Source organism: Canis lupus, chromosome 19, assembly GCF_048164855.1.
Source record: "Canis lupus baileyi chromosome 19, mCanLup2.hap1, whole genome shotgun sequence".
Classification (NCBI taxonomy): domain Eukaryota; kingdom Metazoa; phylum Chordata; class Mammalia; order Carnivora; family Canidae; genus Canis; species Canis lupus.
The window spans coordinates 49,152,397-49,224,485 of NC_132856.1; the positions used below are offsets into that span (position 1 = coordinate 49,152,397).

Sequence of the window (72,089 nt, forward strand, 5' to 3'; positions counted from 1 at the left end):
AACAGAGCTGAGGGTTCATGATGACCATGTAGTGCAGGGGGTAGCAGATGGCCATGTAGCGATCATAGGCCATCACAGTCAGGAGGAAATTGTCTATACCTGCAAAAAGTATGAAAAAGTACATCTGTATGATGCAGCTCTCATAAGTTATGACTTTTCTTTGTGTTTGTATATTTACCAGCATCTTTGGGATGGTGGTACAGGTGAAACAGATGTCTACAAAGGACAGATTGGCAAGGAAGAAGTACATGGGGGTGTGGAGGTGAGAGTCAGAGCTGACAGCCAGGATGAGGAGCAGGTTCCCAAGTATGGTGACCAGGTACATGGACAGGAACAGCCCAAAGAGGAAGGGCTGCAATTTTGGTTCCTCTGAAAATCCCAGAAGGAGAAATTCTGGAATTCGTGTATCATTCTCTAGTTCCATGTAGTGGACAAGACTACCAAAATAAGAGAAAAACATGACACAATCATGCATTACTAACCTGGAAGATACATTATTGTTAATATTTTGCATCAAGAAGTTAATTTTTATGTTTGTTTATAGAATGTGATAAAAACACTAAGTACCAGGAATAGAAGGAAACTGTCTCAACATAAAGCCATTTATGAAAAACCCACAGCAAGCATGATACTTAATAGAGAGGGTGAACATTTTTCTTGTACAACCAGGAACACAAAATGAATGTCTGATTTCACAACTTCTACTCAACATAACACTGGAAGTTCTAGCCAGAACAATTAAAGAAAGTAAAAGAAATAAAAGGCAACAAAACTGGAAAGGAAGAGATCATTATGTATGCAGACTGTGTGATATTATGGGTAGAAAATCCTAAAGATGTCATACAAGCACTAATAGGACTAATAAGTTAATTCAGCCAAGTAACTGCATACGAAGGCAACCATCAAATAATCAGTTGCATTTCTACATACAGTGAATAATATGAATAGGAAATAAAATAATTACAGGTATGTGACATCCAAAACAATAAGACTATCACCTCACACCAGTCAGAATGGCTAGTATAAATGACAAGAAGTAATAAGTGTTATTGAGGATATGGAGAAAGGGGAAACTTTGTGCATGGTTGGTAGAAATGCAAACTGGTACAGTTACTGTGGAAAAAGTATGGATGTTTCTAAAAAATTAAAAAAACAAATATCACATTATCAAGTAATTCCACTCCCCAAAGAAGACAAAAACACTAAATTGAAAATATATATGTACCCCACATTTATTGCAACATTGTTTACAATAGCCAAGACATGGAAATAGCCCAAGTGTCCATCAATAGATAAATGGATAAGATTTTTTTGTGTACATATATATACAATGCAATATTACTCAGTCATAAAAAAGAATGAGGTCTTGCCATTTGCAACAACATAGGTGGATCTAGAGGATGCTATAGTAAGTGAAATAGGTCAGCGAGAGACAAATACCATATGACATCACTTATATGCGGAATCTAAAAACAGAACAATTGAACAAACAAACAGAAAAATAGACACTTAAATTCAGAGAGCAAACTGATATTTGCCAGAAGGGTATTTTTCAGGGTAGAGAAAGGGTATCAACAGGTACAAATGATATTTTGCCATTTGCAAAAACATGGGTGAATCTAGAGTGAAAGAAGTGAAAGAAGTCACTCAGAGAAAGACAAATGCCATATGTATTTATTCATATATGGAATTTAAGAAAGAAAACAAATGAACAACAACAAAAAAATAAAAAAACAAAAACCCATACTCTTCAAAATGGAGAATAAACTGATGGTTGCCAGGGGAGGTGGGTTGGGAGATGAGTGAAATTGGTGAAGGGGATTAAAAGTAGACTTATTCACAATGAACACTGAGTAATGTATACAATTGTCTAATCACTATATTGTAAGTCTGAAACTAATATAACACTGCATGTCAGTTATACAGAAATTAAAAATAAAAATTTAAAAATACAAAGAATCTGCCTAAAGTCCTTAAAATTACCAAAAACTCTCCAAAAAAAAAAAAACCAAATAAAATATACAGGCAAAATCATCCTTATTAACACAAGAAACTGAGAAGAAAGAAGTTACATATTAACTAATAGAATTTAAAACATTTTTTAAAATTTTTATTTATTCATGAGAGACGGAAAGAGAGAGAGAGGGAGAGGCAGAGACACAGGCAGAGGGAGAAGCAGGCTCCATGCAGGGAGCCTGATATGGGACTCGATCCTGGGTCTCTAGGATCAAACCCTAGGCTGAAGGGGCGCTAAATCGCTGGGCCACCAGGGCTGCCCAATTTAAAACATATTTTTATGGCCAAAATCTCTCTATAGAATTCAATAGAGAAACAAGGATCTGTAAAAATCCTTTGAAATGCTGATAGCTATAGAAAGGGGGCATAGAATATATGGGCATATGATAATAATGGCCAAATAAAAATAGTGACCAAATATACTAATTTTGCTCAAACTCACAAATCATTTATGAAAACAACAAAAAACCCCTTTCCACAGCCACCAGCCTGTCAAAAAACTTAAAAAGCTGTCATACTAATTGGGTTTGGAACTTTTAACCAGGCAGCAGAGTGGTACTCTTTAATTTTCATTGCAGAAATGTGATGTGCTATATAAAATTTGGGGAAAATAATCCAAAAACAGTTAGAAGTATTAAAAATATAGATATGCCTTATCTCAGAGTTTCTCAATCTCAGCACTATTGACATTCTGGCCCAGATTAATCTCTGTGCTGGGGTTTGTCCTGGGCATTGTAGGATGTTTACAGCATCCCTGGCCTCCAGTGACACCTCCCCTATCTGACAGGCTAATATGTCTCTGGACATTGCTCAATGTCCTTGGAAGACAAAATAGCTCCTGGTGGAGAACCAGTATTTTAACTCGATCTCAAAATATTTTTGTATAATTGATATAACAGCAATTTGATGAGAAAGAACATGAAAAATTCTCAAAGGGGTAAATGACGCAGCCACACTGAAATATTATGCAATCATTGAAATAATACATTAGCATTATATTAGATGATGGAGGCAAGTCTGTAAGGTATTGCTGAGGGAAATAAGCTATTAAAAAATTGGATCAGAGCATTAAAAACATGTATAATGTGCATAAGATTCTATTATGAATTTGTATAAAAGTAAATGAATAGTGCATAAGAATTTATTTATGAATTTGTATAATAGTGTGCCTGGTGGCTCAGTTGGTGAAGCATCTGCCTTTGGCTCAGGTGATGATCCAGGGGTCAGGGTTCAGGGATCCAGCCCAGTATCTGGCTCTCTGCTCAGTGGGGAGCCTGATTCTCCCTCTCCTTCTGCCCCTCCACTCCTCTTGTGCTCTCTCTCTCTCTCTCACTTTCTGTCTCTCTCTCTCAATAAATAAAACATTTTTTAAAAAAGAATGTATGACAATGGAATATTGCCATTAGAAACGACAAATACCCACTATTTGCTTCAACGTGGATGGACCTGGAGGGTATTATGCTGAGTGAAGCAAGTCAATCAGAGAAGGACAAACATATGGTCTCATTAATTTGGGGAATATAAAAAATAGTGAAAGGGAATAAAGGGGAAAGGAGAGAAAATGAGTGGGAAATATCAGTGAGAGTGACAGAACATGAGAGACATCTAACTCTGGGAAACGAACAAGGGGTGGTGGAAAGGGAGGTGGGCGGGGGGTTGGGGTGACTGGGTTATGGGCACTGAGGGGGGCACTTGATGGATGCGTACTGGGTGTTATGCTATATGTTGGCAAATCAAACTCCAATTAAAAATATATACAAAAAATTTTAAAAAGAATGTATGAATATTTGTGTGTGCATAATATAGAAACATACCTTTTTTTGAGAGAGAGAGAGAAAGAAAGAGCACAGAAGCTAGGTAGGGGAGTGATAGAAGGAGAGGCAGAGAGAGAAACGCAAGCAGGCTCTTCAATCAGCCCAGAGCCCAACTCAAGGTTCCATCTCATGACCCTGAGATCATGATCATGACCCTGAGCTGAAATCAAGAGTCAGATGCTCAATGAACTGAACCCCTCAGGTGCCCCAATGAATGTTAAGTTTTAAAAGAAGCTAAGAGCCTATGGAACAAAGGAGAGCAGTAGGAGTGAGACTAAGCTTAAGTATGGAGCTATCTCAAAAACAGACTGAAACACAATGACAATCTCAAACCAAATTTATAGAGAGGCATAAAATAGTATTAATGTAATAACATCACATGGATCACTAATTCAAGATTAAAGTGCTAAAGACTTGGAAATGGGGACTGGCTGGCTCAGTTGGTAGAGCATGTGGCTCCTGTTTTTGGGCATGTGACTTTGAGCCCCACCCTGGATGTGCAGATTACTTTAAAAAAAAACATAAAATTTGGAAGTAAAAGAATATAACAAAAAAAGCGGGTAGGAAGCATTATCAAAAGTGATGCTTTCACGTCAAATAGAAATATATGAATTCATATTTGTTTAGAAAGAAAAGGTGAGGGATCCCTGGGTGGCGCAGCGGTTTGGCACCTGCCTTTGGCCCAGGGCGCGATCCTGGAGATCCGGGATCGAATCCCACATCGGGCTTCCGGTGCATGGAGCCTGCTTCTCCCTCTGCCTATGTCTCTGCCTCTCTCTCTTTCTCTCTCTGTGACTATCATAAATAAATAAAAATTTAAAAAAAAATTAGAAAGAAAAGGTGAATGTTAGTCAAACAATAAAGAAGAATATCTTCCAAATGATGCCGGCAGGTGACGTGACTTTGAGAAATAGATGGAATCATGAGAGGCCAAAAGGTTTAATAAGAAATAACAGAAATCTGAAGACAGATTGGAAGTATGTATAAAAGGTGATACTTTATACATTAATCCAAATGATGCAGAAGAACTTTCTACACTTAAGCAAGAGAGAGAAGGAAAATATGACCAAATGATAAATTTGAGCACGCAAAATATATTAACTTTCTTTTTTTTTTTTTTATTTATTTTTTTTTTATTGGTGTTCAATTTACTAACATACAGAATAACACCCAGTGCCCGTCACCCATTCACTCCCACCCCCCTACTACCCTGTGATACATCTACATGTACATAAAGGAACTGAACATCAAACAGCAAAGTTGGTGGAAAACTCCAATTCTTATGTTTGAAAAAAATGCAATCAACAACAGGAATTTAAACACTCCAACCCCACCAAACAAAAACACACAACTGGTGCAATTTGCAACAGAGAAAGAAAACATCTAAGAAATCTACAAATATACTAATGCTCACTAATAAAGAAATAATCATAAAGAACTTATTAAACTCAACAGGAAAGAAACAAACAATCCAATCATGAAATGGGCAAAAGACATGAACAGAAATCTCACAGAGGAAGACATAGACATGGCCAACATGCACATGAGAAAATGCTCCGCATCACTTGCCATCAGGGAAATACAAATCAAAACCACAATGAGATACCACCTCACACCAGTGAGAATGGGGAAAATTAACAAGGCAGGAAACCACAAATGTTGGAGAGGATGTGGAGAAAAGGGAACCCTCTTGCACTGTTGGTGGGAATGTGAACTGGTGCAGCCACTCTGGAAAACTGTGTGGAGGTTCCTCAAAGAGTTAAAAATAGATCTGCCCTACGACCCAGCAATTGCACTGTTGGAGATTTACCCCAAAGATTCAGATGCAATGAAACGCCGGGACACCTGCACCCGGATATTTCTAGCAGCAATGTCCACAATAGCCAAACTGTGGAAGGAGCCTCGGTGTCCATCGAAAGATGAATGGAAAAAAAAAGAAAGATGAATGGATAAAGAAGATGTGGTTTATGTATACAATGGAGTATTACTCAGCCATTAGAAACGACAAATACCCACCATTTGCTTCAACGTGGATGGAACTGGACGGTATTATGCTGAGTGAAGTAAGTCAATCGGAGAAGGACAGTGTATGTTCTCATTCATTTTGGGAATATAAATAATAGTGAAAGGGAATATAAGGGAAGGGAGAAGAAATATGTGGGAAATATCAGAAAGGGAGACAGAACATAAAGACTCCTAACTCTGGGAAATGAACTAGGGGTGGTGGAAGGGGAGGACGGTGGAGGGGTGGGGGTGAATGGGTGACGGGCACTGAGGGGGGGGGCACTTGACGGGATGAGCACTGGGTGTTATTCTGTATGTTGGTAAATTGAACACCAATAAAAAATAAATTTATTAAAAAAAAAGAAATAATCACAATGCAAGACTTTTATAGTCTATCCCTTTTTACCTTACGTATTTTTTTTAAAAAAAATTGATTGGAATACCCAGCATGAAAAATGACACTGTGAATGTATGTCTCATGATCGATTGATCTGGATCTTTCTCATCAATATGGGAACATACTTGAATTTTCCCTGGCTTAAAAGAATAAAAGTAATGCCCTCCCTTGACTGCATATCCCTTGTAGCTATACTATAAATCTCTACTCCCCTTCATTGCAAAGATTCTTGGACTCGTGTTGTATTTTATTGGGACCACTTTGTGCCACTTATCACCACTTTTCCTTCAGCACTAGTTAATCCTCAACAATTTCCCCTGCATGGTTGATTTCAATGTTCACTATTCTTTTGAGGATCATAAATATATTATTTACTCGAGCAAGCCAACAACTGCAGTGATGTCCCGGTGCTGGGCTAGGCTGGACTGATTCTTAGGTGGCTTCAGGTAAACATTCTCACCCTTCTATTCTCTCTGGCTCTTTCCTATACTGCCTGCTGAGTTTTCAGACTTACCTGCATGGGGATCTCTGTGTGGAAGTCTGTATTCCTCCCTCAATGATTGATGATGGTTACTGAAGCTCTGTTTTCCAACAATCCAGCAGGAGTCTCCTAGCTAGACTTAGGACTCCAGAAGAAATACCCATGTCCCATTCTGCCCAAGGTTGTACCTGCTGAGGGACAACAGCAGAAGAGATATATACCGCTTCCCATTTGCTTCTTAGGCATATTTCCATCCTGTTTTTCCAACCCCTGGGCACATTATCTCCCATGGGAAATTTCTCTGGACAGATGAACTTTTTTCCTGCAGTTTCCTGCCCCAGGAGAGCAGCTTACAAGTCAGGTGAATCCAGTTCTTATTGTCCCCTGAACTCACCTGCCTCCCACAGAACTAACCTCCTACCACCTTATCCCAACACTGAGTTAATAATTTCCCCAAATCTAAGAGTGACGAGCTTTACTTTATGAGGCTCCTTGGGTCTCCCAAGCATTGACTCATGGTGGGAACAGCACTGGTATCTCCAGAAGATTGCTACTCCCCGCTTCAACAGGTGAAGAACTATATTCCTTTGGCATAAAACGATGAGTACTATGGTCCTTGACTTCCATGACACTTTTGCCAAAACAATTAAGAGTTCAATGCTTTAAGATAAAGTAAGAGTTGTTGTTTTGTCTAAATTTATAAAATATTTGGGTAATTAAAAGGTATATAGTTAGATATAGAGCTTCAGGTTCACTGGATGAAAAAGTTCTGGAGATAGATAGTGGTCCCAGCTGCACAACAATATGAATGTATTTACTCCTGCTGAGTTGTGCACTTAATATTGGTTAAGGGACACCTTGGTGGCTAAGTCAATCTAGCCTCTGACTCCTGATCTCAACTCAGGTCTTGATCTCCATGAAAAAGGTCATGAATTCAAGCCCTGCTTTGGGCTCCCTGTTGGGCATGAAGACTACGTAAAAATAAAAAAAAATAAAAATTTAAAAAAATAAATGGTTAAGAGGTGGGTGAAGGAGATCATTGGGATTGAAGAGCTCACTTGCCATGATGAGCGCCAGGTGGTGTATGGAAGTGTTGAATCACTAAACTCTACACCTGAAACAACTATTATGCTGTATGTTATCTAACTGGAATTTAAATAAAAAGTTTAAAAAAGAACACACTTAATAAGTACTAAGAAATGTCTAGAGCTGTTGAATCATATATTGTACTCCTGAAACTAATAAAACACCATATGTTAAATATATTTTAACAAATTTTTAAAAGCAAAAATAAGGAATAATTTTCAAAAAGACAAAAGGATAAAAAGATTAGCTATTATTGTCCAGGTGGGACTCAGGTAATCATAATGGTCCTCCAAATGTTGACAAGGGAGACAAAAGAGTTGGTGTCAGAGAGATTTTGAAAATCATACCCTGGTGGCTCTGAAGGTAGAGGCAGAGCCACGAACCCAGGAATGCAGGGAGCCAGCAAGAGAGACTGGAATTGGAAGGAAATCGGTTCTTCCTTGAGCTTCTAGACATTAAACACTGCAGACGTGTTGCTATTAGCAGTATGAAGCTCCTTTCAAGCTTCTGACTTCATAACCATAAGAGCATTACATGTTTGTTTTAAGCAACTAATGTGGGGGATATTTTGTATCAGCAGAAGGAATCTCATATGGACATAGTCAATAAAATTATTTGGGGAAACTGAGTTTAAGCCTCTCAATTCATTCATCAGCTTCCTTTGGATAAGAGAAATTTATATTAAAAGCCCACAGTAGATAGAAAGGAAATTTTAAATCGATGTGGTTACATTATGCCCTATCAGCTCACACAGTGAATTCCTTGTGGCATAAATGTGTGATCTGACTCTGAGGCCTTAAAGACAGTGCAGGATAGGAACTCATGATCAAAATTAAGGTCACTCATTGTAATTTGCATCTTTGTCTGTATTTCTGCATCCTTTTATTTCACATAAATTCAAAATTTCATTCTTTTTTAGTGCTATCCTCTTCAGCTTCCTCAAGATTCATATCAACATAAAAGATGAAATCTTTTTTTATTTATTTTTTATTTTTTTATTTTTGTAAATTTATTTTTATTGGTGTTCAATTTGCCAACATATAGAATAACACCCAGTGCTCATCCCATTAAGTGCCCCCCTCAGTGCCCATCACTCAGTCACCCCCACCCCCCGCCCACCTTCCCTTCCCCCACCCCTAGTTCAAAAAGATGAAATCATAAATGCATCTGAGGATGTACACATGTGAGTGAGCTTATTTGAAAGTAAATAGACACATAACATCTTGTGCCCTCTTTAATGCCCATCACCCTGTTACCCTATCCCCCTATCCTCCTCCCTCCAGCAACCATCAGTTTGTTTCCTAGAGTTAAGAGTATGTCATGGTTTTTTCTCCCTCTCTGAATTTAAATTAAAAAAAAAGAAAGTAAGTGTCTGCAAACACACACATATACAAGAAACGACCATTACCCTCAAGTGTTTTCTTTAAGGTAAAAAGGAACTTCTGCACATTTTATTCATTCCCAAAAATGTCCATATAAGTTGTTTAGAATCCCACGTTGAACTTCTGCACATTTTATTCATTTCCAAAAATGTCCATATAAGTTGTTTAGAAGCCTACGTTGCCTTCAGAAATAAGGAGTGTGAGGCTCAGGATTCTTAAAGGTTTAGTAACAAGTTAACAAAGGAGTTAAAACTTATGTACAGATTTAAATTATACACAATAGAAACTTGCACTGTGTACTCTTCATTTTCATATAGGCCCTTTAATTCACCGAAGAGTACCCTTGACATATGTAGGTTATTGGGTGTAATTATACTCCAATGATTTATTCTGTGGAAATAATCTAATGGTGCCTGGATACAGGTAGGATCCAGAACAAAGGTAGCTCATTCTCACTTAAAGGGGTGTGAGATGCCACTTTTAATGGGGAAGAAAGTCAAGAATTAATATGGATGTATCAACAATGGAATTAAATTTAAATAATTCATGATAAACCATTTTTTTCTATGGATAGAAGATTAATCTATATATGGAAATGTAACAATAAGAGCATACATGCTGGCTGAGACAGAAGAGCATGACAGTCACACACAGCACCATCGTTCACCCTTAGAAAAACTATGTAGAGATTCTGACTCAACTCCAGATCCATGAGAAGCCCAGCAGAGATCAGAAACACTCCCTGGCATGTAATTCCATTTGATTATAAAAGGTATTGTGATACCATTTTTGCCAAGGACAGTCTGTTATACAGCAAGAGCTGACTGATGCAATAATCCGAGTGAACAGAGATGAGGCAGTTAGAACATGTGCTGCATGATCTGACTTTAAGAAGAGCAGTCATGATCATTCTGTGATTCAAGTTTATTTCTGATGACTTTATGAACAAGTGACTATATGTGGGCTCCCTGCCAGGTAACTGGGAGAGTTTGAAGCACATGCATGTTTCTGCAGAAACACTGGTGAACCTAAACCACAGGAATGGCAGTACTTCCAACTCTCCAGTGAAGCATCCTCTGATCATACAGGTGGAAGAGATTTGAGGGCAGGAAGAAGGTATGAAATGGGTGATGATGATACTGTTCATTTGCCATTCCTTAGCATTTGTAACAAGTATTGGGAAAGGGGAGTTAATTCATGTAACAATAGAGAGAGTCATATTAGGAGGTACGGGTGGAAGTTTCGAGTAGAAAGGGGAAGGTAACTTGGTGATAAAACATATTAGACACTAAACAATCCTTCACATCAATGAATAAATCCCCTCAGTTGTGGACACAAATTATCTATGCTTCAATAAATAGATGCACAGCATGAAAGAAAAATTTGGATAGTACTAAAACCAGAGGCTTGAAATGTTGCACTGTTATAATTATTAAATATTTTTATTTTTAATGCCAGTATAATTAATATCAGTGTTATACTAGTTTCAGTGACTCAGCAATTCTATACATTACACACTTGTCATCATAAGTGTACTTTCTTTAAATTAAGATTGTATTTATTAAAAAAAAGATTGTATTTATTTATTTATTTGAGTGAGAGAGAGCATGGGGAGGGGAAGATGGAGAGAGAGGATCTGAAGCTGACTCCTTACTTAAGAGGAGCCTGATATTGGGCTTGATCTCACAGCCCTGATATTATGACCTGAGCCAAAACCAAAAGTCAGATGACAAACCAACTGAGCCCCCCAGAATCCTCTTGATAAGTGTACTTTAATTCCCTTCACCTATTTCATCCACCCCCTCCACCCACCTGCCCTCTGGTAACCACCACTTTGTTCTCCATAATGAGGAGTCCGACTTTTTGTTTGCCTCTTTTTCTTTGTTTGTTTTGTTTTGTTTCTTAAATCCCATATGTGAGTGAAATGATATGGTATTTGTCTTTCTCTGACTGACTTATTTCACTTAGTACTATACCTTCTAGATCCATCCATGTTGTAAATGGCTTCATCAAAATAAAAGTTCCTGCACAGCCAAAGAAACAGTTAACAAAACAAAAAGACAACCTACCTAATGGGAGAAGAAGATATTTTCAAATGATATATCCAATAAGGAGTTAATATCCAAAATACTTAAAGAACCTATATAAGTTAACACCAAAAAATAATTCAATTTTAAAATGGCCAGAAGACATATACAGATATTTCTCCAAAGGAGACATCCAGATGACCAACAGATATATGAAAAGATGCTCAACAGCACTCATCAACAGGGACATGCAAATCTAAATCACAATTAGATATCATCTCATATCTGTCAGAATGGCTAATGTCTATATAATGGGAAACAACAGATGTTGCTGAAGATGTGGAGAAAGGGGAACTCTCTATGACTGTTTGTGAGAATGCAAACTGATGCAGCCACTCAGAAAACAGTGTGAAGGTTACACACACACACACACACACACACACACACACACAAAATAGAAAGACCCTGTGATCCAGGGATTCCACTCCTGGGTATTTATCCAAAGAAAATGCATTGTCATATTTGAGGTGATCTCTGACACTAAGATCATATCAGGTCAATCTATTTATTCATATTTGTCTTCCATGTAGACTCTATATGTGTGCTAATCAGTGTTTGCCCGTAGCTATTGTAGGCATTCTGGACACCGAGGTGAATAACAGAATGAAACAAGGAGGCTAGTTACAAAACACAGTAGCATGTTTGTAGAGAAAGTGCCTGACATGAAGCTTTTGATTTCTGAAGCATCCATTTCAAGGACAATCATGTTGAATAAACACACTGTCTGGTGTGGAGCACTATTATCAGAGAAGCACTCAGGTTGCCTCAGCCATGAAGTACCTCTCTACAAAGCCCAGGATAACCAAGATACTGACACATGAATGACCTGATTTTCCTTTCTGTGCCAGAATTTCACTCTTATGTTTTGAACTTGTCAAAAAAGAGTGAACCAGGGAACCCTAGCCACTTGGTCCATGGACCCCAATAAAGGCATGGCTCCCAGTTGTGATTTGCCTTAAGTTAATTTCTTTGGTCCCATATCCATATAGACCCTTTGCTTTCTTTCTAGTCAGAAGAGATATCTTCCATCCACATTGGATGTGAATCAGCTATGCTAGTGCTCCAGATCCTATCCTCAGCCATGGTCCACTAGCTTTTCCCTTTCAACTGTATCATTGAAACTTAATTATTTATGATAAACTGTACCTACAAAAGTATATTGTTTGACACTTGTGGTGAATGCTGCATAACATAAAGAGTTGCAGGTTGAATTACTATGTTGAACATCTAAAACCAAGGTAATATCAGAAAGGGAGACAGAACGTAAAGACTGCTAACTCTGGGAAACGAACTAGGGGTGGTAGAAGGGGAGGAGGGCAGGGGGTGGGAGTGAATGGGTGACGGGCACTGGGGGTTATTCTGTATGTTAGTAAATTGAACACCAATAAAAAATAAATTAAAAAAAAATAAATAAAACCAAGGTAATATTTTGGGGAAACTCTACTTCAATAAGAAGAATTTTTAAAATAAAATATACAACTTGCTGCATTGAAGGTATCATACAAAATTTAGAAGCATATTCAGAATGATTCCATTTACCTGATTCCATGTCCAGAAAGTGTACAATAAGAACTACTTTGTTCTGTAACTTATTAAAATTTAATGCCCCTGAGCCTCAGTTTTCTTATTTCTGAAGATAACATGGGATAATTAAACTCATTTCAGAGGGCTACTGTGGGAATAAATAAATGTGTGGTCATATTTTGTATGTTCAAGAACAAGAAAATGTTCAATGGTGAAGAGTAAGATGTGTGTGTGTGTGTGTGTGTGTGTGTGTGTGTGTTTATGCACATTTTTCTTTCAGGTAAGCATAGGCATTCATATGCACACACACAGATTCATTATTAGGTGATCCCTTTCACATACAGGTAAATTTGGAGAAAGTGGGAGAGGATAAGAATTGAAAGAATGAACATTTGGATTAATGTGAAAGTCAAAGTATGTAATTATTTGGACACACAGATTTAAGATAGAACAAGTGGCCTTGATGATTAATTTTTCTACCTTAGTGACTGAAGTCAGTAGGTCTCATGGCATGGGAGATTTTTTTGTACCAGCTATTGGGGTGGACAACTCCAAAGTGACTTCAGATTGCTTTTTCTACCTAAAGTGGGATTTCAACACCAAATATCCTTACCCAAGAGAATATAAATAAATAAGATCCAAGGCTGAATTCATTGCCCTTGAACAGTGTTATTGGATAAATGTATTGGTTAGATTGTTATTGTGGTTGTAACAAATTACCATGCTGCTGCCTTAAAACAAACCAGTGTGTTTTCTGACAGTCCCTATTGTCCTTATTTTGGGTTATATTTTAATTAGAAATATAAATGCATTAAAATATCTGGAAGTCAGAAGTCTGAAATAGGCCTCCCTGGGCTAAAATCACTGTCTGCAGAGAAGAGTTCATTCTGCAGGTCTGGGGGGTGAATATGTTATTTTTCCTAATCCAGCTTTAGAGCCACCGATATTACTTGGCTCTTGTGCTCTCTCTTTATCTTCATTTTTTTTTCTTTTTTTTTTCTTTTTTTTTTAAAGGAAACCAGTTCTTAGCATTGTGTTTATTTGTATACATTACCAAGTACCCTCCTGCAGCCCCTGGAATGCTCTAGGGGGACAAATTTCTCTGAATCTACAATAGCAGCTGTCCTACTGTCTCCGTTTGCCCAGTCAGTCTCTGTCCCTTTCTGCTGGTTGCCCTTTATTTTTTGTTTTTATTGAAGTCAATTTGGCAACATACAGTGTAACAGCCAGTACTCATCCATCAAGTGCCTTCCACAGTGCTCACCCAGTTACCCCAACCTGCCACCCACTTCCTCTTCCACAACCCTTTGTTCATTTTCCAGAGTTAAGACCCTCTCATTATTTATCTTCCTCTCTAATTTTTCCCACTCGGTTCCCCTCCTTTCCCTTATAACCGCTTTCACTATTTCTTATATTCCCCATATGAATTAAACCATATGATGATTGTCCTCCAACTGACTTCCTTTACTCAGCATAATACCTTCCAGTTCCATACACATCAAAGCAAATGGTAGATATTTGTCCTTTCTGATGGCTGAGTGATATTCCGTTGTATATATAGACCACATTTTCTTTATCCATTCATCTGTCAGAGAACATCATGGCTCCTTTCACAATTTGGCTGTTGCGGAAATTGCTGCTATAAACATTGGGATGCAGGTATCCTGGCATTTCACCTCATCTGAATCTTTGGGGTAAATGCCCAGTAGTGCAATTGCTGGGTTGTAGGGTAGCTCTATTTTTAACTTTTTGAGGAAATTGGACACAGTTTTCCAGAGTCACTGTACCAGTTCACATTCCCAACAACAGTGCAAGAGGGTTCCCCCTTCCCTACATCATCTCCAACATTTGTTGCTTCCTGTCTTATTAATTAATGTTTTCCATTCTCACTGGTGTGAGGTGGTATCTCGTTGTGGTTTTGATCTGTATTTCCCTGATGGCTAGTGATGCGGAGCATTTTCTCATGTGCTTGTTGGCCACGTGTATGTGTTGTTTGGTGAAATGTCTATTCATGTCTTTTGCCCATTTCATGATTGGATTTTTTGTTTCTTGGGTGTTGAGTTTAATAAGTTCTTTTTTAGATATTGGATACTTGCCCTTGATCTGATATGTCATTTGAAAATATCTTCTCTCATTCTGTAGGTTGTCTTTTAGTTTTGTTGACAGTTTATTTTGCTGTGCAGAAGTTCTTTATCTTGATTAAGTCCCAATAGTTCATTTTTGCTTCTGTTTCCTTTACCTTTATAGATGTATCTTGCAAGAAGTTATTGTGGCCAAGTTCAAAAAGTCTGTTGCCTGTGTTCACAATGTGGCAGGATATAAAATCAATGCACAGAAATCAGTGACATTTTTATACACTAACAATGAGACTAAAGAAAGAGAAATTAAGTAATCAATCCCATTTATAATTTTATCCCAAAACATAAGATATCTAGGAATAAACCCAACCAAAGAGGTAAGGATCTATACTCTAAAAACTACAGAGGGGCAGCCCTGGTGGCTCAGCGGTTTAGTGCCGCCTTTAGCCCAGGGCCTGATCCTGGAGAGGAGAGCTGGGATCGATTCCCACATCCAGCTCCCTGCATGGAGCCTGCTTCTCCCTCTGCCTGTGTCTCTGCCTCTCTCTCTCTTTCTCTTTCTCTCTCTCTCTCATGAATAAATAAATAAAATCTTAAAAATAATAAAAATAAAAACTACAGAACACTACTGAAAGAAATTGAGGAAGACACAAAGAGATTGAAAAACATCCCATGCTCATGGATTGGAAGAATAAATATTGTGAAAATGTCTATGTTGCCCAGGGCAATTTACATGTTCAATGCAATCCCTATCAAAATACCATGGACTTTCTTCAGAGAGTTGGAACGAATAATCTTAAGATTTGTATGGAATTAGAAAAGACCTTGAGGACCCAGGGGAATATTAAAAAGGAAAACCAATGCCAGGGGCTTCACAATGCTGGATTTCAAGCTGTATTACAAATCTGTGATCATCAAGACAGTGTGGTACTGGCACAGAAACAAACACATAGATCAATGGAACAGAATAGAGAACCCAGAAATGGGCCCTCAACTCTATAGTCAACTAATATTCGACAAAGCAGGAAAGACTATCCACTGGAAAAATGATAATCTCTTCAATAAATGGTGCTGGGAACATTGGACAGCCATGTGCAGAAGAATGAAACTAGACCACTCTCTTTCACCATACACAAAGATAAATTCAAAATGGTTGAAATATCTAAATGTGAGACAAGAATCCATCAAAATCCTAGAGGAGAAAAAGGCCAGTGACAGACATAGAACCTCAAAATCTTTCTTTGACTCTGAGTCTTCTGCCTCCTTCTTCCACATTTGAAGGACCCTTGTGCTCTATTGAGCCCATCTGTTCATCAGAGTAACTTTATCCTAGGATCAGCTGACTAACAATGTTAATAGCATTTGTAACCTTAATGTTCCCTTGCCATGACACAGGACACATCCAAAGATTCTATAGGTTAAGATGTGGAAATACTTTGAGGACATTATTCAGCCTAATAAAACTCTTTTTCAGAGGTATATTTGATGTCAACTCAGGGTCTTTCCCTTTGAAGAATCAAAGATAGAATATATGTCAGACTCTAAGGTGGTACTTAGACTTTTTTTCAAAACCACACATGCGGAGAATCACTCCGCATGAAAATGAGAAATGAAAATGAGAAATGAAAACTGGTTTCACTTGACTTCTAATCTGGTCTCCCAGGAACAGAATATTAGCAGGAAGATTTTCCATTCTGTCCAGACCAGTGGCCCAGGGGGAATGAAGTATTTTGAGATGGGAGTAACAATGGAAATGTGTCTAATGAGCAGAGATAGGGGGCTGTTAATATCTTCTCTGCTGCAGAACTTTAGCATGTGAAGCCTTGGACTGGTCAAGGCATGGTGGTTATTTTTCCGTTCCTATGTCTGGATGGAGGATTCATGCTTCACTTCTTCCTGCTGTCCTGTCTGGAAACAGAGCTTTGGTCTCCATCACTAACCCTCCGGGAAGGAATTTGGACCTCCACACAGAGATCTTCATGCAATAGACCCCCAGGTGAGTCTGAATGCTCAGCAGGTATTTCAAGAAAGGATCAGAGAGAATGAAAGCTGAGAACATTTCCTGTGGTCAAATGAGCCTAGGGAGACTCATTTATAATTAATTTATGTAATGTGTTCAAAAGAGAAGTGCCCATTGGACTCAGCAATACAGACATCGTTGTTGACAGTATATGGTGGGAATGGAAGTCCAGTTGGATGAGATAAAGAAGGGATTGGAGTACATAAAATGGTTCTAGTGAGATTAGAATATATGAAATGAGTTTTGCAGCTAAGGGGAGTAGGAAATTAGTGTTAAGGTTGGGGATGTGTGTGATGAACTTTTTAAGATGGTGTTTGTGAGCATGTTCTGTATTTATAGAAAGCCCCAGACCCATGCAGGCAGCTAACAGCATCGTTCATGAGACATACATTTCTCAGAATCTTCTTTCACATTGAGTATTCACATAAGAAATTGTATTTAATATGCAAAAGGAGATATTGCTAACTGCTTTACTTTGTAATACTTCATTACCAAGAGATGTGGAAATGGTGGAGACATTTGTGAGGTAGAAGAAACTCAGTCAAGTCACTTCACTAGTGATAATCACTGCTTTACTCACAGGAAAGAACTATACTGTAAGCTATTTACATGTACTGATGACCACTGTCTGCCATCATAGGAGGATGGGTACTGCTGTCCCCACTACCTGAGTAAGGATATTCACATTTGGAATGGATTGATTGTCTCTCCCAAGTTCAAACAGCTTATTTGTGGTAAATCTGACATTCAAAACCTGCCTTTCTGATTCCAAAAATTTTGCACTTAAAATCATTCAGAAAAGTTCATTATTTCATTTTCAAAAATTCCCTTCTATTGTCATACATTGTATATTTTCTGTTGTAAAATGTAGGTTTATTCCCTTTGCACATTTTTAGAGGGATATTCCATCAGTAAAATATCTTGACATCATAAAAATACGACTCCTTTCTTGTTTAGATACGTTGTCTTTTCCTGCTTTGTTAATTATTCTGGGCAGCAAAGAGATGTGAACTGGGGCTGCCAGAACCAGGGAAACTTTCTGCTCATCACAGTCTCTCAGGGACTGCCTGAGCTTATTAGATATCTTTTACCCTCTTTGTCCATTTCTTTCCTCTATGTGTTTTGGGTTCCACTTTTTTATGTTTCTTTAAATACAGAACACAAAGAGATCATTTTAAAATGGAATATAAATAATAGTGAAAGGAAATATAAGGGAAGGGAGAAGAAGTGTGTGGGAAATATCAGAAAGGGAGACAGAACATAAAGACTCCTAACTCTGGGAAACGAACTAGGGTTGGTGGAAGGGGAGGAGGGCGGGGGGTGGGGGTGAATGGGTGACGGGCACTGAGGGGGGCACTTCACGGGATGAGCACTGGATGTTATTCTGTATGTTGGCAAATTGAACACCAGTAAAAAATAAATTTATTATAAAAAAATAAAATAAAATAAAATGGAGCCCTGTGTTTCCATGTCCACAGATGGCTTATTAACTAGAATTTAAGTATATTTATACGTTCTTCAGGGTAAAGGTAATCAGATATTGACAGCTTACCTCTTATCATTTCTTTCAAAATTATTGTGGCTGAGAGTGAGAAATGCATGATAGTAACCCAGTGGCAGGAGGCCAGAGCACACTGTGTGTTTGGGGGGTGGTATGTGTGAAGGTGCTGTGTACGTTTGGTTATATACTTGTGTGTTGTGGGGCATGAGCAGATCTCAGGGCAATGGTACCCAATTTCATATACTCCAATATGTGATTCTTAAATTCTATAATGTTAAAAAAATGGATGGAAAAAAAGGAAAGGACCTACTTCTATTTATAGAATTCCTTGGAACATAATTAGTAAAATGCAAAGAACACCATGTGAGGGAAGGACTCCCTGTGTCTTGAAGTCTCATCAGTGGCAGGAAAGGCACATTGTTCCTCAACTTTCTCTTCCACCACCTCTCATCTGTCTCCCTCTTGCTCATCCCCTCACACTCTGACTTCATTCTGAGATTGGTATATCTGAAGTAAGGGCCTTGTGCAGGGCCTTTGCTCTGTTTGCCCTGCAGGACACATACCTCCTCCAGATATCCTCCTGCTTCCTGCTTAATCTCTCTGGAAGCCTCTGTTAAAATGTCACCCTATAGGTCACCCTAGACCCCTATTAAAACTTAGCATCTCCCCATCCATTCCTTCATGGCACCTGTCACCATCTGACATAGTGTGATAAGTGGGAACTATCAGAAAGGGAGATAGAACATGAAGACTCCTAACTCTGGGAAATGAACTAGGGGTGGTGGAAGGGGAGGGGGTCGGGGGGTGGGGGTGAATGGGTGATGGGCACTGAGGTGGGCACTTAACGGGATGAACACTGGGTGTTGTTCTGTATGTTGGCAAATTGAACACCAATAAAAAATAAATAAAAAATAAAAAAGACAAAGTTCAAAAAAAATTAATTCCACTTAGTTAACATGCAGTGCAATATTAGTTTCATGGGTAGAATTTAGTGATTCAGCAATTCCATGCAAAACCAGGGGCTCACACCACAAGCGACCTCCTTCATCCCTACCATCTGTGTCACCTATCTCCCCACCCACCTCCCTCCAGCCACCCTCAGTGTGTTCTCTATAGTTAAGAGTCTATTTCCTCATTTGGCTCTCTTGCTTTCCCTTGCTATGTTTGGGTTTTTTTGTTTCTTAAATTCCACACATGAGAGAAATCATATGATGTTTTTTTCTCTGACTGACTTATTCACTTAGCATACTATACCCAACTACATCATTGCAAATGGCAAGATTTCTTTATGGATGAGTAATATTCCATTGCATGCATATCTCACATCTTTTTAAAAGATTTTATTTATTTATTCATGAAAGACATGCAGAGACATGGGCAGAGAGAGAAGCAGGCTCCATGCAAGAAGCCTGATGTGGGACTTGATCCTGGGATCCTGGGATCACGCCCTGAGCCAAAGGCAGACGCTTAACCACTGAGTCACCCAGGCGTTCCTATACCACATCTTCTTTATCCATTCATTATTCTATGGACATTTGGGCTCTCTCAATAGTTTGGCTATTGTTGATAATATTGCTATAAGCATCAGGGTGCATGTACACCTTGAATTAGTTTTTTTGTATCCTTTGGATAAATACCTAATAGTGCAACCTATATAAAGGGAGAAGATATTTCCAAATGACATGTCTAGTAAAAGGTTAGTATCTAAAATCTATAAAGAATTTATCAAACTCAATAACCCCAAAACAAATAATCCAGTTAAGAAATGAGCAGAAGACATGAAAAGACATCTCTCCAAAGAAGACCTACAACTGGCCAACAGACACATGAAGAAATGCTCAACATCACTCTTCATCAGGGAAATAAAATCAAAATTACATTGAGATATCACCTCACAGCATCAGAATGGCTGTAATTAACAACACAGGAAACAACAGATGGTGGCAAGGATGCAGAGAAAGAGGAAACCTCTTGCATTGTTGGTGAGAATGCAAACTGGTACAGCTACCCTGGAAAACAACATGGACGTCTCTCAAAAAGTCAAAAATAGAACAGCCTATGATCCGGCTATTGAACTCCTAGGTATTTATCTAAAGGAGGTATGAACTGTTCTTTCTTAGTACCCGATGCTTCTTTGTCCAAAAGACATCAGTATTCAACATATATTGCTCAAATGCAATAAAGCATTTCCAAATAAAACTGTATTAAGTGCCTTCTTAGGAAAAAGGCTGAGTGGATAGGAATTCCTAATTAAAAATGTGAGGGGACATCCATTAAATGGGATCAGATCTATTAAAAAAATAGGTATTTCTTTCTTCATAGCAAAATATAAATTCTACCATGTAATTCTGTTAATAGTGCCCATTTGGTACAAATCAAAAATACAATGAGGCATCACCTCACAACTGTCAGAATGGCTAAAACCAACAACACAAGAAATAACAGCTGTTGGTGAAGATGTGGAGAAAGTGGAACCTTTTTGCCCTGTTGGTAAGAATGCAAACTGGTGCAGTCACCCAGGAAAACAGTATACAGGTTCTTCAAAAAGTTAAAATAGAATGACCCTATGATCCAGCAATTGCACTGCTAAGTATATACCCAATGAATAAAAAAATACTAATTCAAATGGATACATGCACCCCAATGTTTTTAGCAGCATTATCTACAATAGCCAAACTATAAAAACACCCAAGTGTCAGCCAATAAAAGGTATGGATAAAGAAGATGTGAGATATATATATATATATATATATAAAATATAGTAATATAATATATGGTAATATTCCATGAATATTATTCATTCATAATACAGAATAAAATCTTGCCATTTGGAATGAAACAAATGGAGCTAGAGAGTATTAAACTAAGCAAAATAAGTCAGAGTAATACAAGTACTATATGATTTCACTCCTGTGTAGAATTTTTTAAAGATTTTATTTATTTATTTGAGAATGAGGGGGAGAGAGAGAGAGAGTGGGAACAAGGTGACAGGTAGAAGACGTAGACTCCCCACTGAGCAGGGAAGTCAGATGTGGGACTTGATCCTGGGACTCCAGAATCATGACCTGAGCTGAAAGTAGACACCAAACTCAGTGAACCACCCAGGTGCCCTCATGTGTAGAATTTAAGGAAACAAAACAAATGAGCTAAGGGAAAAGAGAGAGAGAGTGGGGGAGAGAGAGAGAGAGAGAGAGAGAGAGAGAGAAAGCAAGCAAGAAACTGACTCTTAACTATAGAGAACACATTTCTGGTTACCAGAGAGGTGGTGGTGGAGGGATAGGTGAAATAGGTGATGGGGTTGAAGGGCATTTGTGAGGAGCACTGCCTGTTGTATCAAAGTTTGAATCACTATACTGTACACCTGAAATGAATATTACACCGTAGGTTAATTAACTGGAATTGAAATAAAAACTTGAAAAAAATGAAAAAAATAAAGGGCAATGAATAAATAAAAAGGAGCCCATTTGTTTAAAATTTGTTATGTTATTTTTTTTTCTTCTCTTGTAGTCCTCACCATCACATGGAACCTGGAAATGATACACAAATTCCAGAGTTTCTTCTTCTGGGATTATCAGAGGAATCAGAACTACAGCCCCTCCTATTTGGGCTTTTCCTCTCCATGTACCTGATCACTGTGTTTGGAAACCTGCTCATCATCCTGGCTGTCACCTCTGACCCTCACCTCCACACCCCCATGTACTTCTTCCTCGCCAACCTGTCTTTTGTAGACATCTGTTCCATCTCCACCACCGTCCCCAAAATGCTCCAAAACATCCAGACTCAGAGCAAAGTTATTACCTATGCAGGTTGTGTTACTCAAATATACTTTTTCTTACTCTTTGCAGGGTGGGATGACTTTCTCCTGGCTGTGATGGCCTATGACAGGTTTGTGGCCATCTGTCACCCCCTGCACTACACAGTCATCATAAATTCCCAGCTCTGTGTGCTGTTGGTTCTGGTGTCCTGGATCATCAGTGTCCTGCATTCCTTATTAGAAAGCTTAATGGTGTTGCAGCTGTCCTTCTGCAGAGAGGTGGAAATCTCCCACTTTTTCTGTGAAATTAATCAGGTGGTCCGACTTGCCTGTTCAAACACCTTTCTTAATGACATGCTGATGTATTTGGCAGCTGTGCTGCTGGCTGGTGGTCCCCTTGCTGGGATCATTTACTCATATTTTAAGATAGTTTCCTCCATACTTCGGATCTCATCAGCTCAGGGCAAGTATAAGGCATTTTCCACCTGTACGTCTCACCTCTCAGTTGTGTTCTTATTTTATTGTACAATCCTAGGAGTGTACCTTAGCTCTGCTGTTCCCCAGAGCTCCCACTCAAGTGCACTGGCCTCAGTGATGTACACAGTGGTCACACCCATGCTGAACCCCTTCATTTATAGTCTGAGGAACAGAGACATAAAAAGGGCTCTGAAAAGAATCTTTGGGGTTCCAGTGATGTAAGGGCCAATCGTCCTGGGGCTGACGAAGTGCCCATGATTGCAGGGCTCACAGCCTCAGAGTCAGGAACTGCCATTCTTTGATTAGACTGGGGATATGGAATCTGTTCTTTCCATTTATTTCCTGGAATTTCCATTTGTTTGAATTCAACTTCTCCATGCATTTAAGTAATACATTTTGTTAAGCTTCTACTCTGTCTGATACACAGGTTATCTTTTGTCTATTTTCATACATTCCTAAAGATTTCCCCAATCTTGGGTCACAAATGCCTAGAAATTTTTGTATCTTACATGGGGCAAATTAAATTTCTTAAAAATAATTTCATTTCATATGACTTAAACCATGCCAAGTAAATTTTCTCTAGATCCCCCAAAAAGACTAATCATGAGTTGTTTTCTTCATATGGAAGATACTACATTGGCCATTAAGGCCTTCACATAATTTTATTGTAGATGAGAATACAGAACCACAGTTTTTACCTCAAGTCTGTCAGTCTTTTCCACCATTACCTTCACTCCTCTTTCTGATGATGTGGACTCCAACACTGGTCCTTTTACATCTCAGGCTACTGACAAGCATGCTCAGGCTTAGAAATCCTGGTCATTCCCTTGCACCCATGTGCTTATGGACATTCCTACAGATACTTCTCTGACCAGAGCTCCTGCTGTGGCTGGACTTGTCCTTGGGCTCTTACTGTGACTGTGAGACAGGCCTCATCAACACCCACCTGAGAATTGTAACAAAACAAGGTTTATTCTTTACAGGAGGTGGAGGGCACTTGGGATGCCAAAGACCATTAGGGGAGGTCTCAGAAGGCGAGACATGGGTATTGAGAGGGAGTGAGAGAGAGCCGTGCTGAGGGATCAGACTTTATTGGGGTCCACGGCCAGAGTGTTTAGGGGTTTGTGGGTTCACACTTTAAAGGACAATTTTATATGAGTAGGATTTGGGTGCTGATGGGGAAAGTAGGGTCACTCATGTGTATCTAGTTTACCCAGGGCTTTCTGAAGAGGTACTTCATGGCTGGGAGCATACTAAACCTTAATCTGTTAATTGTGTCCAGCACTTGACAATATGTTTACTGACCTTATTGTCTTTGAAATGGATGCCTCAGGGTCAATAGTTTAATGTCAGACATTTACATTAAAATAAAAAAGCTTAATCAGTCCTAACTGGTCTCCTGATTTTATTCTGTGATTCAGCAAGGTTCCTTGAGAAAGCCTACGATGGCCCCTGGCAAACACTGATTAGCAAACATGTATGTCCCAGTGGAGTCTATATGGAAAGAAAAATTTGAATAAACACATAGACCTGATATGTAATTAGTGTGAGGATGACCATAGATACGGTGAAGCAAAATTTAAAAACATTCATTTTGTTACTACACAAATATTCATTTTTTCTTATTTTGCTTTATTTTACATCAGAGTTCATGCTGTTCATGTATTTGTGGAAGCATGGAAGATTGCAGTCCACAACTGAGGGGTTTATTCATTGAAGTGAAGGATTGTTTAGTATCTTGAATGTTTTAATTTTTTTTTATTTTTATAAATTTATTTCTTATTGGTGTTCAATTTGCCAAAATATAGAATAACACCCAGTGCTCATCCCGTCAAGTGCCCACCTCAGTGCCTGTCACCCAGTCACCCCCACCCCCTGCCCACCTCCCCTTCCACCACCCCTAGTTTATTTCCTAGAGTTAGGAGTTTTTCATGTTCTGTCTCCCTTTCTGATATTTCCCATTCCTTTTTTCTCCTTTCCCCTTTATTCCCTTTCACTATTTTTTATATTCCCCAAATGAATGAGACCATATAATGTTTGTCCTTCTCCGATTGACTTATTTCACTCAGCATAATACCCTCTAGTTCCATCCACGTCGAAGCAAATGGTGGGTATTTGTCATTTCTAATGCTGAGTAATATTCCATTGTATACATAAACCACATCTTCTTTATCCATTCATCTTTCGATGGACACCGAGGCTCCTTCCACAGTTTGTCTATTGTGGACATTGCTGCTATAAACATCGGGGTGCAGGTGTCCCGGCGTTTCATTGCATTTGTATCTTTGGAGTAAATCCCCAGCAGTGCAATTGCTGGGTCCTAGGGCAGGTCTATTTTTAACTCTTTGAGGAACCTCTACACAGTTTTCCAGAGTGGCTGCACCAGTTCACATTCCCAGCAACAGTGCAGGAGGGTTCCCCTTTCTCCACATCCTCTCCAACATTTGTGGTTTCCTGCTTTGTTAATTTTTCCCATTCTTACTGGTGTGAGGTGGTATCTCATTGTGGTTTGCCATCTTGAATGTTTTATTACCAAATTGTCTTCCTGTTTCTATTTGAAAACATCCAGTGCTGCCTGCTAATATGATTCTCTCTATTGTTCCACAAAATAACTCCCTTTTCCTAATATTTGTCACAAATGTTAAGAAATGGTGAATGAACAGTATTAGTATCATCCATTTTGTGCCTCCTTTCCACTTAGAAATTTCTTCCACGGGAATGCTTCACAGGAGAGCTGGATATCCTGCTGGTCGTGTGGTTCAGGATTATCAGTTCTTCTGCACAAATGTGCATGTTGTTCAAACTCTCCCAGTGACTCTGAAGGGAGCCCCCATGTAGTCACTTGTTTATAAAGTAATTGGAAAGAAACTTGACTAATAGAATGATCATGTCTGTTTGTCAGTCATATGCCACAAATAAAAAGCAGCACATATTCTAACTTCTTCATGAATGTTTGCATGGATTATTGTGTCAGTCAGCTCTTGCTCTGTGACAGGTAGGCATTGTCAAATGGGATATCATACTGATGCAGGGTGGCTGAGCACAATGGTCAAGAAAGAATTCTTGAGACATTTATATGGTTGCAATAAGGTGCTTTTTATTATAGCATGGGGACAGAACCTGTGGGCAGAAAGAGCTGCACCAGGGTTGTAGGAGAGAATGATTCTGTACCTTGAAGTTTGTGGATGGAGAGAGGTAGAGCTAATGTAAATTTCTAAGGAATTTCTGTATGCTGAATGTGAGGGTGGCCTATTGTCAAGATAATCTCAATTTTAGTCTCTAATAAAAAATCAAATTTAAGGAAGCTATGAGTTCCTGGAGGAGTGTGATGGTCTGCATGTCTCAGGGATTTACCAGTGGGCTTCAAGTTGTAGGGAAATTGACTTTTAGTTAAATTTCTCTTGCCTTTGTTCTCCTTATTAGTAATGCCTTTACAATCAAATGGCATTATATTCTGGGAAACATTTCTTTTCCTTTTTGGTATACTTTTTTATTGGAGTTCGATATGCCATCGTATAGCATAACACCCAGTGCTCATCCCGTCAAGTGCCCCCTCGGTGCCCATCATCTGGGAAGCATTTCTGATATCTTTTGAAGTCAAGTATGAATGACTATTGTGTTTGTAAGGTTCATCCATGATGTTATGTGCGGCTGTAGTGCTCTTCTGTCTCAGCTATTTATGGGCTCTTGCTACTACATTTCTATATGTAAGGTATTCCTCTATTTACAAATTAAATGAAGTTATCATGTGAATTATTTGAATTTCATCCCACTGTTCCTACATCCATACAACACTTGCTATCCTTCCCTGTTAAAAGAGCTCTATCACAAATCTTCAATGAAGATTCAGCTACTTGTGCTCTAGATCCTTCCCTTTGTCACAGCATAGATATTTTCCCACTTAATTAAATCATTGGAATATAATGACATGCAGTATACTACATATTTAGAGTGTACAATTTAATGAATTAAAGAAGCTACAGAAAAAAAATAAAGAAGCTACAGAGAATGGGGATCTTGCTTGGATAAGAGCAATTTGCATTCTAGGAACCCAATTAAGTAGAAAAAAATTAAATTGATTTGGAGATATTTTGTCCCACCAGCTGGTACATGAAATCCTTATGACATAAAGGTGAGTGTGGTCTGACTCTGAGGCCTTTGAGGCAATGACAAAGAGAAAGGAACTCAGGATCAAAGTTAATATCACTCTTTGTAATTTACATCTTTGTATTTCTGCATCATATTTTACGTACATTCAAAAGTTCATTCTTCTCAGTGCTATCCTCTCCAGCTTTCTCAAGATTCCCTTCAACAAAGAAGATGAAATCATAAATGCATCTCTGTGTGTACATGTGAGTGAGCTTGTTTGAAAGAAAATATACGCAGACACACACATACCCAAGATACAACCATTATCCTCAAATGTTTTCTTTGAGGTAAAAAAGGAAGTTCCATAAATTTTATTCATTCCCCACAATGTCCATATGAAGTTATGTTTATTATTTTATTATTTTTTTAAAGATTTTATTTATTTATTCATGAGAGAGAGAGAGAGAGAGAGAGAGAGGCACAGACATAGGCAGAGGGAGAAAGCAGGCTCCATGCAGGGAGTCCAACATGGGACTCAATCCCGGGTCTCCAGGATCACACCCTAGGCTGAAGGCCTAGGCTAAATCACTGAGCCACCCAGGCTGCCCTGAAGTTATGTTTAGAATCCCACATTACCTTCAGAAAATGATACTCAGGATGCTTGAATTTTAATAATTCCCTAACAAACCAGTTAAACCTTATATATAGTCTTAAATCAAGCACGAAAAGAAACTTGCAATATGTACTTTTCATTTTTGTGTAGATACATTAATTAACCACAGCATACCCTTTACATAGGCAGGTTATTGTGTATTACTATACTCCAATGATTTTACTCAGTGGAAAAAATCTAACGGTGCGTGGGTACCGGTAGGATCTAGAACACAGATAACTGATTCTCACTTAAGAAGGGTGAGAGATATTGTTGGACCCAGGAAATTTAACAAAAATCCCCTACCCCTGGACAAGCAGAGCAGGACTAACTCCATTTTGTGCTACACCTGCCACCTCCTGTATCACCCCCACACGATCTGCTTATTAGATGTAATTCAATTGGCCACCTGCGGGTGGACCGACATGACTGTACAACTTTCTGCATATCACATTGGCCACTGGTCCCTATAAAGCTGCTACACCTCTTAGTCTAGGGGTCCAAGTTCCTGCTCCGCTGTGTCGGGTATACTTGGACCCAAGCTCAAGCTTGTAAATAAACCCTCCTGCACTTGCATCGGTGTCGGCTCCTTGGTGGTTTCTCGGATTCACAATCTTGGGCACAACAATACCACTTAAAATGGGGAAGAACTGAGGGGGGCACTTGGCGGGATGAGCACTGGTTGTTATGCTATATGTTGGCAAATTGAACTCCAATTAAAAAAAAGTAAAATAATAGTTAAAGGGAGTAGAAGGGAAGGGAGAAGAAATGGGTAGGAAATATCAGAAGGGGAGACAGAACATAAAGACTCCTAACTCTGGGAAACGAACTAGGGGTGGTGGAAGGGGGGGAGGGCGGGGGTGGGGGTGAATGGGTGATGGCCACTGAGGGGGGCACTTGACAGGATGAGCACTGGGTGTTATTCTGTATGTTGGCAAATTGAACACCAATAAAAAATAAATTTATTAAAAAAAATAAAAATAAAAATAAATTTATTATAAAAAAATAATAAAAGTAGATTAAAAAAAGTAAAAAAATGGATGTATGAACAATGGAATTATATTTAAGTAAATCACATGATAAACAAGTTTTTCAATGAATATAAGATTAATCTACATATGGAAATGTAGTAGTAAGAACTCATATCAGGGGCAGCCCAGGTGGCTCAGCGGTTTAGCGCCACCTTCACTCCAGGACGTGATCCTGGAGACCCAGGACTGAGTCCCACGTCAGGCTCCCTGCGTGAAGCCTGCTTCTCCTCTGCCCCTTTCTCTCTCTCTCTGTTTCTCATGAACAAATAAATCTTAAAAAAAAAACCAACTCATATCAGCTGAGGACAGAAGAGCACTACAGCCACACACAACATCATGGTTGAGCCTTAGAAACACCAGGATGAGCACTGGGTGTTATGCTATATGTTGGCAAATTGAACTACAATAAAAAATATACAAAAAATAATTTACTTCTTCCTTGCCAATTTGAATGCCTTTTATTTCTTTTTGTTGTCTGATTGCCCTACCACCCAGCAATTGCACTGCTGGGGATTTACCCCAAAGATACAGATGCAATGAAACGCCGGGACACCTGCACCCGGATGTTTCCAGCAGCAATGTCCACAATAGCCAAACTGTGGCAGGAGCCTCGGTGTCCATCGAAAGATGAATGGATAAAGAAGATGTGGTCTATGTATACAATGGAATATTACTCAGCCATTAGAAACGACAAATACCCACCATTTGCCTCCACGTGGATGGAACTGGAGGGTATTATGCTGAGTGAAGTAAGTAGATCAATCGGAGAAGGACAAGCATCATTATAAATGGATGCATGGCCTGCAAAAAAAATATTTTGGATAGTAATAAAATGGGTGATTTGAAATGTTGCACCCTCTTAAATATTTTATTTGTTTATATTTTTGTAGTTCTTAACTATTTTTTTTAGTTCTTAAATATTTTATTTTTTAAATTCCACCAAGTTATAGTTGTACAGGTTAGTTCCAAGTGTACAATATAGTGATTCAGCAACCCTATACACTACTCAGTACTCAACCCTATAAGTGTACCCTTAATCCTCATCACCTAATTTACCCTTCCCCCATCTACCTCCCCTCTAGCAATCATTGCTTTGTTCTCCATATTGAATAATCTGTTTTTTTCTTTGTCTCTTGTCTGTTTGTTTTGTTTCTTAAATTCTGCATATGAATGAAATCATATGGTATTTTTCTTTCTCTGACTAACTTATTTCACTTAGCATTATATCCTCTAGATCCATCCATGTTGTAAATGGCTACATCAAAATAAACATTTTGGCACAGCAAAAGAAACAGTCAACCATACAAAAAGGCAGCCCACTTAATGCGAGAAGATATTTTCAAATGATATATCCAATAAGGGGTTAAAAATCCAACATACAAAAAGAACTTATACATATTAATACTAAAATAATTAATAATAATTACAGTAAAAAGTGGTCAGAAGACATGGACAGACATTTCTCCAAAGAAGATATATACAGGTGGCCAAAAGACACAGGAAAAGATGCTCAACAGCACTCACCATCAGGGAAATGCAAATCAAAATCACAATTAGGTATCACCTCACACCTGTCAAAATAGCTAAAATCAACAACACAGGAAACAACAGATGTTGGAGAGGATGTGGAGAAAGGGGAATCCTCTTGCTCTGTTGGTGGGAATGAAAATTGGTACAGCCACTCAGAAAACAGTGTGGAAGTTCCACAAAAATAATAAAAATAGAAAGATCCTGTGATCCAGGGATCCCATTACTGAGTATTTACTTCATAAAATGCATCCTCATATTTGCGATCCTCTCTGACATGAAGAACATATCAGGTCAATCTATTTATTCGTATGTGTCTTTCCATGTAGACTCCTTTGGGACATGTAGGTTTGCTAATCAGTGTTTTCTAGTGGCTATGGTAGGCATTCTGGACACCTAGATGAATACTAGAATAAAACAAGAAGACTATTTTTATTTATTTTTTTTTATTTTTTTTTTAAATTTTTTTTATTTATTTATGATAGGCAAACAGTGAGAGAGAGAGAGAGAGGCAGAGACACAGGCAGAGGGAGAAGCAGGCTCCATACACCGGGAGCCTGACGTGGGATTCGATCCTGGGTCTCCAGGATCGCGCCCTGGGCCAAAGGCAGGCGCCAAACCGCTGCGCCACACAGGGATCCCAAGAAGACTATTTTTAAAGCATAGTAGCATGTTTGAAGAGAAAGTGCCTGACATGAAGCTTTTGATTTCTGAGGCATTTATTTCAAGGACAACCATGCTGAATAAACATCATTAGATACGGGGAAACTATTACCAGAAAAGCACTCAGGCTGCCTCCATTTATGAAGTACCTCTTCAGAAAGCTCTGGGTAACCTTGATACTGAACCAGTAGTGACTTTCATTCTTATGTTTTAAAACTGGTCAATAAAGAGTGAACCTAGGAATGCCTAGCCACTCTACACATAGGCCCCAATAAAGGCAGGGCCCCCAGTTCCAGGTTTTCTTTCTCTTGTTCTGAATCTTAACCTCTGCACTTTCTATCTCTGTCATCCAGCCTCTGTGACTAATATACCTGGTTTTGTTAGAATTCTCTGATGGGTATTGCTGAGGTGTGTCTTGCATCAGAATAAGAATCCAAGGGTTGGTGCAGCCTCAGCAGAGGTTCTGGTCAGGCAAGACTCTGGGGCAATGTCAACAAACACATGGGGAAGGGGGAGTGCTCACACTTTCCAAGCTAGTGTATCCCTGTCAGTTGCCTGAGATGTAAAGGGAACTATGCTAGAGTCCACATTATCAGAAAAAGGAGTAACAGTAGAGATGTAAAAATATTGACAGACTCTAGGTAAAAAACAGATGTTTTGTATTCTCCTTTCCAGTAAAGTTATGTGAAGAGCTTAGAGGTCAATGTAGTATCTTCCATATGAAGAATACAACTCATGATTATTCTTTTGCTAAATCTAGGGAAAATTTACTTGGCATAGTTTAAGTCATTTGAAATTAAATTATTTTTAAGAAATTCAATTTGCCCCATGTAAGATACAGAAAATTCCAGGCATTTGAGATCCAAGTTTGGGGAAAACATTGGAACATATGAAAACAGACAGAGTGGAATGCTGTCTATACATCAGACAGAGCAGAAGATTAATAAGTGAGTTACTTAAATGTGTGGCAATGTAGAATTCAAACACATGGAAATTCTAGGAAATAAACTGAAGGTGTATGTTCTAGTTCCCTAGTCTGATCTAAGAATAGTAGTTCCCAGTTCTGAGGCTGTGAGCCCTGCAATCATGAGCGGGTCTTCAGCTACAGGATGACTGGTCCTTACATCACTGGAACCCCTACAACTCAGATCTCTCTTTATATCTCTGTTCCTCAGGCTATAGATGAAGGGGTTCAGCATGGGTATGACCACTGTGTACATCACCGAGGCTACAGCACTTGAAAGGGAGCTTTTGGGAGCAGCAGAGCTAAGGTACAGGATTGTACAATACAATAAGAACACAATGGAGAGGTGAGATGCACAGGTGGAAAATGCTTTATACCTGCCCTGGGATGATGAGATCCCAAGTATGGAGGAAACTATCTTAGAGTAAAAATAAATGATCCCAGTGAGGGGACACCACCCAGCAGCACAGCTGTTAAATACATCACCATGTCATTAAGAAAGGTCAGAATAGGCAAGTTGAACCACTTGTTTGACATCACAGAAAAAGTTGGAAATTTCCACCTCTCTACAGAAGGACAGTCACAACACCATTAAGCTTTGTAATAAGGAATTCAGGATACTTATCATCCAGACCACCAGAACCAACAGTACACAGTAGGTGGGTTTCATGATGACCATGCAGGGGGTGGCAAATGGCCACAAAATGGTCATAGGCCAAGTTCAAAAAGGGTGTTACCTGTGTTCTCCTCTAGGATTTTGATGGAATCTTGTCTCACATTTAGATCTTTCATCCATTTTGAGTTTATCTTTGTGTATGGTGCAAGAGAGTGGTCTAGTTTCATTCTTCTGCATGTGGATGTCCAATTTTCCCAGCACCATTTATTGAAGAGACTGTCTTTTTTCCAGTGGATAGTGTTTCCTCCTTTGTCAAATATTAGTTGACCATAAAGTTGAGGGTCCACTCTGGATTCTCTATTCTGTTCCATTGATCTATGTGTCTGTTTTTGTGCCAGTACCACACTGTCTTGATGACCACAGCTTTGTAGTACAACCTGAAATCTGGCATTGTGATGCCCCCGGCTCTGGTTTTCTTTTTTAATATTCCCCTGGCTATTCGAGGTCTTTTCTGATTCCACACAAATCTTCAGATGATTTGTTCCAACTCTCTGAAGAAAGTCCATGGTATTTTGATAGGGATTGTATTAAACGTGTAAATTGCCCTGGGTAACATTGACATTTTCACAATATTAATTCTTCCAATCCATGAGCATGGAATATTTTTCCATCTCTTCGTGTCTTCCTCAATTTCTTTCAGAAGCATTCTATAGTATTTAGGGTATAGATCCTTTACCTCTTTGGTTAGGTTTATTCTTAGGTATCTTATGCTTTTGGGTGCAATTATAAATGGGATTGACTCCTTAATTTCTCTTTCTTCAGTCTCATTGTTAGTGTATAGAAATGCCACTGATTTCTGGGCATTGGTTTTGTATCCTGCCACACTGCCGAATTGCTGTATGAGTGCTAGCAATCTTGGGGCATTGAAATGCTGGAACACCTCCACCCCAATGTTTATAGCAGCAATGTCCACAATAGCCAAATGTGAAAGGAGCCTCGGTGTCCATTGAAAGATGAATGGATAAAGAAGATGTGGCCTATGTATACAATGGAATATTACTCAGCCATTAGAAATGACAAATACCCACCATTTGCTTCGATGTGGAGGGACCTGGAGGGTATTATGCTGAGAGAAATAAGTCAATCGGAAAAGGACTAACATTATATGATCTCATTCATTTGGGGAAATTAAAAATTAGTGAAAGGGAAAAGAGAAAATGAGTGAAAATATAAGTGAGGGTGACAAAACATGAGAGAGACACCTAACTCTGGGAGACGAACAAGGGGTAGTGGAAAGGGAGGTGGGCAGGGTGTTGGGGTGACTGGGTGATGGGCAATGAGGGGGCACTTGGTGGAATGAGCACTGGGTGTTATGCTATATGTTGTCAAATTGAACTCCAATAAAAAAAATAAAAATAAATGTCTCCTCCAGCTCAAGTCTGAATATGGCCAAGGGCTGCAGCAGAGGAGATATTTATAGCTCCTTCTGTTTGCAGTCTGTGTTTCCTATCCCTGCTCACTACACACATTTCCCATTATTACTCCAACCCGTGAGCACCTTTCCTCATGGGAACTTATCTGGACAGAGTGAAATTTTTTTCCTGTAGATTCTCTGTTCCCAAGAGACCAGCTTAGAATTCAGATGCATCCAATGTTTACTACTCCTCCCTGCACTTGCTTGGCTTCCAGAACTTTAACAGTGAACACTTCCACAACCCTGAGTGAATTTTTTTTCCAAATCTAAGACTGAGGAATCTGTCTTGACCATGTCCCTGGGTCTGCAAACCATTGACTTGTGGTGGGAGCACAACTCCTGATAGCTCTAGAAAACTGATCTTTCTTCTCCAACAAGGAAAGTATTTCATTGCTATAAAATGATGGTACAATAATCCTTGGATTCATAATTCTTTTGACAAGTCAATTAGGAGTCTATACTGTTTTTAATACACCTTAAAAGTTGACATTTAGTCCTTCACTTATAAAACATTTGGTATTATAAGAGATCTATTTAGACCTTTTAATGCACTGTGGGCTGAGCTTTGAATATTATAAGATTGTCTCACTTATTTTTGCAATAGCCATTCTATGAGGACTGTAAAATTATAAGCCTCATTCCACATTTGTAGAAATGTGACTTGGAAGCATTGAGTATTTGACCCAGAAGTATGAACTGGGTCATTATGAACCAATATGTTTTGACTGGAATGCAACAAATAGGCCAGTGGTTCTCAACCAAGGAAGATTCCGCCTCCAGAGGACACTTGAAAACATCTGGAGAAATTTTTGATTGTCATAGCTTGGGAAGTGCTACTACTAATTTGGCATGTCTAGGGTGGCCCAAAGAGTCTGCAGCTGTAACTAGCTCCCATACATGGATGTTGCCTGTCTTGGTATGTGATATTTTTGCATGGAAAGGTTGTGGTCCAGTGTCAGCATCAGGTGTGTTCTTCTCCCAGAATCCCCTCACCCACCTCAGATCTGACTTTAGGTGGTCATACAATTTACAGGTGTCTCTTTTTCCTGATAACAGGAAAAGAACCTTGCAAGTCTTTGTTCCCCTATCTGTAAACTGAAGAAATTCCATCTAAGGATTCAGTCTGAGAACTAGTATATTTTACAGTTCACAGGAAATTCCGTGGCACAGAGTAGGTGCTCCATCTATAGGGACTATTGTGACCATCTAAGTTCCACATTTCCTCTGCTCATAATGACACCAAAAAAAGTTTCTTTTAGGACAGGAAGTAAGTCCAGGTTTCCTCTGCCTCTGAGACAGTTTTCTAGGTGGGTTGGGAATGCAGTGGGTGTCACTGGCAGTATCCTGCCCAGCTGGGAAGCCAAGTGTTCACTCATACACTCTCACATTCATCCCCAGAAGAAGTCTCTGGCTGAGAAGATCTGTTGTACTGAGCATGCTGTGTTGTGATAGAGGGTATATGGGTCAGTTGTTCCTCTTACTCTCTTTAATGTGTCAATATTGAGTATTGTTTGCACCAATTTTGGACTTGAGATTCTTAGTGAGATCCCTGGACTTCCCCAAAGGTACTCTCAACCATTAATTACTGTCAAAAGTGGTACTTTGAGGGAAAAAGATGTAAGAAAACTCCTATTTCACCATTTTGGGAAACATTTTTTTTTTCATTAGGAAAAACATATGTTTTCCTAGAAGCTCCACTAACAGACTTCAGCTTGCATAGATTTGGGCAAATTTGTGCAACATGGGATGTGAGACAGAATGATGGCCTTCCAAAAATGTCTGCATCCCAATCCTCAGAACCTGCTAATATATTAGATTATAAGAGAAAAGGAATTATAGTTATCAAAAGACTTACAATTTCTAGTCACCCAACTTCAAAATAGAGGTTATCTATATGAAGCCAATGAAATCACAAGCATCCTTGAATGGAGGCAGCAATAAGAGGACAAGAGATGAGACACAGGAAAGACTCAGCCAGGCACTGTAGGCATTGAAGATGGAGGGCAGGAGTGGGACAAGGGATGAGGGTGGTCTTTAGAAAAGACTCCTAGTGGGTAATCCCTTAGAGTCTCTAGCAAGGAATACAGCCCCACAGACAACTTTTTATTTCAGGGAGACTCATTTTGAACTTCTGATCTGCAGAACTTTGTATTTTTTTAAGCCACTAAGTCTGTGATTGGTGGTTACAAGAGCAACAGCCAAGGCACATGATCACCCATATTTTGGTGTTTTAATCTGAGTATATTGCCACCCCTATCAAATCAGTGTCCTGTCACTAGGAATAGTACAGAATCCATATTAAGGTAACCTAACCTCTGTTCATGATTAAAATGTGCAATAAACTTCTGTTTATCAAAATTTTGTGAATGCCTAAGCCTAAATTGGTATCAAGATAGGAGTATAGAAAAACACAAATCCTACAAGGAAAAAAATGTTATATTATAAAAATGGAATCAAAACCAATGAAGAAATCGAAGTTTTGGTAATAAACAGTGCTTGGAGAATTTGTTCTTAGTTAGAAGGAAAATAACATTAAATTTCTATCTTAATGCCTAGAACTTGTTGGCATAAAGTGAGTGAACTTGTGGAAAATGAAATGACTAAAATGAACTTGTAGAAAAAATGTAAAATAACAGTGACTTCTAAAAGACCAATTATATTAATCCTCTGAACATAAAACAGACATCAGGAAAAGATCTGAGAACAATAATGAATGGATTCCAGTGTGAGAAAGCCTATATGTCCAACAATAAAGAATACTTAAAAATAACTGTGAATTTTCCCAAAACCATTTATTGAAGAGACTGTCCTTTTTCCATTGGATATTCTTTCCTGCTTTGTTGAAGATGAGTTAAGCATAGAGTTGAGGGTCCATTTCTGGGTTCTCTATTCTGTTCCTTGGATCTATGTGTCTTTCTGTGTGCTGATCCTGCCTTGATGATCAAAGCTTTGTAATACAATTTGAAGTCCAGCATTGTGATGCCATCAGCTTTTCTTTCACTTTTTCAACATTCTTATGTCTATTCAGTGTCTTTTCTGGTTCCCTACAAAGTTTAGAATTATTTCTTCCAGCTCTGTGAAAAAAAGCTGATGGTATTTTGACAGGGATTGCATTGAATGTGTAGATTGCTCTAGGCAGCATAGACATTTTAACAATATTTGTTCTTCCATTCCATGAGTATGGAAAGTTTTTCCCATTTCTTTGTATCTTCCTCAATTTCTTTCACGAGTGTTCTATAGTTTTCTGAATATAGATCCTTTACCTCTTTGGTTAGGTTTATTCCTAGATATCTTATGGCTTTGGTGCAATTATAAATGGGATTGACTCCTTCATTTATTTTTCTTCTGTCTCATCTTAGTGTATAGAAATGCAACTTATTTCTGTGCATTGATTTTATATCCTGCCATTTTGCTGAATTCTTGTATGAGTCTCAACAATTTTGGGTGTGGATGCATTCCTAGACCTGTATAAGCTACCAAAACTGAAACAGGAAGAAATAGAAGATTGGAACAGACCCTTAACCAGGAAGGAAATTGAAACAGTACTCAAAACTCTCCCCACAAACAGAAGTCCAGGTCCAGATGGCTTCCCAGGGGAATTCTACCAAACATTTAAAGAATTAATACCTATTCTTCTGAAGTTGCCTCAAAAAATAGAAATAGAAGGAAAACTTCCAAACTCTTTCTATGAGGCCAGCATTACCTTGACCCTAAAACCAGACAAAAAAAAAAACCCACCCAAAAGGAGAATTACAGACAAATATCTCTCACAAACATGGATGCCAAAATTCTCACCAAGATACTAGCCAATAAGATCCAATAATACATTGAAAGAATTGTTTGCCACAACCAACTGGGATGTACTGGGCTGTCAATGTGGTTCAATATCCTCAAATCAATCAATGTGATACACTACATTAATAAAAGAAAGGACAAGAACCATATGATCCTCTCAATAGATGCATAAAAAGCATTTGACAAAGTACAGCATCCTTGCTTGATTAAAAGTTTTCATAATGTAAAGACAGAGAGAACAAACCTCAATATCATAAAAGCCATATATGAAAAACCCACAGCTAATATGGCCAAGTTTTCCAAAAACTGAGAGCTTTTCCCCTAAGGTCAGGACGTGACAGCAATGTCTATTCTTGCCACTCTTGCTCAACATAGTATTAGAAATCTTGCTTCAGCAATCTGACAACAAAAAGAAACAAACACATCCAAATTAGCAAAGAAGACAAAATCTGTCTTTGTAGATGATATGATACTCTATTCGGAAAACCCAAAAGATAGTCTTTTTTTCTGACGTCTGGGGGCTTATGTCCTGCCTGCCACTTGCCCATGATGTTGACAAATGTATGTGGTTAATTGTCTTATTATAGGACCTTTTGCATAAGTTATTTCTGCAAGGGGTGCAAAGAAGAATATCAGTGTGCCTACCTAAGTTGAAAAACCGGATCTCAGTGCTATTTTATATTAGTTCTCCTGACTCCATATTTTCTTGTTGGAGACCCTGGCCCTGACTACCTATCTCATGAACTCTTAACACCAGGATCTGCACATCAACATCACTGGGGACTTTTTAGAAAAGCAGAATCACAGAGCCACCAGGACCAGTGGTCAGATTCTGCATTTGTAGTGGGATCCATGTGGATTCACAGGCACATTGATGCTGGTCTAGGTGGGTTTCTCACCTTTTATGGTTGACATTTGTGACAGGATAGAATTTGGGGAGTGCTTTCCATTGTATTATACATGTTCAACAATATAACTTCACACATTACCAGACATCTCCAGGGGCAAATTCATTTCTGGTTGAGAACAACTGTCCCAGAGCTTGAGAACTAGAAGCATCCTGACAGAATGACACTGAAGGCCCATCACAAACTTGGATATTAAATGTGGAAAAATCACAAGACTGCACCAAGCACCACGTCAACAATGTAGATTGGAGTTCATAAATGTACTTCCTCAGGGAGAAGATGTTTATAGAATTAAATCAAACAATCCACATGAGATGTGAAGCTCATTTTATAATATATGAAAAGATCTAAACACATCTGTTATAATAAATAGCTATTTTATGGCAAAGGAAGAAGTAACAGCACCTAACTTGTATAAAGTAAGAAATACCTAATGGTAACAGCAAATCTGTATTGAAGCTAATGTGTGTAGTGGCCAAGGTTTATTACCAGAAAAATCTATTTCTCTGCTTTATTGAAAAGAAGAATAGACCCTGTCTGGAGATAGCAAGGCTAGTTCCCCACCACAAGTTAATGCTTTGAAGATAAAGAGACCTAATCCAGGTGAGTCCTCATTCTTAGACTTGGAGAACATTATAACTCAGAGCTGAGATAAGGTGCTAGGATTTCACACATCGAGATGAGAGTAAAGTCAAAGGAAAGGGGTAAGAAAAAAAAACCTAAAACTGAATTGATTTGACCTCTCACCTAGTCTTTTGGGAACTGGGATTCATTAGGAAAATATCCTTTCTGTCCAGATGAATTTTCCACTTGGGAATCATGTGCTTAGAGGTTGGAGTCACAAGAGGGAAATCTGTCTAATGAGCAGACACAGGGAGCTGTAAATACCTCCTCATCTCTAATCCCTCTACCCCTGTAACCTTGGACAGGAAGGGCCATGCTTCTTGTCTGTTTGTTCTGAGTCCCAATTCTGGCTGGGGACTGATGCTTCACTCCTTCCTGCTGCCCCCACTGAGGACAGAGCTTGAGTCCCTATCATCTGCCATCCAGGGAGGAAGTCAGACTTCCACAAAGTAACCTTCCTGTCAGACACTCCAGCCAGGTGAATCCAACACCCCAGAGGACTATGGATGGCAGTGTCAGAGAGAATGGAAGCCAAGAGCATGGATCCATCATCACCTGAGAGCCAATTCAACTTAGCCCAGAACCAGTGATCACTGCGTTTGTTATTTGGCTTGATTAAATAATTAATTTATTCAGTGCTAATGTCAATTTCAGAGAGTGGCTGATGCTCATACTTTGAATATCTTTCATATTCTTTACCATTAAATTGCTATTATAGCAATGTTAGAAAAGTAAGTTGAGATTGTTAAACTCAATGTGTGGTTTTAATTGGGTGTCATTTTGTCCCCCTGGGGGTCACTGATCACTGTCTGGAGCCAGCTTTGCCTGTCATACTGGAGAGGGGTGGGTGTAGGCCAGATATTCTCTAAACATCCTACAATGCACAGGACACACCCCACCCCAGCGCAGACTCTGGCCAGAATGTCCTTGGTGCAGAGACAGAGAAATCCTCATAAATCCCAAGGCGACACAATACAGGGACCAGGACTCAGTTAAGAGAGGCCATTAAGAAGGGAATCTGGTTCAATTCCCGGGATGCCTTTGCAACAGGATGAACACAGTGGGAGAGGCAGTGTGGACAGGGAAGTTCCTGTGCCATGAGGTTCCAGAGGAAGTAGAGAGGCCACTTCCCTCCTCAGTATGTCTGACAATGTCTCTCCTCAGTCTCCCTCCTGCTAATTCCCTTGCAGCACTGGCTGTGCTTCTTTGACTTGAACATTGGAAACAAGTACCTTCCTTGGGCCATTCCCTCTATCGGGCACACACTCCCCCATAATCTTTGATCTACTTCCCTCTGTTACTTGAAGTCTGTGTTGCAATGTTACCTTGGTTAACAGAATTGGCCTAAATACCATGCTCTGTTCTCTGCTTTATCCCTGTTTTCTTTTTCTTCATACCACCTACTGCTATCTGAAATGCTATTTAATTTTCTTATTTGTTAATTATTCTTTCTCTATCATTGAGTGATAGGAAATTTTGTTTTTAGCACCCTATACTCTTTGCCTAGACAATGCCTAAAACATGGCAACACTCAATTATATTTCTGAAATTTGGAATAGTTTTTTAATTAAAACTGTAGAATACATGGCCTTTTGAAAAAAGGGGATTGGAAGAAAATTTCCATCACTATGCTGATACAAGGATGCCTTGCAGGGGACTATATCCATGCACAGCATATTAAAATGAATTTCTAGACTACAAAATATTAAGAGTAGCACTTCAAATCTGTGAGTAATGCAAGTTTATATAAAAATTAGTCATGCTATTTGCTTCTTTTCTTGAAGTCATCTCCACCACATGGGGCAAGGCAATGATACAGAAATTTCAGAGTTTCTTCTTCTGGGATTGTCAGAGGAACCAGAACTGCAGCCCCTCCTATTTGGGCTCTTCCTCTCCATGTACCTGATCACTATCTTTGGAAACCTGCTCATCATCCTGGCTGTCAGCTGTGACCCCCACCTCCACACCCCCATGTACTTCTTCCTCACCAACCTGTCCTTTGTAGACATCTGTTTCACCTCCACCACTGTCCCCAAGATGCTTCAGAATATCCAGACTCAGAGCAAAGTCATCACCTATGCAGGTTGTGTCACACAGATTTATTTTTTTATACTCTTTGCTGTCTCAGACTTCTTTGTCCTCAGTGTGATGGCCTATGACCGGTTTGTGGCCATCTGTTATCCCCTGCACTACACAGTCATCATGAACTCCCGACTTTGTGGACTTCTGGTTCTGGTGTCTTGGATCATGTGTATCCTGAACTCCTTGTTACAGAGTTTAATGATGTTGCGGCTTTCCTTCTGTACACACTTCCAAATCCCCCACTTTTTTTGTGAACTCAATCAGATGATCCAACTAGCCTGTTCTGACACCTTTCTTAATAACATGGTGATGTATTTTGCAGCTGTCTTACTGGGTGGGGGTCCTTTTGCTGGGATCCTTTACTCTTATTCTAAGATTGTTTCCACCATATGTGGAATATCATCAGCCCTGGGCAAGTATAAAGCATTTTCCACCTGTGCATCTCACCTCTCAGTTGTCTCCTTATTTTATTGTACAATCCTAGGTGTGTACCTTAGCTCTGCTGCTCCTCAGAGCTCTCACTCAAGTGCAGTGGCCTCGGTGATGTACACAGTGGTCACACCCATGTTGAACCCCTTCATCTATAGCCTGAGGAACAGAGACATAAAGAAGGCTTTAAGAGCATTCTTAGTAAAGGAGACACTACATGGCCAATTGTCATAGGACTGAACAAGTCCCCAAGATTGCTTAATATCAGTTCTTGAGCATAATTTTATTAGACAAATGTTTGTATTCAATTCCTAATGCTCTGTAAAGTGACTACATTGGTGTTTTATCACACATTTGTGCTCTTATAATTTGAGAAATCAGAAGCCTGAAATGGTTCTCATTGGGGTAAAAAGATGTTTGCAGGGCTTGGTTCATCCTCAAAGCTACAGGGAAGAATCTATTTACTTTTCTATTCCAAGCTTATAAAATAGTGCAAGAAATATCCTTCTTATCTTTAACAAATGCTTCACAATGAGGGACCAAATGAAAGCTCTTAATTACACAAGTATGAAATTCCTAATAGTTTGGCAAATGTGTCATGAAGCGAAGGTATGTCTTTCTCAAGGTTTATGTCAACAAAGTTAGTTCTCCTTGTTGAAAAGGAAAACAGCAGTATTCTGTTGGTGGCAGGGTTGTATGCTCACCACAGTCGACATTTTGGAGATCTGAGAGATCTAATCCAGAAGGATTGCTCAGTCCTAGACTTTGTGGAAAAGTTAAAGTCAGGGTTGGGATATGGTGCTGAGAGGTCCAAACTCTGGGAACAGCAGAGATCCCAAGGAATTAGTAATAAATCTGGATTCACTTGGTTATAACCTGGTCTTTTGAGAACACAATCTCCGGAAAAACTTTCCTTTGTGTCCACCAGTGTCCCACAGGGAAATCATGCACTTAGAGGTTGGAGGAGCAGGAGGGAAACATGCCTCATGAATAGACAGAGGAAGCTCTGAATATCTCCTGTGTGGCAGCCCCTCTGCCTGTGCCAGTCATGAGCTGGATAGGACCTAGCAGTTGCCTCTGGAGTCCTAAGCTTGTGTGGGGACAGAGTTTAATCATCATCATTGCCACCCAGGAGGAATTCAGACTGCTACACAGAGACTTCCTCAGAGTTCCCACGCAGGTGAGTCTGAGCCCAGCAGGTCCTGCAGAAAAGGGTCAGAGATGATTCAAGCCAGGTGCATTTACCTGAGGTCAGCTGACAGCCACCAACCTAGCCCAGAACCTAGAGATCTCTATGCTCATTTGCTTACCTGATGAAATAATGGATTCACTGATGATATTAAAGAAAGAAGTGGACATAGAGCTAGCAGCACATGGGTAATTGTTGACAATAAAGTGAGGAGCTAAAATACTTCCAGTAAAAGTAGAACACAATCAGTGAGTTTTGCAATTAAAGGGAATAGGAATATTAGGGATGGAGGGATGACCAGTGAAGTCAGGGCATTTCTTTTTAATCATTAAATGCAGCATACTTCTGTTTCCATATTGATGAGAAAGATCTAGACTGATTCATGGCTTGCAGATCTGACCTTGCAACAGTAATTCAAGAGCCATCCATTTACTTAGCATCCCCTGGTACTCTGGGTAACCACTTGAAAACAATTATCTGACAAGTGAAAACTATGTGACGGAACTTTACTTTGCAATGATTTCATCACCTGGGAGCTGAACATATTTGTGGATTAGTTATTCATTGGTTTTCTGTATAGTGCATTGTGTCTACCAGGTCTTTGCATTTGTACAGAGGGGTCCAAGGGTTTCTTTCCCTTTTCTGATTGCATTCTTTCAAACAAGGCATTGGGTTTTTGTTTTTATTTTACCAAATTCGCTGTTTGCATTGAGTTCTATTGTGTAGATGTATATGTGGGGAATTGCGTTTTAGTATGGGCTCAAATCTGTCACTCAGTTATATGGTTTTCTTTACATTGCTTTTTTAAAAAATATTTATTTATTCATGAGGGACACAGAGACAGAGACAGAGACACAGGCAGAGGGAGAAGCAGGCTCCATGCAGGGAGCCCGACGTGGGACTCGATCCAGGGACTCCAGGATCATGCCCTGGGCTGAAGGCAGCGCTAAACCGCTGAGGCACCCGGGCTGCCCTCTACATTGCTTTTTTGATTTTATTATACTTACTTAAAAATTGACTGTCACTAATATTCTTCGTTTGCCAATCCTTGCAATAAAAAATGAAAATAAATGGCATTTTGTACATTGGGCACTAATAAATCACCTCTATATGTATTTCCCATTTGCTTTTGCATTTATGTCATTCCCCAATGACATTTTTGTCTATTTGTGATGAGATCTATTTCTAAAAGTTGCATCATTTGACCATATCTTTTTTAAAATAAATTTATTTTTTATTGGTGTTCAATTTGTCAACATACAGAATAACACCCAGTGCTCATCCCGTCAAGTGCCCATTGCCTTTACCTTCCCTAAGTATATTTGAATCCATATACCTTTATGTAAGAAAAACATTATCACTTAGATCCTGCTTCCTCCTCAGCTGTAAAGGTCATTCTCTCATATTCTTTTATCCCAAGTCTTTGGACATTTAATCTGGAATCAGTAACTCATTTTGATAGCACTCAATTATTATTTTATGTCTACATACATGAGTTTTAGATCCTCATATTATTTTGTTCCACATAGTTGTTTTGAAACCACTATACTTGACCTGATTTCATTCCTCCTGACATCCTTTCTTCCTTATGTTCTTAGTGTCTTTTAAAACTTCAGTTCCTAGATGATGCACACATACACATTTACAGACCATACAAATGGGTAAGTAGTACCCTGTGCTCATCATAAATGCTCTTTAATCTCTGAGGTAGTCTTTTTTTTATACCTGTGTCCATTCTTCCTTCTTACTCAGTAAAACCTTATGCACTTCCCTCAATCAACTAGGGTGGTTCTGATTCTTTATTTCAAGGTTTGCATAATATTTCACGATCTGGCTGTGGCGCTCACACATTGAAAGTGTTTTCTTTCTCAGTACCTTGCTATTAAAACAATTCTACAAAACTATTTTGAGATTGTCATGTTAAAAATCTGGTTCTCCACTGGAGGAGATATTGTTCCCCAGGGAGACACTGAGCAATTTGGAGGTCACATGGGAGGTGTCAGGAAGGCCAGGGATTCTCAGGGATGCTCTCATCCTACAAAGCTCTCATCCTACACACACCACCATGGAGAATGGACTGCACCAGAATGTCAATAGTGCTGAGATTGAGAATCCCTGAGCTGATGAATATGATGATGAATTATTTTCATATTTATACCTGTCTTTAGGTTGTTTTCCCAACATTGTAACAGTTTACATTTCTGCCAGCAAAATTAGAGAATTTTCTTTTGCTAGCACTTTAAAACTTTGAACCCAATCAGTGTGAGATCTTTACATTGTTCCACAGGCTGATGGGTGTGCAAAAGGTTTCTTGTTGTTTTCTTAAACCATTACTAAATTTTAACAAATATTTATGTACTTCTTCACCAGGTTCACTGTTATATGCTTATTGTGGGGTGAGTGGATGGCTCAGTTCCATGAGCATCTAACTGTAGATTTCTGCTCAGGTCATGATTTCAGGATCTTGAGATCAAGCACCGAGTTGGGCTCCCTGCTCAGTACAGATTTTGCTTGATATTCTCTCTCCTTCTCTCTGCCCCTTCCCTTGCTCACTCTCTCTTTTTCTCTCTCTCCCCTGCCCTTCAAATAAATAAATCTTTAAAAAAATTTTAGGGCAACTTAATTCTAATAATGAATTACTTTTCCTATCTAAATGTCCCATAGGCCTCAAAGTCAGGACCATATTTACATTTATGTAGTAGGAAATTCTCTCTACCATCTAATAGACCCAAATATATCCAAAACAACTCCACATTCTCTACTAATGTGAGATTTCAACATAAAATGCCTTGGCACAAAGGAAGCTAACTGAATGATTTGAGAAGCTTAAACTCAATTCCTATGAAGAACATCCTATAAGATATCTGTATTAGATTTCGCTGTTGTCACAAATATCTACACTCACCTCAATACAAATAATTCTCTGAAAGTTTTTGAGATCAGAAGCATGAAAGGTATCTCATTGGACTGAAATAATGATGTCTAAGGGCTGTGAGCCTTCTGAATGCTCTGGAAGAGAGACACATTCCTTGGATCATGGCCTCTCCTCCATCTGCAAAACCAACACAATGTTAGTTTCAAATGTCTCTCTGACTCCATTCTTGTTCCTGGCTCTTCCACAGTTAAAGTACCATTGTTATTACACTAGTCCAATGTGGATAGTCCAGGTTTATTATTGTAAGATAATGACTAGTAGCTTTATTCCATCTGCTATCTTAATTGCCCTGCTAAGTAAGTGAACAGTTTCAAACATTCCTCAGGATGACATCTTTTGGAGGTCCTTCTTGTGCTTACCACAAAATCTTTTTCACATAATTTATTTGATATCCCATAATAGCCCTTCTATTTAACAATCGAGCACAGAATTTTTCACCACCCACATAGTGAGTGAAAAATTAATCTTTCCAAAAAATATGCAAGGAAGATCCCTGGTGAAGATCTAAAACTAACTACACCTGGCTCTAACACAGGACCACAGCTTGGCTCTCAAACTGTGCTCCTCAGACCAGAACCTGCAGCATCAATACCACCTTGGAGATTATTAGCAATGCAGAATCTCTAGGGGCACCTGTGGTGCTCAGTCCTTTAAGCACCTACTCTTGGTTTTGGCTCAGGTCATGAACTCAGGGTCATGAGTGGAGCCCATTGTTGGGCTCTGTGCTCAGCGCAGGTCAACTTGACATTCTCCTTCTCCCTCTCTCAGACCCTCTACCTTCTCACACTCTCACTCTCAAATAAATAAATATATGGATAAACAAATAAATACTTTTTAAAAAGTGTAGAGTCTCTGGCCCACTGGAGACCTGATGAGTCAGAATTTACATCTTAACTACAAACTTTGGTGATTTGTATATACAATGAAGGTAGAGAGGAGCTGGTCTAGAATTCTATTTCCCACCTTCTCACTGTTGACACTGTGGCTGGATCATTACTTTTCTGGGTGCTGGCCTGTGGGTTACAGTGTTTGGCAGCAGCCCTTCAGACTAAATAGTCCCAGTTGAGAACCACCATGCCTGAACTTCAGAACTGAAAGGATCCTGACATAACTGTAATCAAAACTCCATCCCCTCCTTGGTTTATACATTAGAGCAAAACATAAAATCCCTCTGAGCTCCATTTCTACAATAGAGAAAGGAGTTCATAAAGGTACTACTTCACAGAATGCATATTTGTCAAAAAAAATGTGACACCTCATATAATGTGCTAAGCTAGGTCGTGGTGCATGTAATGTAAATATATCTCTTATAATTAATAAATATTTCTTAATGAATAATTGCCAGTTCTTAGCTTGTGATCTAACTACGAAATTTCTAATTGTTTTGGTCAAAATATCATGCAGTCAAGGAGTGCAGTACCTAAGATTTTTGGTTTTCTATATTATTTCTTTTTTAAAAAAATTTAAATTCAATAAGCCAACATCAAGTACATACTTAATTTCAGATGTAGTGTGCAATGATTTATCAGCTGTGTGTGTCTTACCACTTGCATTGATGAGGTTAGAACTGGAGGATATTATACTGGGTGAAATAAGTCAATCAGAGAAATACAATTATCATATAGTTTCACTCATATGTGGAATATAAGAAACAGTGTAGATGATCATAGGGGAAGGGATGGAAAATTGAATAGAAAGTCATCAGAGGTGCGATCCTGATTGCAGGGTCCTGGGATCCAGTCCCACATCGGGCTCCCCACAGGGAGCCTGCTTCTCCCTCTGCCTTTGTCCCTGCCTCTCTGTGTCTCTCATGAATAAATAAATAAAATCGAGAGAGAGAGAGAGAGAGAAAGAGAGAGAGAGAGAGAGGCGGGGCAAGATGGCGAAGGAGCAGGGTTTCCAACTCACCTGGCCCCACCAACAAGCCTAGATAACTTTCAAGCCATACTGAAAATCTACAAATTCGACCTGAGCTTTAAAGAAAGAACAGCCAGAATGCTACAGAGAGAAGGGTTTTCGCTTCTAACAAGGTAGGAAGGTGGAAAAAAATAAAATAAAAACAATCAAGTTGGGAGGAGCACTGCGAGGAGCCAGACTAAGGCCGGTAGGTAAAAGCCTCCAGGACAGGAAAGCAGGACCTTTAAAAAATCCACACGGGATTCTTCCCGGACTGAAAGGGGCTTAGCAGGGAACTCGGGCAAGATTGCAGGAGGGGCAGTGGAGCCTCCAGGTTCCTGGGGTCACTAACAGAGAAGTGCACCCAGGGGAGAGGGTGCCAGGCACCGCAGGCTGAGCTCATAAAGGGCTGGAGCACGCACCCAGTGGGGCCTGGGGAGAAGCCGGTGGGTCAGGCGGGGCTCTGGATGGAGGGGGCTGCACCCTGCTGCCTTCGGGGACCGCGGCCCTGGGAGCGCGATCCCAGTGGTGCAGGCCCCAGATCCCAGGGTGCTGGGGGACACAGCCCATGATCCTGCACTCCCCGCAGGACAGGAGGAGGCCAGGAGGACACAGGACAGCGAGGACTCTCCTGCCACAGGGCATTCCCAAGCTGTGCAGATCAGTGCCCCCCGCCACGCAGGGACACCTAGGCCAGTGCCGACTGGGAGCTGCGGTAATTACTAGTGGGGGAGCTGATCCCCCCAGAGCTGGGGAGCTGGCCGCAGCCAATGTTGTTGTTCCTCCTTGTGTCACCTTGTGCCTGGGAGAGGTGGGGCCTCCAGAGAACAGGGGCCTCACAGGGTAAACACCTTCCACTGAGCCCGGCAGCCAGTGCGGGGGTGGGGGTGGGGATCTCCCCCAGGTGCACACACCTGAGAATCAGCACAGCAGGCCCCTCCCCCAGAAGACCAGCTGGAAGGACAGTGGAAGAGCAAGTTCTTGACCAAGCAGCGCTGGAAAGCTCCAGTGAAAGTTGACAGATTTACAGTATATAGAACTAAAGGGTCCCCCTACTTTTCCCCCTCTTTTTCCAGTACAACTCATTTTTATATCAGACTAAAAATTTCCAATATTTTTCTCTTTTCTCACCTTAACTACAATATTTTATCACCTCTTCATTTTTAAGTTTCTTCCTTTTTGACTTTCATATTTCAATAATCACATGTCGTAGATATATTTTCCACTTCTAGACTTCCTTCAACAGTCTCAGCTTAATTTTGAGAGATACACAAAATATGTTTTGTTTTGTTTTGTTTTGTTTTGTTTTGTGTTTTTTTGTTTTCTCTGCCCCAATTTGTTCTACAGTCGTGGAAGTTAATACCATCTAAAACATGACCGATGTGTACCCAGAACCAAGTGGTATACCATGCTGGTTCATTCTGTGAGATTCCTCATTCCCATTAAGCCCCCATCTTTTATCTCATTTATGTTTTGGTGGTCAATCTTGGGGCTCTCTACAAGTATTTCTGGTTTATATAAATTTGGGACTGATCATCTTCTAATGTACAGAACTTAATATACTCAGAACTAAGAGGATCACCCTCTAGGATCCCTCAGGTAGACTACATTTTCCCTCCACTACAACTTCTTCACCACCACCATCTCCCAGTCCCCCCCCCTTTTTTTTCTTTTTCTTTCTTTTTTTTTTTTCCTCTTTACTTTTGCTGTTTCACTTCTTTTTTCTTTGGGATTCTTGGCCTTCAATTTTTTACTACTTTGTTTTAAAATTTGTTTTTCACTTTAGTGGTCCTTTTGTTTTATTTCATTCTGCTCTTTGTTTTCAATTTCTGGTCTCTGACCTCGGCAGAATCTTCTAGGGTAAAATTTACTTGGGTCATGGTTGATGTTCTCAACTCAGTCTGCTCATACAGCCACTGCACTGAGCAAAATGACTAGAAAGAAGAACTTACCACAAAAGAAAGAATCAGAAACAGTACTCTCTGCCAGAGTAACAGAATTTGGACTACAATTGGATGTCAGAAAGCCAATTCAGAAGCACAATTATAAAGCTACTGGTGGTTCTGGAAAAAACCATAAAGGAATCAAAAGACTTCATGACTGCAGAATTGAGGTCTAATCAGGCTGAAATTAAAAATCAATTAAATGAGATGCAATCCAAACTGGAGGTCCTAACGATGAGGGTTAATGAGGTGGAAGAAAGAGTGACCAACATAGAAGACAAGATGATGGCAAGGAAAGAAGCTGAGGAAAAAAGAGATAAACAATTAAAAGAACATGGGGAAATGTTAGGGGAAATAAATGACAGCCTCAGATGGAAAAATCTATATATAATTGGGGTCCCAGAGAACACCGAGAAGGCCAGAGGGCCAGAAACCATATTTGAACAAATCATAGCTGAACACTTCCCTAATTTAAGGAGGGAAACAGGCATTCAGATCCAGGAGATAGAGGTCCTGCCCCCACCAAAATCAATAAAACCTTCGATCTATGTGTCTGTTTTTGTGCCAGTACCACACTGTCTTATGGTCAACTAATATTCGATAAAGGAGGAAAGACTATCCATTGGAAGAAAGACAGTCTCTTCAATAAATGGTGCTGGGAAAATTGGACATCCACATGCAGAAGAATGAAACTAGACCACTCTCTTTCACCATACACAAAGTTAAACTCAAAATGGATGAAAGATCTAAATGTGAGACAACATTCCATCAAAATCCTAGAGGAGAACACAGGCAACACCCTTTTTGAACTTGGCCACAGTAACTTCATGCAAGATACATCCACGAAGGCAAAAGAAACAAAAGCAAAAATGAACTATTGGGACTTCATCAAGATAAGAAGCTTTTGCACAGCAAAGGATACAGTCAACAAAACTCAAAGACAACCTACAGAATGGGAGAAGATTTTTGCAAATGACCTATCAGATAAAGGGCTAGTTTCCAAGATCTATAAAGAACTTCTTAAACTCAACACCAAAGAAACAAAAATCCAATCATGAAATGGGCAAAAGACATGAACAGAAATCTCACAGAGGAAGACATAGACATGGCCAACATGCATATGAGAAAATGCTCTGCATCACTTGCCATCAGGGAAATACAAATGAAAACCACAATGAGATACCACCTCACACCAGAGAGAATGGGGAAAATTAACAAGGCAGGAAACCACAAATGTTGGAGAGGATGCAGAGAAAAGGGAACCCTCTTACACTGTTGGTGGGAATGTGAACTGTTGCAGCCACTCTGGAAAACTGTGTGGAGGTTCCTCAAAGAGTCAAAAATAGACCTGCCCTATGACCCAGCAATTGCACTGTTGGGGATTTACCCCAAAGATACAGATGCAATGAAACGTCAGGACACCTGCACCCCGATGTTTCTAGCAGCAATGTCCACAATAGCCAAACTGTGGAAGGAGCCTCGGTGTCCATCAAAAGATGAATGGATGAAGAAGATGTGGTTTATGTATGCAATGGAATATTACTCAGCCATTAGAAATGACAAATACCCATCATTTGCTTCAACGTGGATGGAACTGGAGGGTATTATGCTGAGTGAAGTAAGTCAATCGGAGAAGGACATTATATGTTCTCATTCATTTGGGGAATATAAATAATAGTGAAAGGGAATATAAGGGAATGGAGAAGAAATGTGTGGGAAATATCAGAAAGGGAGACAGAACATAAAGACTCCTAACTCTGGGAAACGAACTAGGGGTGGTAGAAGGGGAGGAGAGTGGGGGGTGGGAGTGAATGGGTGATGGGCACTGGGGTTATTCTGTATGTTAGTAAATTGAACACCAATAAAAAATAAATTAAAAAAATCAATAAAACCTCTCAACACCTCGACATTTAATAGTGAAACTTGCAAATTCCAAAGATAAAGACAAAAGCCTTAAGGCAGTGAGAGACAACAGATCCATAACTTATATGGGGAGAAAGATTAACAGCAGACCTCTCCACAAAGACCTGGAAACCCAGAAAGAGCTAGCAGGATATATTCAGGGTGCTAAATGAGAAGAACATACAGTAAAGAATACTTTATCCAGCAAGGCTCTCATTCAGAATAGAAGGAGAAATAAAAAGCTTCCAAGATAAGCAGAAACTGAAAGAATATGTGACCACCAAACAGGCTCTGCAAGAAATATTAAGGAGGACCCTGTAAAGAAAGAGGAAGCCCAAAGAAATAATCCATGAAAACAGGGACTGAAGAGGTATGATGACACTAAATTCATATCTTTCAATAGTGGTTAGTGATACTAATTTAATCTTTCTGAACATGAATGGGCTAAATGATCCCATCAAAAGACGTAGGGTTTCAGACTGGAAAAAAAAATAAGACCAATCTGTTTGCCGTCTACAAGAGACTCAATTTAGACCTAGGAACATCTCCAGCCTTAAAATGAAAGGTTGGGGAACCATTTATCATTCAAATGGTCCTCAAAATAAAGTTGGGGTAGAAATCCTCATATCAGATAAATTAAAGTTTATCCCAAAGACAGTAGTAAGAGATGAAGAGGGACATAATATCATACTTAAATGGTCTATCCAACAAGAAGACCTAACAATCATGAATATTTATGCCCCTAATGTGGGAGCTGCCAAGTATATAAATCAATTAATAACCAAAGTAAAGACATACTTAGGTAAAAATACACTAATAGTAGTAGGAGACTTCAAAATGGCACTTTCTGCAAATGACAGATCTTCTAAGAATAACATCACCAAAGAAACAAGGGCCTTCAGTGATACTCTGGACCAGATGGATTTCAGAGATATATACAGAACTTTGCATCGGAATGCAACTGAATACACATTCTTCTCAAGTGCACATGGAACTTTCTCTAAAATAGACCACATACTGGGTCACAAATCAGGTCTCCACCAATACCAAAAGATTGAGATTGTCCTCTGCATATTTTCAGAGCACAATGCTCTGAAACTAGAACTCAATCACAAGAATAAATTTGGAAGAAACTCAAACACATGGAGGTTAAAGAGCATCCTGGTGAACGATGAATGGGTCAACCAGGAAATTAGAGGAGAATTTAAAAGATTCATGTAAACTATTGAAAATGAAGATACAACATTATCTTTGGGATACAGCAAAAGTAGTCCAAATAGGGAAATGCATCACAATATAAGCACCACTCACAAAACTGAAAAAAACAAATACATAGGCTAACCTTGCACCTAAAGGAACTGGAGAAAGACAGCAAATAAAACCTACACCAAGCATAAGAATAGAGCTAATAAAGACTTGAGCAGAAGTCAATGAAATAGAGGCCAGAAGAATTCTAGAACATATCAACAAAACCAGGAGTTGGTTCTTTCAAAGAATTAATAAGATAGATAAACCATTAGTCTAGTCAGCCGTATTAAAAACAAAAGAAAAATATTCAAATTAATAAAATCACAAATGAAAATGGAAAGATCACAACAAATAGCAAGGAAGTGAAAACGATTTTAAAAACATATTACGAGCAGCTACACAACAGTAACTTAGGCAATCTAGAGCAAATGGATGCATTTCTCGAAAACCACAAACAAAACTGGAAAAAGAAGAAATAGAAAACCTGAACAGGCCAATAACCAGGGAGGAAATTGAAGCAGTCATCAAAAACCTCCCAAGACACAAAAGCCCAGGGCCAGATGGCTTCCCAGGGGAATTCTATCAAACGTTTAAAGAAGAAACCATACCTATTCTACTAAGGCTGTTTGGAAAGATAGAAAGATATGGAATACTTCTGAACTCGTTTTATGAGGCCAGCATCACCTTAATTTCAAAAGCAGACAAAGACACCACAAAAAGGAAATTATAGACCAATATTGCTGATGAACACAGGTGCAAAACTTCTCAACAAGTTACTAGCCAATAGGATCCAATAGTACATTAAGAAGATTATTCATCATGACCAAATGGGATTTATCCCCTGGATGCAAGGTTGGTTCAACATTCGTAAAACAATCAACCTGATAGATCATATCAACAAGAGAAAAAACAAGAACCATATGACCCTCTCATTAGATGCAGAGAAAGCATTTGACAAAATACAGCATCCATTACTAATCAAAACTCTTCAGAGTGTAGGGATATAGGGAACATTCCTCAGCATCTTAAAAGCCATCTACAAAAAGCCCATAGCAAATATTATTCTCAATGGGCCTCTCAATCTTTCTCCTAAGATCAGGAACAAGACAGGGATGCCCACTCTCACCACTGCTATTCAACATAGTACTAGAAATCCTAGCCTCAGCAATCAGACAGCAAAAAGAAATAAAAGGCATTCAAATTGGCAAAGAAGAAGTCAAACTCTCCTTCTTCACAGATAACATGACACTGTACATAGAAAACCCAAAAGACTTCACCCCAAGATTGCTAGAACTCATACAGAAATTCAGCAATGTGGCAGGATACAAAATCAATACTCAGAAATCAGTGAAATTTCTATACACTAACAATGAGACTGAAGAAAGAGAAATTAAGGAGTCAATCCCATTTACAATTGCACCCAAAAGTGTAGGATACCTAGGAATAAACCTCACCAAAGAGGCAAAGAATCTGTATTCTAAAAACTAGAGAACACTTCTGAAAGAAATTGAGGAAGACACATAAGATGGAAAAATATTCAATGCTCATGGATTGGCAGAATTAATATTGTGAAAATATCAATGTTACCCAGGGCAATTTACACGTTTAATGCAATCCCTATCAAAATACCATGGACTTTCTTCAGAGAGTTAGAACAAATTATTTTAAGATTTGTGTGGAATCAGAAAAGACCCCAAATAGCCAGGGGAATTTTAAAAAAGAAAACCATATCTGGGTGCATCACAATGCCAGATTTCAGGTTGTACTACAAAGCTGTGGTCATCAAGACAGTGTGGTACTGGCACAAAAACAGACACATAGATCAATGGAACAGAATAGAGAATCCAGAAGTGGACCCTGAACTTTATGGGCAACTAATATTTGATAAAGGAGGAAAGACTATCCATTGGAAGAAAGACAGTCTCTTCAATAAATGGTGCTGGGATAATTTACACGTTTAATGCAATACCTATCAAAATACCATGGACTTTCTTCAGAGAGTTGGAACAAATCATCTTAAGATTTGTGTAGAATCAGAAAAGACCCTGAATAGCCAGGGGAATATTCAATAAAGAAAATCATAGCTGGGGGTATCACAATGCCAGATTTCAAGTTATACTACAGAGCTGTGATCATCAAAACATTGTGGTACTGGCACGGAAACAGACACATAGATCAATGGAACAGAATAGAGAACCCAGAAATGGGCCCTCAACTCTGTGGTCAACTAATATTCAACAAAGCAGGAAAGACTATCCACTGGAAAAAGGACAGTCTGTTCAATAAATGGTGCTGGGAAAATTGGACAGCCACATGCAGAAGAATGAAACTAGACCACTCTCTTTCACCATACACAAAGATAAACTCAAAAAGGATGAAAGATCTAAATGTGAGACAGGAATCCATCAAAATCCTAGAGAAGAACAGGAAACACCCTTTTTGAAATGGACAGTGCAACTTCTTGCAAAATATATCTATAAAGGCAAAGGAAACAAAAGCAAAATTAATTATTGGGACTTCTTCAAGATAAGAAGCTTCTGCACAGCCAAAGAAACAGTCAACAAAACTACAAGACAACCTACAGAATGGGAGAAGATATTTGCAAATGCCATATCATTTAAAGGGCTAGTATCCAAGATCTATAAAGAACTTCTTAAACTCAACAGCAAGGAAACAAACAATCCAATCATGAAATGGGTAAAGGACATGAACAGAAATTTCACCAAAGAAGACATACACATGGCCAACAAGCTCATGAGAATATGATCTGTATCACTTGCTATCAGAGAAATACAAATCAAAACCACAATGAGATACCACCTCATACCAGTGAGAATGGGGAAAATTAAGGCAGGAAACCACAAATGTTGGAGAGGATGTGGAGAAAGGGGAAGCCTCTTGCACTGTTGGTCGAATGTGAAATGGCGTAGCCACTCTGGAAAACTGTGTGGAGGTTCCTCAAAGAGTTAAAAATAGATCTGCCCTATGACCCAGCAAGTGCACTGCTGGGGATTTATCCCAAAGATACAGATGCAGTGAAATGGCAGGACATCTGCACCCCGATGTTTATAGCAGCAATGTCCACAATAGCCAAACTGTGGAAGGAGCCTCGGTGTCCATCGAAAGATGAATGGATAAAGAAGATGTGGTTTATGTATACAATGGAATACCAACTCATAGAGCTGAATATCTCCAAACTGACCATAGATTTTTCCTCAACTTAAGGCAAGGTTTCAACACAAAATGCCCTTACCCAAGGAGGCTTGGTGAATGATTTGAGAAGCTTAACTTCAGTTTCTTCAAAGAAAATTTTTTATTGTAGAAATGTCTTTGTTGCTCTTTTATTGCTGCTACAACCAGCTGCTATACTGAGAATTTAAAAGAAGCAAATTACTCTCTTCCAGTCCTGGAGGTCAAAACCAAAAATAAATCTCATCGATTAAAATCAAGATGTCTCAGCAAGACACAGAGAGCTTGAATTCCTGCCTAGATACATGATTCTGAGTCACCATTTTTTTCTCCACAGAAATGAATGTTTTAAACCACTTGGTACTCAAAAAGGATCCTCATTAGAGTTAATTAAAAAAAAACAATTATCCAACATAAACATATATTAACAAAATGGTCATGAATGTTGCTGCATAGCAAATCAGCCTGGAAACAAATGTCTTAGTAAAATGTCTTTAGTATCAAGTGGAATTGTATGGTGATGAGTAGTTCTAATCTCTGTTGATTTCAAGAGTCTTGAGTCAGCAGTGTGTCAGCTAGGGGAAGGAAGATCACTGATGTCATCACAGCATTCTAATATTACTAGGGCTTGGCTAGATAGCTGTAGTTGATCCAGGGTGATTTTGATTTGGACAACTGGGCTCTGCTCTACGTTTCCTCACTTTTTTCTGGCAGCCCACCTGGCTTTATGCACTATTTGGTGCAGAGTTCCATGAGAGAGAAGCAGAAATGTAACAAGGCTCTACGGTACACTGTCACTGTCATCATATTATGCTGGTCATGGCAAATAAATATTCCTAATGCTGGCCCTGATCAAAGGTGGAGGAAGAGTCTCCACCACCTGATGGAAGGTGCTGCCCACATTGCCAATGACATAGCTATAAAGTCAGAGATGTGGGACCATCTCTGCAAACAGTCTTCCACTGGTGTAAATTTCAATTTGAAAGGTTTAATTTCCATTTACACCTTCAGCAGTGGAATGATTTCTGAGAAGAGAGTGAGACTGAATTATGTGTCTACTATGCAGTTATGGAAATTTACTCCAGAGAGACAGGCTTTACTCCAAATGTAAATATATCCTCTCCACCACTTGCCTGTAGATCACCATTCCTAGTCTAAAAAAATTAAAGAAATAAGTCTTTCTCTCCAGATGCCTCAGAGAGACCAGGGACCTCGTATCTAACTCACTAGTTGATGAAACGAAGAACTGCTGTATCATTGATGCCATTTTCATGGCATCCTTATTTAAATACACTTTGCCTATTGATTGACCGTCCCAGTGACCTATTCATAATGGTTTTCATCCTGGTACTCTGTTTTTTTATTTTTATTTTTTTATGAGGAGAGTTCCCCTGGAAGGAGGAGACATTTGTTTTTTTTTGTTTTGTTTTTGTTTTTTTTTGTTGTTGTTGTTGTTGTTTTGTTTTTTTAGGAGGAGACATTTGAAATGCAAATAGAACATAGAGACATAGGAATGTTTTTTCTTCATTTTTCAAGTTTTGTTGAAAAATAATTGATATATACACTTCTGGAAGTTTAAGCATACAACTTGGTGGTTTCATATACATATACGTTGTGAAATGATCACCACAATAGGTTACTGGATACATCCTTCATGTCACAAAGTTATCATTTCTTTTTGCTGTAAGTACATTTATCATATACTCTGTTAGCAACATTCAAGTATACAACACAATATAGTTAACCATAATGACCATGTTGCACATTATACTCCCAGAACTCATTCATCTTATAACTGAAAGTTTGTAGGCTTTCATCAGCAACTTCTCATTTCTTCAAATCACAGCCACTGGCAAACATGAACCTACTATCTGTTTCTATGAATTCAGAATTTTGTATTTTACATATAAGTGAAACCATACAATACTTTCTTTCTCTGATTGTTTCACATAGTGAAATAATGAAATATATGTGAAATAGTATTTCACATAATGCCCTCAGGGTCCATCCATGTTTTAACAAAGGAAAGGATGTCTTCATTTTTTTATTGCTGAATTCCATTGTACAGATATCCTATCATTATTAAAGCATCTGTCAATGGATACTGGACTGTTTTCACTTATTGGCTATTTTGTAATGGTGCAATGAACTTAAGGGTACAGATATCTGAGATATTCAGATTTTGTGGAACTAAAGCCGCATCAGTCATGAACAGCTGATGTGTGACAGAAGAAACCAAAAAGGAAATTTAAAATTCTTGAATCAAATTAAATGGAAACACATCCTATCAAAATTTATGGGATGGTGTAAAAGCAGCTCTAAGAGGGAAGGTTATGGTAATAAATGTCTACATTAAGAAAAATAAGAGCTTAAGTAAATAACCTCAATTTTTGATTCAATGACTTAGAACATGAAGAACAAACTAAGTCCAAAGCAACAGAGGAAAAGAAATAACAAGTATCAGAGCAAACATAAGTGATATATAGATCAGAAAGCCAATAGAAAAGATTTAAAAATCTAGGAGTTAATTTTTTGAAAAGCTAAGCCAAAAGAAGAACACTTCTCTTAGAGTAAGGAAAGGATCAGGAGAGAAGATGCAAATAAATAAAATATAGATGTAGTAAAACTAAGGGACACCTGCAAACCAATGTTCATAGCAGCAATGTCCACAATAGCCAAAGTGTGTATTTGTCATTTCAAATGGCTGAGTGATATTCCATTGTGTGTGTGTGTGTGTGTGTGTATCACATATTCTTTATCCATTCATTTTTCGATGGACACTGAGGCTCCTTCCACAATGAATAGCCACCATTTGCTTCAATGTGATTGGATCTGGAGGGTATTATGTTAAGTGAAGTAAGTCAATCGGAGGACAAACTTTATAAGGTTTCACACATATGGGGAATTTAAAAAATACTTAAAAGGATTATAGGAGAATGGAGAGAAAATGGGTGGAAATCAGACAGGGTGACAGAACATGAGACTGCTAACTCTGGGAAATGAACAGGGGGTAGTGGAAGGGTAGGTGGGCAGGAGGATGGGGTGACTGGGTGACAGGCACTGAGGGGGGCACTTGACAGGATGAGTACTAAGTGTTATACTATATGTTGGCAAATCAAACTCCAATAAAAAATATACAAAAAAGTAATAGAAGACCCCCCACCACTATCCCAGTGAAAAAATTATAAGAAATATGATAAAACTTTCTAGAGCTTTGGGACATAAGATATACTGATCAGTAGTACATTAGCCTATATTTTTTATGAAACGTGAGTTGTGGTTTTATTTTTCTATGACTGTTTTTAAAATATTGATCTATTTTCCATTAAGATTAATAAAACTCAAAGAGATCTAAAAAAAATTGCCAAAGTGTGGAAAGAGCTGAGACGTCAGTCGATAGATGAATGGATAATGAATATGTGGTATATGTATATCATGGAATATTACTCAGCCATTAAAGAGGATGAATACCATTTAAATATGTGGATGGAACTGGAGGGTATTATACTTAGTGAAATAAGTCAATTGGAGAGAGACAATTATAATATGGTTTCACTCATGTGTGGAATATAAGAAATAGTGCAGAGGATCATAAGGGAAGGGAAGAAAATTGAATGAGAAGAAATTAGAGAGGGAGACAAACCATGAGAGACTCTTAACTCTGGGAAACAAACTTAGGATTGATGAGGGGAAGGTTGGTGGGGGGATGGGGTAATTGGGTGATAGGCATTAAGGAGGGCACATGGTGGGATGAGCACTGGGTGTTAAACACAACTGATCAATCACTGAAAACTACATCTGAAACTAATGATGTACTATATGTTGGCTAATTGAATTTAAATTTTAAAAAAGGAAAAGAAGGATCCCTGGGTGGCGCAGCGGTTTGGCGCCTGCCTTTGGCCCAGGGCACGATCCTGGAGACCCGGGATTGAGTCCCGCATCGGGCTCCTGATGCGTGTAGCCTGCTTCTCCCTCTGCCTGTGTCTCTGCCTCTCTCTCATCTCTCTCTGTGTGACTATCATAAATAAATAAATTTAAAAAATTTTTTATAAAGGAAAAGAAAAAAATAAGGTCAGAAGGAAAAGTTGATACCCTACAACCAATACTATGAAATACAAAGAATCATAAGAGACAAGTATGGATAATTTCACTCCAACAAATGGACAACTTAGAAGATATGGATAAATCCCTAGAAACTTACAACCTACTATGACAGAATCAAAAAGAAATATGGAACATGAACAAATCAATAATGGACAAACTTTAGTTAGAGAAAAGAAAAGGAGGTGGGGAGAAGATGTGAATAAATAAGATCAGCAGTAGAAGATCATAAGAAAGCAAAGAAATTAATAACACAGCAAATACACTTACTGTACACTCATTCACACTATAACAGTCATGGCAACATTTTTCAAGGAAAAGATACTAAGTTTAGGGCAGTGGAAGGAGTAATATTTGTAACCAGCACTAGAAATTTTCAAATACAAAAGGCAAAATCATCCAATAAAATAATAAAATCTGCCACTACATTCTTCAATTAATAAAACTCCATAAAAAAAAAACTCCATAAAAATGGACACCAAATATCCCACACTTCACTGAATAGATGTACATCACCAAAAACACATTCTCCACAATTAAGTATAGTGTGATTGAAATTTTTATTTCATAATATTTCAGGTCTTCTCTGAAACTGAACACTTAACAAGACCTTTGTTTCATGCAAATTTATCTTTCTATAGATTATACTTGGAGTGTGTTTTTCATAAGTAGTTTTTGCGTTACTATTGTGTATCAGGGATACTGTGAATGTTGAGCTGATAAGAGAATGGGATCCTAATAAGGACCATAAAGCCCCATGACTAGCTACAAAACAAACCAGCAGGTTAAAGTTGATATTATCGGAAAGAGCATTTAGGGTTGTAATGTAGAAAGGAATGGCAGATATAAAGTTAAAAATTTTGATCTCAGAATTTCCTCTACAATAAAATTATAAAAAAGGCTCCAGATGCCAAATATAGTTTATTCCTTAAAACTAGGACAATTCATCACCATGAGGCAAATAGGAATCTCCAAATTGTTTCTGATTCAAAGTTGGGACTCTGGAAATGAAGACAACAAAAATGAAAAATTTGTTGGCTTTCAGAAAGAGCATAAAGTTCAACAATGCGGCTTGTTTAAATTCAATAAAGAAGATGTGGTTTATGTATACAATGGAATATTACTTAGCCATTAGAAATGACAAATACCCACCATTTGTTTCGACGTGGATGGAACTGGAGGGTATTATGCTGAGTGAAATAAGTCAACCGGAGAAGGACAAACATTATATAGTCTTATTCATTTGGGGAATATAAATATTTTTTTTTATTTATGACAGATACAGAGAGAGAGAGGCAGAGACACAGGCAGAGGGAGAAGCAGGCTCCATGCACCGGGAGCCCGATGTGGGATTCGATCCCGGGTCTCCAGGATCACGCCCTGGGGCAAAGGCAGGCGCCAAACCGCTGCGCCACCCAGGGATCCCAGGGGGAATATAAATAATAGTGAAAGGGAATAGAGGGGAAGGGAGAAGAAATGGGTAGGAAATATCAGAGAGGGAGACAGAACAAAGACTCCTAACTCTATGAAATGAACTAGGGGTGGTGGAAGGGGAGGAGGGCAGGAGGTGGGGGTGAATGGGTGGCGGGCACTGAGGGGGGCACTTGTCGGGATGAGCACTGGGTGTCATTCTGTATGTTGGCAAATTGAACACCAATAAAAAATAAATTTATTATTAAAAAAAGAAAAAATTAATAAAGCAAGAGACATTTAGAAAAATTGACACTCCAGGATACAAATAGAGGGATTAATTTTTATTTCATGATATGATTAAAGATTCACAATTTCTGATATTAGGCATTAAGCCTGCAATCATAGATACTTGTTGAAAAATGGTCCTTTTATGGCTTCCCTCTGAAAAATACAGTTAGAGCCTCCTTTATGTCTTTGTTCCTGAGGCTGTAGATGAAGGGGTTCAGCATGGGTGTGACTACCGTGTACATCATGGAGGCTGCTGCACTTGAGTGGGAGCTCTGGGGAGCATCAGAGCTAAGGTACACTCCTAGGCCTGTACAGTAAAATAAGGAGACAACTGAGAGGTGAGATGCACAGGTGGAAAATGCTTTATGCTTTCCCTGAGCTGATGATATTCCACGTATGGAAGAAAGGATCTTAGAATAAGAGTAAAGGACCCCAGCCAGGGGAGCACCAACCAGCAGCACAGTTGCACAATACATCACCAAATCATTAAGAAAGGTGTCAGAACAGGCAAGTTGGATCATCTGATTGAGTTCACAAAAAAAGTGGGGGATTTCCAAGGCTGTACAGAAGGACAGCTGCAACACCATTAAGCTTTCTAACAAGGAGTGCAGGGCACTTATGATCCAGGACACCAAAACCAACAGTGCACAGAGCCGAGGGTTCATGATGACTGTGTAGTGCAGGGGGTGACAGATGGCCATGAATCGGTCATAAGCCATTACAGTCAGGAGAAAGTTGTCTAAACCTATAAAAAGTATGAAAAAGTACATCTGCATGATGCAGCTTTTGTAAGTTATGACTTTTCTCTGTGTTTGTATATTCACCAGCAGCTTAGGGATGGTTGTGGAGGTGAAACAGATGTCTACAAAGGACAGGTTGGCCAGAAAGAAGTACATGGGCGTGTGGAGGTGGGAGTCAGAACTGAAGACCAGGATGATGAGCAGGTTCCCAAATATGGTGACCAGGTACAGGGACAGGAAAAGCCCAAAGAGGAAGGGCTGCAATTCTGGTTTCTCCGAAAATCCCAGAAGAAGAAATTCTGAAATTCGTGTATCATTCTCTAGTTCCATGTCATCAGTGTGACTATAAGAGAGAAAGAGCATGACACAATCATCCATTACTATCCTGGCAGGGTCATTATTGTTTATGTTCTAACCTCAAAAAATTAATGTTTATTTTTTATTTTTTTTATATTTGTGTATGGAACATGATAAAAACACTAAAACCTAGGAATAGAAGGAAACTATCTCAACACAAAGCCATTTATGAAAAACCCACAGCAAATATATGTGATGGGGATACAGAGAACAGTTTTCCTGTAAGATCAGGAACAAGGCAAGGATGACTACTTTCCTGACTTCTACTCAACATAACACAGGAAATTCTATTCAAAGCAATTAAAGAAAGAAAAAAAGGGAAAAAGCATCCAAAGTGGAAAGGAAGAAATCAATTTATTTATGCAGACTGTGATCTTATATGTAGAAAATCCTAAAGATGCCACAAAAAGACAAATAAAACTAATAAATTAATTCAGCCAAGTAATGGATAGAAAGTCAACTCTCAAAAAAATCAGTTGCATTGTTGCATATGAACAGTGAACAATCTGAGGAGATAAAATAATTCCATCTATGTGACATTCAGAAGAATATCACCTCACATCAGTCATAATGACTAGTATAATACGACAAGAAATAACAAACATTGGTGAGGACATGAAAAAGAGGGAACCATCATGCACTATTGGTGGGAATGCAAACAGGTGCAGCAAGTAGAAAACAGGATAGAGTTTCCTCAAAAAATTAAAATTAATTAAAAAATTAAAATGGGCATAGTATATATGGGCATATGATAATAATGAGCAAATCAAAATGGTGACCAAATATATGAATTTTGCTCAAACTCACTAATTGTTTATGAAAACAACAGGAAATCCCTTCCATACTCATCAGCCTGTCAAGAACCTTAGAGCTATCACAACAATTGGGATTGAAACTTTTGACCAGAGTGGTGTTCTTGGTACTCTTTTTATTCTTTCTTTCTTTCTTTCTTTCTTTCTTTCTTTCTTTCTTTCTTTCTTTCTTTCTCTCTCTCTCTCTCTCTCTTTCTTTCTTTCTCTATCTATCTATCTATCTATCTATCTATCTATCTATCTATCTATCTAGATATCTATTTAATTTATTTTTTTTGAAGGTTGATTTGCCAACATATAGTAAAACACCCAGGGCTCATCTCTTCAAATGCCCTCCTCAGTGCTCGTTACCCAGTTACCCTATCTCCCTGCCGGCCTCCCCTTCCACTACCCTTTGTTTGTTTCTCAGAGTTAGGAGTCTTTCATGTTTTATCATCCTCTCTAATTTTTTCTCACTCATTTCCCCTACTTTCCCTTATAACCTCTTTCACTATTTCTTATATTCCATGTATGAATGAAACCATATGATAATTCTCCTTCTCCAATTGATTTACTTCACTGAGCATAATACCCTCCAATTCCATCCAGTTGAAGAAAATGGTGAGAATTCATCCTTTCTGATTCCATTGTATATATAGACCACGTCCTCTTTATCCATTCATCTGTCGAAGGACATCAAGGTTCCCTCCACAGTTTGGCTATTGTGGACATTGCTGCTATAAACATTGGGATGCAGGTGTCTTCACTTTTCACTGCACCTTTACCTTTGGGTAAATCCCCAATAGTGTAATTGCTGGATTGTAGGGTAGCTCTATTTTTAACCTCCACACAGATTTCCAGAGAGGCTGCACCAGTTTGCATTCACAGCAACAGCAACAGTGCAAGAAGGTTCTCACTTCTCCACATCCTTTCCAACATTGTTAATTTTCACCGTTGTCATTGGTGTAAGGTGCTATCTCATTGTGGGTTTGATTTGTATTTCCCTGATGGCAAGTAATGCGGAGCATTTTCTCATATGCTTGTTGGCCATGTGTATGTCTTCTTCGGTGAAATTTCTATTCATATATTTTGCACATTTTATGCTTGGATTGTTTGTTTATTGGGTGTTGAGTTTAATAAATTCTTTATAGATCTTGGATACTAGTCCTTTAAATGATATGGCATTTGCAAATATCTTCTCCCATTCTGTACGTTGTCTTTGAGTTTTGTTGACTGTTTCTTTTGCTGTGCAGAAGCTCTTTATCCTGATTAAGTCCCAATAGTTCATATTAGCTTTTGTTTCCTTTGCCTTCACAGATGTATCTTGCAACAAGTTACTATAGCCAATTTCAATAAGGGTGTTGTCTGTGGTCTCTTCTAGGATTTTGATGGATTCTTGTCTCACATTTAGATCTTTCATCCATTTGAGTTTATCTGTGTGTACGGTATAAGAGAATGGTCCAGTTTCATTCTTCTGCACATGGATGCACATGGGAAAATGAATTTTCCCAGCACAATTTATTGAAGATACTGTACTTTTTCCAGTGTATAGTCTTTCCTGCTTTGTTGAATATTAGTTGACCATAGAATTGAGGTCCCATTTCTGGGTTCTCTATTCAGTTCCATTGATCTATGTGTCTGTTTTTGTGCCAGTACCATACTGTCTTGATGATCACAGTTTTGTAGTACAACTTAAAATCCGGGATTGTGATGCCCCTTACTTTGGTTTTCTTTTTCTTTTTTTTATAATAAATTTATTTTTTATTGGTGTTCAATTTGACAACATATAGAATAATACCCAGTGCTCATCCCATCAAGTGCCCACCTCAGTGTCCATCACCCATTCACCCCCACCCCCCGCCCTCCTCCCCTTCCACCACCCCTAGTTAGTTTCCCAGGGTTAGGAGTCTTTATGTTCTGTCTCCCTTTCTGATATTTCCCACACACTTCTTCTCCCTTCCCTTATACTCCCTTTCACTATTATTTATATTCCCCAAATGAATGAGAACGTATAATGTTTGTCCTTCTCCGACTGACTTACTTCACTCAGCATAATACCCTCCAGTTCCATCCACGTTGAAGCAAATGGTGGGTATTTGTCGTTTCTAATGGCTGAGTAATATTCCATTGTATACATAAACCACATCTTCTTTATCCATTCATCTTTCGATGGACACCGAGGCTCCTTCCACAGTTTGGCTACTGTGGACATTGCTGCTAGAAACATCGGGGTGCAGGTGTCCCAGCGTTTCACTGCATCTGTATCTTTGGGGTAAATCCCCAACAGTGCAATTGCTGGGTCATAGGGCAGGTCTATTTTTAACTCTGAGGAACCTCCACACAGTTTTCCAGAGTGGCTGCACCAGGTCACATTCCCACCAACAGTGCAAGAGGGTTCCTTTTCTCCACATCCTCTCCAACACTTGTGGTTTCCTGCCCTGTTAATTTCCCCCATTCTCACGGGTGTGAGGTGGTATCTCATTGTGGTTTTGATTTGTATTTCTCTGATGGCAAGTGATGCAGAGCATTTTCTCATATGCCTGTTGGCCATGTCTATGTCTTCCTCTGTGAGATTTCTGTTCATGTCTTTTGCCCATTTCATGATTGGATTGTTTGTTTCCTTGCTGTTGAGTTTAATAAGTTCTTTATAGATCTTGGAAACTAGCCCTTTATTTGATACATCATTTGCAAATATCTTCTCCCATTCTGTAGGTTGTCTTTTAGTTTTGTTGACTGTATCCTTTTCTGTGCAAAAGCTTCTTATCTTGATGAAGTTCCAATAGTTCATTTTTTCTTTTGTTTCTTTTGCCTTCGTGGATGTATCTTGCTTTTTCAATATTCCGCTGGCTACTTGAGGTCCTTGCTGATTCCACACAATCTCAAGATGACTTGTTCCAACTCTCTGAAGAAAGTCCATGGTATTTTGATAGGGATTGCATTGAATGTGTAAATTGCCCTGGGTATCATACATATTTTCACAATATTAATTCTGCCAATCCATGAGCATGGAATATTTTTCTATGTGTCTTCCTCAATTTTTTCAGAAGTGTTCTCTAGTTTTTAGGGTATAGATCCTTTACCTTTTTGATTAGGTTTATTCCTAGGAATCTGATGCTTTTGGGTGCAATTGTAAATGGGATTGACTCCTTAATTTATATTTTTTCAGTCTCATTGTTAGTGTATAGAAATGCCACTGACTTCTGGGCATTGATTTTGTATCCTGCCACACTGCTGAATTGCTGTATGAGTTCTAGCAATCTTGGGGTGGAGTCTTTAGCTTTTCTATATACCATATCAATGTCATCTGTGAAGAGGGAGAGTTTGACTTTTACTTTGCCAAAGTCAATACCTTTTATTTCTTTCTGTTGCCTGATTGCTGATGCTAGGACTTCTAGTACTATGTTGAATAGCAGTGGTGAGAGTGGACATCCCTGTCTTGTTCCTGATCTTAGGGGAAAGGCTCTCATTGAGAGGCCCATTGAGAATGATATTTGCTGTGGGCTTTTCATAGATGGCTTTTAAGATGCTGAGGAATGTTCCCTCTATCCCTACACTCTGAAGAGTTTTGATCAGGAATTGATGCTATATTTTGTCAAATGCTTTCTCTGAATCTATTGAGAGGGTCATATGGTTCTTGTTTTTTCTCTTATTGATATGATCTATCATGTTGTTTGCTTTACAAGTGTTTGACCAGCCTTGCATCCCAGGAATAAATCCCACTTGATCATGGTAAATAATCTTCTTAATGTACTGTTGGATCCTATTGGCTAGTGTCTTGTTGAGAATTTTTGCATCTGTGTTCATCAGGGATGTTGGTCCAAAATTCTCCTTTTTGGTGGGGTCTTTGTCTGCTTTTGGAATTAAGGTGATGCTGGCCTCATAAAACGAGTTTGGAAATATCCATCCCTTTCTATCCTTTGGAACAGCTTTAGTAGAATAGATATTATTTATTCTTTAAATGTTTGATAGAATACTCCTGGGAAGCCATCTGGCCCTGGACTTTTGTATCTTGGGAGGTTTTTGATGACTGCTTCAATTTCCTCCATGGTTATCGGCCTGTTCAGGTTTTCTGTTTCTTCCTGTTCCAGTTTTGGTAATTTGTGGTTTTCCATAAATGCATCCATGTCTTCTAGATTGCCTAATTTGTTGGCATATAGCTGCTCATAATACTTTTTTAAAGTCATTTGTATTTACTTGGTATTGGTTGTAATCTCTCATCTTCTATTGATGATTTTATTAATTTAGTCTTTTCTCTTTTGTTTTTAATAAGGCTGGCTAATGGTTTATCTATCTTATTAATTCTTTCAAAGAACCAACCCCTGGTTTTGTTGATCTGTTTTACAGTTCTTCTAGTCTCTCTTTCATTGAGTTCTGCTCAAATCTTTATTATCTCCCTTCTTCTGCCTAGTGTAGACTTATTTCAGACCTAAGGACACCTCCAGCCTGCAAATGAAAGGTTGGAGAACCATTTACCATTTAAATGGTTCTCAAAATAAAGCTGGGAAAGCAATTCTCATATCAGGTAAAGTAAAGTTTATCCCAAAGACTGTAGTAAGAGATGAAGAGGGACACTATATCATACTTAAACGGTCTATACAGCAAGAGGTCCTAACAATCATTACTATTTATGCCCCTAATGTGGAAGCTACCAAGTATATCAATCAATTAATAACCAAAGTAAAGACATACATAGATAATAGTACACTAATAGTAGGAGACTTCAACATGGCACTTTCTGCAAATAACAGATCTTCTAAGAACAACGTCACCAAAGAAACAAGGGCCTTAAATTATTCACTGAACCAGATGTATCTCACAGATATATACAGAACTTTGTATCCAAACACAACTGAATACACATTCTTCTCAAGTGCACCTGGAACTTTCTCCAGAATAGACCACATACTGGGTGACAAATCAGGTCTCAACCAATACCAAAAGATTGGGATTGTCCCCTGCATATTTTCAGACCACAAAGCTTTTGCACAGCAAAATATACAGTAAACAAAACTAAAAGACAACTTACAGAATGGGAGAAGATATTTGCAAATGACGTATCAGATAAAGGGCTAGTTTCCAAGATCTATAAAGAACTTATTAAACTCAACACCAAAGAAACAAACAATCCAATCATGAAATGGTCAAAAGACATGAACAGAAATCTCACAGAGGAAGACATAGACATGGCCAACATGCACTTGAGAAAATGCTCTGCATCACTTGCCATCAGGGAAATACAAATCAAAACCACAATGAGAGGGCAGCCCTGGTGGCGCAGCGGTTTAGCGCCGCTTGCAGCCCGGGGTGTGATCCTGGAGACCCTGGATCAAGTCCCACATCAGGCTCTCTGTATGATGCCTGCTTCTCCCTCTGCCTGTGTCTCTGCCTCTCTTGCGCTCTCTCTGAATAAATAAATCTTAAAAAAAAAAAACACAATGAGATACCACCTCACACCAGTGAGAATGGGGGAAAATTAACAAGGCAGGAAACCACAAATGTTGGAGAGGATGCGGAGAAAAGGGAACCCTCTTACACTCTTGGTGGGAATGTGAAATGGTGGAGCCACTCTGGAAAACTGTGTGCAAGGCTCCTCAAAGAGTTAAAAATAGACCTGCCCTATGACCTAGCAATTGCACTGCTGGGGATTTACCCCAAAGATGCAGATGCAATGAAACACCGGGACACCTGCACCCCGATGTTTCTAGCAACAATGTCCACAATAGCCAAACTGTGGAAGAAGCCTTGGTGTCCATCGAAAGACGAATGGATAAAGAATATGTGGCTTATGTATACAATGGAATATTACTCAGCCATTAGAAATGACAAATACCCACCGTTTGCTTCAACGTGGGTGGAACTGGAGGGTATTATGCTGAGTGAAATAAGTCAATCAGAGAAGTACAAACATTATATGGTCTCATTCATTTGGGGAATATAAATAATAGTGAAAGGGAATAGAAGGGAAGGGAGAAGAAATGGGTAGGAAATATCAGAGAGGGAGACAGAACATAAAGACTCCTAACTCTGGGAAACGAACTAGGGGTGGTGGAAGGGGAGGAGGGCGGGGGTGGGGGTGAATGAGTGACGGGCACTGAGAGGGGATGAGCACTGGGTGTTATTCTGTATGTTGGCAAATTGAACACCAATAAAAAATAAATTTATTATTTTAAAAAATGCTTTGAAACTAGAACTCAATCAGAAGAAGAAGTTTGGAAGAAACTCAAATATTTGGAGGTTAAGGAGAATCCTGGCAAAAGATTAATGGGTCAACCAGGAAATTAGAGAGCAATTCAAAAGATTCATGGATATAAATGAAAATACAGATACAACGTTCAAAATCTTTAGGATACAGCAAAAGCCATCTTAAGAGAGAAATACATCACAATAGAAGCCTCCCTCAAAAAATTGGAAAATACTCAAATACACAAGCTAACCTCGCACCTAAAGAACTGGAGAAAGAATAGGAAGTAAAACCTACACGAGGCAGAAGAACAGAATGGTACTCTTTAATTTTCATACAGAAATGTGACATGCTATAACTTTTGGGGGAAAAAATCTGAACAGCTGTAAGTATTAAAAATATAGATATGTCTTATTTATCTCTGGGTTTCTCTATCTCAGCACTATTGACATTCCAGTCCAGATCAGTCTCTGTGCTAAGGTTTGTCCTGGGCATTGTAAGATGTTTAGAGCATCCCTGGCCTCTAGTGACATCTTCCCTATCTGACAGCCTAAAATGTCTCTGGACATTGCTCAATGTCCCTGGAGGACAATATTGCTCCCAAAGGAAATGAGCATTTTAACTCAGTCTCAAAATATTTTTATATAATTGATATAACAACAATTATATAATATAACAACAATTTAATGATAAAGGCTATGAAAAAATCCCTAAAAGTGTAAATGATGCAGCCACACCCTAAAATATTATGCAATCACTGAAAGAATGAATAGCATTATACTAGATGATGGAATCAAGTGTACATGGTGGTGTTGAGGGAGACAAGCTATATAAAAAAGACTGCACCAGAGCATAAAGACAATTTACCATATGCATAAGATTATCTTCCGAATGGTGGGCTCAGGTGACATGACTTTGAAAAAGATCTAATCACAAAAGGCCAAAATGTATAATAAGGAATAACAAAAATGTGGAGACAGGTTGAAAATAGGTATAAAAGGTGATTTATTAATTCAAATGATGCAGAAGAACTTTCTACATTTAATCAAGAGGGTGGAGGAAAATGAGCGAATGGATGGTTGGTTTGAGCCCACAAAATGTGTTAACTTTCCTACTACCTCTAATACATCTGCACATACAAAAGGACCTGTATGGCAAACAGCAAAGTTGTTAGAAAAACTCCAACTGTTATGTTTGAAAAAATACAGTCAAAAGCAGGAATATAATCACTCCATATCCACCAAAGAAAAGCATAGAATTGGCACAATTTGCAATAGAGAAAGCAAACATTGAAGAAACCCACAAATATACATCATCCTTACCAGTATGGAAATAATTGCAATGTAAAGCTTTTTTAGTATATTTTTCCCTTATTAAATTAAAAAAATTAATTGGAATACCCAGCATGAAAAAGGACACTGTGAAATGTGTGTCTCATGATCCATTGGTCTGGATCTTTCTCATCAATATGGGAACATACTTGAATTTTCCTGGCTTAAAAAGCATAAAAAGAATGCCTTCTCTTGACTGCATATCCCTCATAGCTAATACTTAATATCTCTTTTCCCCTCAATTGCAAAGATTCTTGAACTTGTGTTCTACCTTTTACTTTCTGCCAGTCATCATCACGCTTCCATCACAGCTAGTTAATCCTCAACAATCTCCTATGCATGGCTGATTTCTTGTTTACTTTTCTTTTTAAGATCATAAATATATTAATCAACCAAACCAACAACCACAGTGATGTCCTGGTGCTGGGCTTAGGCTGGACTGGCACTCAGATAGCTCCAGGTAAATATTCCCACCCTTTTATTCTCTCTGACCCTTTCCTGCAGTACCTGATTGGTTTTTGGACTCACCAGCGTGGGAGTCTCTGTGGGGAAGTATAAATATCTCACTTGATGATTGATGATGGAGATTGAAGCTGTGTTCTCAAACAATCTGGCAGGAGTCTCCTATCCAGACTTAGGACTCCAGAAAACGTACCCGTATCCCACTTAACCTAAGGTTGTATCTGCTAAGGGGCAACAGCAGAAGAGATATTTACAGCTTCTCTTCTGCTCCTTAGGCATATTTCCCTCCTGTTACTCCAACCTCTGAGCACATCATCCCCCGTGGGACATTGCACCATACAGATAGGATTTTTTTTCCCTGTAGTTTCTCAGTTCTCAAGAGACCAGCATAAGAGACAGGCAAATCCAGTACTTATTCTTCCTTGAACTCATCTGAGACAAGGAAGACTCATAATAAGCAATTTATATAATGTGTTCAAAATAGAAGTGTCCATTGGACCAGCAATACAGGCATCATTGCTGACAATACATGGCAGGAATCATGGATGAGACAGGGGAAGGGAATAGGGGGGATAAGATGGTTCCAGTGAAATTACAACATAAAAGCGTCTGCAGTGAACTTTTTAAGGTGGTGTTTTTGAACATGTT

General features: G+C 38.9%; 4 protein-coding genes and 1 pseudogene across 4 annotated transcripts in view; 2 read left to right on the top strand and 3 right to left on the bottom strand.

Annotated features, from left to right (window-relative positions):
- LOC140611439 (olfactory receptor-like protein OLF4) overlaps nt 1-424 on the bottom strand; it is a 930-nt gene extending 506 nt beyond the window's left edge. Inside the window, exon 1 of the mRNA XM_072788194.1 lies at nt 1-424. This exon is cut by the window's left edge and continues 506 nt beyond it. Within this exon, the coding sequence (XP_072644295.1) occupies nt 1-424 (424 nt within the window).
- Nucleotides 425-21,910: 21,486 nt separating this feature from the next.
- On the top strand, nt 21,911-22,843 carry LOC140611440 (olfactory receptor 7A17-like). Its single transcript, XM_072788195.1, has one exon. It carries the CDS (start codon nt 21,911-21,913, stop codon nt 22,841-22,843), a length of 933 nt encoding a protein of 310 aa, XP_072644296.1.
- Nucleotides 22,844-31,614: 8,771 nt separating this feature from the next.
- Nucleotides 31,615-39,279, bottom strand: LOC140611441 (olfactory receptor 7A5-like; annotated as a pseudogene).
- Nucleotides 39,280-40,761: 1,482 nt separating this feature from the next.
- LOC140611442 (olfactory receptor-like protein OLF4) lies at nt 40,762-41,709 on the top strand. The gene has a single exon (XM_072788196.1). It carries the CDS (start codon nt 40,762-40,764, stop codon nt 41,707-41,709), a length of 948 nt encoding a protein of 315 aa, XP_072644297.1.
- Nucleotides 41,710-61,719: 20,010 nt separating this feature from the next.
- On the bottom strand, nt 61,720-62,649 carry LOC140611353 (olfactory receptor-like protein OLF4). The gene has a single exon (XM_072788139.1). The coding sequence runs from the start codon at nt 62,647-62,649 to the stop codon at nt 61,720-61,722; it is 930 nt and encodes a 309-aa protein (XP_072644240.1).
- Nucleotides 62,650-72,089: the final 9,440 nt, after the last annotated feature.

What these genes read in the sequence shown, in the direction of transcription:
- LOC140611440 (XM_072788195.1), top strand. Translation starts at nt 21,911, where the DNA reads ATGGAACCTGGAAATGATACACAAATTCCAGAGTTTCTTCTTCTGGGA.
- LOC140611442 (XM_072788196.1), top strand. Translation starts at nt 40,762, where the DNA reads ATGGGGCAAGGCAATGATACAGAAATTTCAGAGTTTCTTCTTCTGGGA.
- LOC140611353 (XM_072788139.1), bottom strand. Translation starts at nt 62,649, where the DNA reads ATGGAACTAGAGAATGATACACGAATTTCAGAATTTCTTCTTCTGGGA.